This window comes from Silene latifolia, unplaced genomic scaffold (genome assembly GCF_048544455.1).
Source record: "Silene latifolia isolate original U9 population unplaced genomic scaffold, ASM4854445v1 scaffold_57, whole genome shotgun sequence".
Lineage (NCBI taxonomy): Eukaryota > Viridiplantae > Streptophyta > Magnoliopsida > Caryophyllales > Caryophyllaceae > Silene > Silene latifolia.
The window spans coordinates 4,216,246-4,288,334 of NW_027413480.1; the positions used below are offsets into that span (position 1 = coordinate 4,216,246).

The 72,089-nt window shown below is 38.2% G+C and overlaps 2 long non-coding RNA genes and 1 other non-coding gene across 6 annotated transcripts in view; all 3 read left to right on the plus strand.

Moving 5' to 3' along the window:
- Positions 1–30,449: 30,449 nt before the first annotated feature.
- On the plus strand, positions 30,450–30,556 carry LOC141639848 (small nucleolar RNA R71). The gene has a single exon (XR_012542711.1). It is a non-coding gene; the product is annotated as a small nucleolar RNA R71 (small nucleolar RNA).
- Positions 30,557–62,550: 31,994 nt separating this feature from the next.
- On the plus strand, positions 62,551–63,543 carry LOC141639760 (uncharacterized). Its single transcript, XR_012542647.1, has 3 exons — positions 62,551–62,658; positions 62,838–63,026; positions 63,291–63,543. It is a non-coding gene; the product is annotated as an uncharacterized LOC141639760 (long non-coding RNA).
- Positions 63,544–67,212: 3,669 nt separating this feature from the next.
- LOC141639817 (uncharacterized) overlaps positions 67,213–72,089 on the plus strand; it is a 9,710-nt gene continuing 4,833 nt past the window's right edge. The window contains exons 1-2 of one of the 4 annotated variants that reach the window (XR_012542680.1): positions 67,213–67,694; positions 72,084–72,089. The exon at positions 72,084–72,089 is cut by the window's right edge and continues 213 nt beyond it. This is a non-coding gene — a long non-coding RNA (uncharacterized LOC141639817). The remainder of the gene's footprint in view (positions 67,695–72,083) is intronic. The other 3 variants (XR_012542679.1, XR_012542681.1, XR_012542678.1) reach the window with 3 other exon arrangements.

The window sequence follows — 72,089 nt, forward strand, 5'->3', positions numbered from 1 at the left end:
GCGCATTTATGAGGATTGAGCCTCATGTTGTACTTCCGTAATCTTGAGAAGAATTTGCGAAGGTTCGCAATGTGCCCCTCTCTATCCTTGGACTTGACAATCATGTCATCTACGTATACCTCAACTTCTTGATGCATCATGTCATGTAAGAGCGTAGTTGCGATGCGTTGGTATGTAGCTCCGGCGTTAATTAACCCAAACGGCATAACTGTGTAGCAAAAGGTTCCCCATTGAGTGACGAAGGCGGTCTTATGAATATCTTCTATGGCCATCTTGATCTGGTTATGTCCTGCGTATCCATCCATGAAGGATAGTAACGCGTGATCTGCTGTATTATCCACTAATATGTCGATATGTGGTACAGGAAAGTCATCCTTGGGACTCGCTTTGTTTAAGTCTCTAAAATCAACACAAACATGGATTCTCCCATCCTTTTCGGGTACGGGTACTATGTTAGCTACCCAGTCTGAGTACTCGGAAACTTTGATGAACCCGACTTTAAACTGTTTATCGAATTCTTCTTTGATCTTGAGAGCCCATTCTGTCCTCATTCGACGAAGCTTCTGTTTCACGGGTTTCAAACCTGGTTTGATTGGGATTCTATGCTATGTGATGTCCATGTCGATCCGTGCCATGTCTTTGTAGGACCAAGCAAAAACGTCTTTGAACTCGTGTAGGAGGTCTATAAAACTGGCCCTTTCGGCAGGGCTCAAGGTCGTCCCTATCCTAAGTTCTTGGGGTTCTAGTTCGGTTCCTACGTTGATGGGTTCTGTGTTTTCTATTACTGGTCCCCCTTCCCCCTCTTGTAGTATTTCTTTGGCTTTGTAGGGAGGTATCTCGATCAAGTCTGGGTCTGGGTCATCCTCAGTATCATCGTAAACATAATTGCATTCAAGATAACACGAAGAGTAAGGAGAACCTGATTTATTCATATTAAAATTTGAGAAAAGTTGAAACAAAGAAGCCATCTGATCTGTAGTCAGTGGCGGTAAAGGGACAGCCGTTGGGAGATTTCCCGAACTACTGTTACTACTTGATACCAAGCTAGGAGAAACAAGGGGAGTGAGAATGACGACAGGAGGAGACTCTCTAGGAACTTCTTTAGATTCCGACTCTGACTCCGACTCTATCTCTGACTCGAATTCATCGTCTTCCGGTTCTTCTTTGAACATCTCTCCTTCTCCAGTGGTGAGCTTGAATAGTCTTCCTTGATTGTTTGTCCACTTGATCGACTTTCTCCATCCCTTCTGCTGATTGGTGTTGGTTTCTGTGATTAACGCGGTAGGGTTGAATTGATCGTCTTGAAGTATCATGGTAATGATCTCATCCTGCGTGGCTCTAACGAATCGATCTTCTACAAATAGTAGACTAACAGCTTGTTCGTCTAAGCAAGGCGCTTGATGAGTCTTGACGGTAGGAACCGTTTCTGGAGGAATGAAGTAGCAATCGTGAAAGATCTCGATTCCGGCTAGCTTCCTTTCGAGATAGTGCCAAGGTTCGGGAAATCTTAGAAAGATATCTTGACTTCCTTCAATAACGAAGTATCCATTTAGGGTAGGGAAGTAGGGTCGCATTTGGATTCCCACATTCTTACGGTTTTGAACTTGAGCGAGCATCTCTAGAACTTCCTCTTTAGTGGGTTTGTATCCTAGTCCAAGGGGTATTCTTTGTGAGTTGCCTTCTTTATAGGGTGCAAAAGTGTTCCTTCGGATAGGATTCAAAGGCATTCCTGGGAAGTATCCCTGGGATTTGAGCATGTGGTTGACCACTAAATTGGAGTAGGGATTCAATTATAAGGGTGCCAACTCACTTTCTATGACATTTATGATATGGAAGCCCCCAAGTTCATATACTGGATCCGCAAGGACTTGATTACTTGACTTCTTTTCGATTATTGCCTTGATGGGTGACGAAGTGATCGTCACCACTTTACCATTTAGTGGAATTTTGATTTTCTGGTGGAGGGTGGATGTTACCGCTTTGGAAGCGTGGATCCAAGGTCTTCCCAGAAGTATGTTAAAGGATGCTTCAATGTCCACTATTTGGAAGTTAACATTTCACTCAATTAACCCTGTGGCTATGGTTAGGTTAACAAGTCCTACTACCTTTCGTCGTGTACTATCATATGCGCGAACACCTTGGTTGGTAGGGGTCCAATCCGACTCTTTCATGCCCAATTTGTATGCCGTTTTCAAAGGTATGATATTGACTGCGGAGCCATCATCTACTAAAGTCATTGGCACATTCTTCTTTAGGCAAATGACAGTGATATAAAGAGCCAAGTTATGACTAGCACCAATGGGTGGCAAATCTTCATCCGAGAAAGTAATAGGATTACTTAGCTTTGGTGATTCTTGGAAGACCAAGTTGACTACGTCATCAGGTGTGGAGTTATGTGCCACATTTAGTTTGGCCAAGGCTTGCAGTAAAGCTTGGCGATGTGGGAATGAGCTTGCCACTAGTTGCCAGACTGAAAGATCAGCCTTTGTCTTCGGTAGTTGCTTTAGCAAATGGTCGCTGGAGCCATCTTCATTATCATTTGGTGTGACCACATTGGTTGGACCGTTCGCTATGGGACCATTTTGAGAAGTGTTTTGGTACGGGCATCCCGAATGAGTAAGGTGGTCTACATCTTGATCTTCACAATTTTGGACTATTTGCTCACTGATTTTGACTAGGTAGTGTTCAGTGAGATACTCATCTTCATCATCATCGGCCCATATTCCAATGACAGTAGCAAGTTCCCTCATTCTTATGATTTCGGCCTCTAATTGGATAACTTGGTCGACTAGTTCATCAACTATGGCTACTACTTCTTGCATTGTAGTATTTTCAGAGAAGACTAGTGGTGCACGTTCTTTAGGTGTTACGTTGGGATCACGTAGGGTTGCCACTGCACTCTCTAGTTCCATGACTTGCACATTCACACTTTTTGGCCATGCAATGAAATCGGTGATGGTTGGGGAAATGGTAGAGTAGTTCCCTTCATTCTCTATTGCATGAATTTCATCTTCAACTAGAGAAATGAGGTGTGAACAATCTATGGTAGATTCTTCACTTATAATCACTAGAATCCCAAGAGGATTCTGAGTGTTGTTAGGCTTACCTCCAGGCGGTATTGGTAGGCGACCGTCTTCAATCATGTCTTGAAGTACATTTTTCAGTTTGTAGCATTTCTCTGTATCATGTCCCTTGCCTCTATGGTATTCGCAGTACGAATTCTCATCCCAGAACTTGGATTTCTTTTCTGGTTCGGGTGTAGGGCCTATGGGTTGAAGTTTACCCAGTTTCATCAACCTTTTTAGAGCATTGGAATATGTGTCCCCAAGATTTTTGAATTTCCTTGGTGGGGGACTCTTCTTAGATGGCTCGAGAAGGTTAACGTCATCAGTTTTGCTAGTAGAGCCGTAAGAACGACTTGTTGAGCCTTGATATCCACGACCTACCGTTTTGGACAAGAGCCCTTTACGGATGTCATCTTCGATCCTTGTTCCTAGTACGGTTAAGTCTTTGAAGGTCTTAATGTTTTGGTACCTGAAATGACTTGCATAGATGGGCTTGATGTTGTCCACGAATTTCTCCACGAGGGTAGCTTCATCTGGACGTTCAACAAGTTGAGTACTAGTCTTCCTCCACCTAATTAGGAAGTCGGTGAAACCTTCTCTGTCATTTTGGGTAAGAACCTCTATAGTGCGCATGTTGACTTGGATTTCAGCATTATCCGCATATTGCTTGGCGAATTCAATTGCGGCATCGTCCCAGGTAGCGATCTTCTTGTGCTCTAGAGAATAGAACCATTGTTTTGGGATGGTGTCAAGAGATGAAGGAAAGATCCTTAAGAACATATCGGGTTTAATGCCTTCGATAGATATATAATCCTTGACAGCACGAATATGGTTCAAAGGGTTTTCATGCCCCTTGAATTTAGGGGTAACTGTCATGTTGAAGTTGGTTGGCAACTTGGAACTCACGGCTTCATATTTGCGATTATTTTCCCTATAAATGTCATCCCCTTTGAGATACATCAATTATTCCTCCAAGTATTGGAGTCGTTTCTCAGCTGTAGTCATACCTATGGGAGGGTTTTCGTCCCCGAAGTTATTCACAAATTCATCAGACACTTCACTTTCTCGAGGAGGCATCCTCGTTTCCACGGCATATATTCGGCCTTCGATTGTGTCAAGGCGATCATACACTTGGTATTGAGTGACTTGGAGAAGAGCTAGTGCGGCTAGGATTTGATCATTACCATTCTGGAGTTGGTTGAAGTTCACGTCGCTTGTTTCAGGCATCTTGGAAACTGGATAAGAGATCGACGACGAATCAAAACACGATCGACCATTCTAGCACACTTACTCGAAAAGAAATGTTTTGACTCGTGAAGTGGGAGTGTGCCACTTGTGTCAAGTGAGTTTTGAGGAAATGACAAAGTTTGAAAATGTTGGTCCTAGTCAACTTTAGTGTAGTTGTAGGAGTGGACTCGAAGTGAGGTTTTGAAATGGGTTTTGAGGCCCGAATTTTGACTCGACAATTGGACAGAGTTTCGACTGGTTTTGCGCTAATATTAGGCCTATGTTTCGAAACTTTTTACATTTTAAAAGGTATTTTGATTTTACAAAAATCGTCATGGTTTTGTTTAGAAATGGTGATCACATATGGTACAAACATTATACAAGCATTATAACGGGATGCTGAGTGCATTTAGAAGGGTTTTGGCTTTAAATGGTGGGTTGCCATACCGAACAATCAAACCCGAAGTCCATTTCCTCAAGTAGCGAAAGTTCTTGATACAAACAAGAGTAAGTACCATGGTATGGATGACGTCAATCGATATCCATCCTTAGGCCCAAATAAGAATTAGGACCGTTTAGACGGGACGATTGGTCGACTGGGTTGGGTTGGGCCTAGGAAGGCCAAATGAAACGATCTAGGAAGACCGAGTTATGAAAACCGACAATTTTCTTGTACAAACTATTCTCTAACCCTGTTCAAGTTTCACCCTTTTGGCTACACGTAAGTGTATTATCCCCCAGCAGAGTCGCCAAACTGTGGACGCGGGTCCACGGGGGGGGGGAGCGAAGCAAGCTTTTCACTCTTTGTTTGTTTGCATTTGTGGAGTCGCCACCAATTTATTGTGGAAAATTGGAAACCGTTCGAATACCTCGTGTCATGTCAGACACAAAGTAATGACATGAGCACTAAGCACTCGTTACCCTTAGCATTCTATGTCTAGAATGACTCTCGTTGATTCCAATGAACACGGATGTTCACAGAGATCTGGAGTAAGGGGTGAGGGTACGTATTAGGAAGCTCTGTTGATCGAACACCTAATCCCGCCCGCCTCGACACCGGCCTCTACTAATGATTAGGGAAATTGTCTATATTCGATATATTGTCGATTTATATGCATGCAATGCAACATCCAATAAATTAATCCTAGCATGTGAATTAAACTAAGTCGGTGAACACGTAATTTAGCATACAATTAATGTCGAGGTAGGAATTTAGGTTAATTACATGTGAGAGCAAAAAAGCAATACAATAAAAGAAATACAATAAAAATGTAATAAAGAAAAATTACAATAATTACATCGGATTTAATGATTTATGTCGAAAATACATTTAAAACGAATGGTTTTAGAAAAGAAAGAATAAATGAATAAAAGAACAGATTATGGATGATAATACGACTAATAGTTAGTTAAATACGTAATTAATAAACTAGGTCAAGGCAGAAACGGGAGTTCAGGGACAGAAATCAACCGGGAACAGGCGCAGCAGAGCTGCGTCTGTTCCTCAGTTGAGTTCTGGCTGTGAAGCCGGAACTGCATCTCGTTAATATTCATTGGTGATTTAAATGGTCGAATATTGATAATTGACTCGGATGGAAATGATTAACAGATTCTTTACATGTGAACGAGGTCATAAAAACGATAAAACATGAATAAAAACTAATTAGAATGAATTATTTACAAGATAAATGTATTAAATTACAAATTAACAAACTAATCAAGTTAAACAAGTTATTAATGATGAATTAAAGATGGTGACGGTAAATAACAGATACAAGTATATCAAAGATGAATTCTAAAGATTCAATATGGGTAAATCGAACCTCTAAAAACCGAATTGATTTTAATGACGAAAACCCGCAAATATGAATTATAAGGGATTTAAGTCGAGATTTTAAAAGATGAATTAAATAATAATGAATTATTTACATGTTAAAATTATCATACTTAAAAATTATCGTGTTAAAAGAAAAAGAACAATTGATAACGAAGCAAAACAATCGAATTATCAAAAGACGAAGGAAGAAGAAAGGAAGCAGGAACTGCGGCAGCCTCGCGAAGAGGCGCAGCAGGTACTGCGTCCCTTTGAATAGGCGCAGTAGTTGCTGCGTCCTTTCTCGACGGTTATCCTCTGATAATCCGTAAAAAGGGTTTTTAAACAAGGTTTTACAAATCGGTTTTAAGAATACTTTCGACATAAATCTTACAATATTAATTACAATAATAAAGAACAATAAACAAAAAAAAGGATTTACACCCTCAGACTTACATGTTTGACGAAACGAGATGAACTAAGTTAACGTTTAGTGATGCTCGACTCGAATGTAGACGAAAGTGCCCTCTAGGAGGAAAACGAATAAGATTGATTAAAGTTGATTGATGTGGAGTTGGTCAAATTGGTCGGTCATGCAAAACGAGGCTGGTACTCAGAAAGATATGAGCTTACGTGGTCGAAAGTTCAAGCACGTAGACGCCAAAAAGTAAGAACGTGGTCTAGAATGCAAAGGGAGAAGAGAAGGACGAACACTCGCGTGAGATATATGTGAGACCGAAGGTCTCTATTTATACTAATCACACGGAGGAAGTAGGGTTTTCGGAGAAACTTTGGAAGTGAATCTCGAAAAGATACGGAAGATACGCAGAAAATGACTAAGGAAGAGGCACAGCAGGCACTGCGTCTCTAGGAAGAGGCGCAGCACTTGGTACGTCCTTTCCTCAGTGGTTTCCTCCTGCTGAAGAAAGATTTCCGCGTTTCTATTATGGAATAGTGGATTAATCTCGTTTCCTTAATATTTTGTGTGAATATTACGGGAGATATTTTACCAAAGATCAAAAGATTGGAAAATATGGAATAGAAATATCCGGAACATTCCAGAACATTCTGACTCGGTTATTAGAAAATGAAGACGGTTTTTTGACCTGGACTCCAAATGTACTCTAATTACTGCCAAAACGACCGTATCGGTACGCAGATAACAATTAAGAGGTAGACACAAATGTTTGAGTGATCACTTGATGATAAACTTACGAACTGTCATAAATCGTTCCGTACCAACATACGGCCCAATCATCACCGGGTGGTTTGCGGGAGGTTCAGAAATGAGGTATCTACAATATGCCTTTACTCTCTTCTTTGCTTTGTCAGGCATGTCCTTCTCTTCTTCTTTCGCGCCTTTGACACCGTATTTAGCAACGAGCTCAAATTCCAAAGTACTCTTATCACCGGGATATCCAATGTCCAATCCGCCTAGACTTGTAACAACAGAAATGACAGGATGGTCCTCCACATTGCTCCCAATCTGGGGCGCAGGTGTTAATATCATAGCACATGATTCCTTATAAGCATTTGGAGATTCCGTATTAGGGTCTTTAGAGGGAATAGCATTGCAAGTCTTGACCAAGATAGGGGCCCTACGAACACTAGACTGGCAAAAGGTCAGTTCCTCATCACCTACCTGAAAAGTCAAAGTCTGCCCCCCGACATCTATTACTGCACGAGCGGTAAATAGAAATAGTCGTCCTAAAATAATCGGAGTATATGAGCCTTCAGGGATATCTAAGAATATGAAATCGATGGGAATAAACAATTTCCCTATCTTAACAGGTATGTCCTCCAAGACACCTAAAGGCCATGATACAATACGATCGGCCATCTGTACGGTCATATTGGTGCAATGAAATTTTGTTAAGCCAAGCCTCTTAGCAAGAGACAATGGTATAACACTCACGCTAGCTCCCAAGGCGCATAAAGCATTACCAATTAAATGGGTCCCAATGTGACATGGTATAGAGAAACTACCTGGGTCAGACAACTTAGGTGGGGTCTTATTTTAAATAAGGGCAGTGCCCGGTTCAGTCAAAGCCACCGTCTCATGGTCATTAATATGCCTCATACGCGCTAAAATGTCTTTCATAAATTTTATATAGGAAGGTACCTGGGGTAGTAACTTAGCAAATGGTACAGTTACATGAAGACTTTTTAAAATTTCGGCAAACTTACCGAATTATTGCTCAATCTTTTTGCTCTGCAATCTTCCTGGAAATGCGACCGTAATTGGAATAGCTAGGCCTTCATTTTTCTTGGACAACGAATTGTCACATTTAGCATTGGAATTACTCGATCGAGCAACAGTACCTCTCGATCGAGAAATTTTCTCAGCAATAATGCTCGATCGAGCACTTTGATCCACTCGATCGAGATCTCTCTTTTCCTCAGTGCTCGATCGAGCACTTTCATTCCCTCGATCGACCACCTTTTCAGCAATTTCACTCAATCGACCTCCAGAAACCGGTCGATCGAGGACATCTCGTGAATTTAGCACTTTTTTCATCAAAAGACGACTGTTCATGTACATCAACTTCAACTTCCGGGTCTGTATATCCAGCATTTTCAGTCGGCATTTTAGGTCCCTCATAATAAAGGCCACTCCTCAAATTGATCATATTCACCGTCTCGTGTGGTTTCTTGTCAGGTTGTGACGGTAAATGACCCGGTTGTCTTGAAGCTTGATTAGTAGCTAGTTGAGCCATCTGGGATTCAAGTGACTTAATGGAATCATCCTGTGCTTGGTCACTTTTCTGCAATTGAATAATCAATGATTGCACCATCGACTTCAACTCGGCTATTTCACTTATGCCACTAGAAGAGGCACCTTGTTGCGGCGGTGGGAAAGAAGAAGGCTATTGAAAACCTTTTTGTTGATTTTTATGTGGTGGTACATAAGCATGTTGCTGCGGTGGAGCTGTAGGATTCAAAACATTTTGACTAGTCCATCTCAAATTAAGATGAACTGCAACTTGATTGTTATAATAGGAGCCTCCTTGCCTGTATTGTTGAAAGGCATAGACTTGCTCCTTCTCAGCTAAGCATCCCACTGCAGTATGACCATCAGCACTACCACATCTATCACATCACACGGTCTCTTGTACAAAAACCACTAGTTAAACCCGTGATGTGGGACATCATACAACCTATTGTAGAACTGGTTGCACAAAAACTATTGGTTAAACCCGTGATGTAGGACAGACCGAACCAACTTTTTAAATCTACCCCATGCTTCATACAAATTCTCAGTCGGAGTTTACTTGAAACTTGTAATCTGTCCTCTCAATGCGTTAGTTCTCTGCGGAGGAAAGTATATTTTGTAGAAAGCAAGAGCCAAGGTCTCCCAATCAGTAATCCCAGTTGCAGTCCTATCCAAATCAGTTAACCACTCTCGGGCTCCATCAGTAAGAGAAAAAGGAAACAGGATTTCCTTTATCTTGTCTTGTGTCACTCCCTTAGTAGCGGGAATGGTAGAACAATAATCTGTGAAGACCTCCATATGCTTCCTCGGATCCTCAACAGCTACTCTTCTGTATAGGTTTCTTCCCACCAGATTAATATAGGAGGGGGGGGATATCAAAGGTATTCCCCTCTTCATCAGTCGAAAGCTTGAAACCCTTAGGAATAGAGTCAGCTGTCGTCTCAGAATGACTAGCAATATTAGGCATCTTCGAAGATTTGGTTGCAGAAATAGAAGTGTCTTCCTCTAAAGACTGATCTTCCGCAAAAGTGAAATTTTCAAGAACAGGTTCAAGAGTACTCAAGACTTCCTCTTGACGAATCTTTCTCAACAAGTTCTGTCTATGGCGAAAAGTTCGCTCCGGTTCAGGATCAGCTGGTACTAATTCTGACCTGTTAGACCTGGGCATACACAAAACTAAGAAAGAAAAAGAATAAGAACTGCCGCAAGGAATTAAAAATCCCTTGAGACTAAAACAAACTAAAATAAACAAGAAAATAGGCTAATTGCCTCCCCGACAATGGCGCCAAAATTTGACACGGCTGTCGCAACCTTATCAAAAATAAACCAACCGACTCTAACTAATATAACAAAGGTAAGTCGGGTATTATATCCACAGGGAGGCTATTATATCTACTTGTTATTCTAGTCCGTCACGATAACCAATTGGGGGGTTTTGATTTATTTTAACTAAACTACAGAACTGGATGTAAGGCAACAAGAGAAATAGCAATTAAAATGGCAAAATAAAATAAAGACGTGATCAAATAGAGAGAGAAATGCTAGGATGTTGGTTCACCATGATATCACACAATTCTGCTAAAGGTAGGTCAGTCGGTCTGATGTGAGAAGGGTAAAGGAAAGGTCCTTCCGGTCCGCTATCCGCCCTAAAATACTACTAACTTAGCTTTCGCCCTCATTAGAGTAATCTATCGTTCATAGCAGGTTTATTCATTCCAATCTTCCGATCTAGGTCTGAACTTAACCGGGTTAATTGATTTAGAAGTGTGCACTCAACTAAACAATTGGAATTAAATTGCTATGAAATAATTCTCACATGTAAACCTCCTAATCTAATTATAACATTATTGTTTTACTATCATGGCTCCCCTAATCCTAGCAACAAGGGGTTTAGCTGCTCATGGCGATAATAAAACTAACAAAGATTGATAGAGCAATAGTAAACATTATAAAGAAATGATTAAGAAGAAATAACATAAACTAATAACAAAACTAATTAAAACACAAATTAAAAGCAAGGATTAAAGGTATGCAAAAGGAATAATAAGGCTTGAATAAAAGAGAGAAAGAATGATTACAAAGATTCGGATCCGGAAAATGAAGAGCAAAGTAACATTTAACAAGAGAAGAAAAGTGTCTGTTTAATACACCAGGATTAGTGAATGATTAAGAGTAAAGTATGTGATTAAAGATAACCTAAACCTAATAACGTCTTTCCTTTTTATAGGAAAGATATTTAGTAAACACGCAACTTAATAAAATAAATAAGTTCTCGCGATAAAATCTCGCGTACTGATAGAAAAGTTCTCGCTCGAGTACATTCAAATTCCTCGATCAAGTACTTCTAGCCAAAAACCTCTCGATCGAAGACTTCTTCTTATCGATCGAGGGACGCCATTTTAGCACCTCTCGATCGAGCTCATCAGGGTCTCGATCGAGATCTTCTCACCATCCATACACTCTCGATCGAGCACATTAGCCAACTAAAGTACTCGATCGAATGGATTACTACTGAAATAGCTCCTTGCTTCGTTAATATAGCTTCCGATACCACTTCACACTTCTCGAGGCAGTAGTAATTCCGCTCCCATTCTTCCTTCTCCATAAATGCAAGCTAAAGGGGCAATGAAAGGCATGATTCCGCTACTTTCGGGTCCATTCCTGCAATGAAAGCCAAACAAACCAAAGTAGACTATTCGGGGCATTTTGTAATATAAAACTACGAGAATCGCATAGAAATACGTGCATAAAAGGTTTAAAAAGACTATATAAAATGCACGTATCAATTAACATGCTTACATGCGTGGAAATGAACTAACAGTTCAATGTCCCAAATTGAATAGGAAGCATTGGGTGCTACTGGCAATCCAAGTGGAAACAAAAACAGTGTACTGGATTGACTCTCGCGAAGGCAAACCCTCCGACAGTTGTGTAAGGATGATAACTGAGTAAGTTTACAACCTTCAATAATGTCATTTGTTATTGTATGACTTGAGCCATATATATGTAAATAATAATGGCATGTGTGTATATTTATGAATTAGTGTTTTTGAAGAAAAAAAAAAAAAGATTATGTCCACTTGGAAAATATGAAAGCAACACTGTTCCCTACTTTATCACGCCATTAGTAAGTGTATTCTTAATAATTACTCGTATCATTTAATTAATATTTATGCAAGAGGTTAATTATCTAATTCAGCTGATTTATGTGTGATTTATATAATAGTCTTCTAAAGCACCAGACGACAAACAATGCACCTTTTACGATTGTCAGTCCATGTGGGAGGTTATCAACGGAAAACTTTCTACCATTTCCATATGGGTTAGTGTGATTTAAAAACTTTTTCAGACGTAAATTGAGTTCAATTCTTTATACTTCCATGTATTATATCTATTTTGATTATGTATATTTTGAATTGTAGTTTCCACTAATACTCAACAAAGCCCCAGAATATTTTCCAGAGGACATCACCCAATTGAGAAATATGTGGGCCAGTTATGTGGTTTCACTAGCGGAGTCTCAATAGTTTGCTCATACTTTATGTACGTGTGTGTTTATATAGAGTCGTTGTGTATTGGCTTCTTTTGTTTTTCTGAGAAAGTTGTGTTTTGGCTTTTGATCATCCTGTTTGTATTGTTTTTAAGCTGGGTTTAATTGATCACGGGGTATAATATTTTGATGCAGGATTGAATTTTTGCAGTGCAAAGCTGCTGGAATGCTATTTTTTAGCAGCAGCTGCAAAAATAGCATTTCAGCAGCTGCTACAAACGCTGCTGAAAAAGTAACATTTCAGCAGCTGCTAGAACAAGCTAAAATCATTTTTTTTAAAAAACATAATTAAAAACGATAACGGTTAAAAACAACCCGTTGCAAGCAATTATTTGACAACGGTTTTACATAGATTAATAACCGTTGACATCTTTTCCCTCCCATTCAAACCGCCAAAAATATAAGATAACGAACGATAACTGTTGTCGAGTTCAAAACTTTTACAGCGGTTTATTTAAGCAGAACCATTGTCAAAGTTTCATCAATAAGAATAGATGACGGTTACATACCGTTGTCAACAGATATATAACAACGGTTTACATGCAATAAAGCCGTTGTTAAATTTTGACATTCAATTAAAAAAGATAACGAAATGAACCGTTATCATATATAATATTTAACAACGGTTTTGGAACAATAAGACGTTGTCAATAGTAAACTACGACAATGGATTTGAAACCATTATTAAGATTTAATAACTGTTTCTTAAAAGATTTTATAACGGTTCTTGATGTTATATAACGGTCGCGTGTTATTTTTACAACCGTGTTATATATTTAACAACCGTCGTTGCAATAACGGTCCCGTGTTTCTATTTAAAAATGGTAATTGCATTATTTGACCGTTATTGAAGGTCTTATTTGGCGTAGTGGAGGATCATCTAGTTCGGCACCGGGACTTATGGAGTATCATGGCCGCTATGTCAACACAATAGTAGAAGACGCAACGATGGACACCTCGGGCGATACAAGGAGTGAGGAGCTTAGCACGCGAAGGGAGGAGTCACCGGTAAACAACCAAGGAGCCTTGGTTTGGTGGGTGAACAGGCTTGGCAAGAGGAGGAATTCCTCTTCTTAGTCTTATTTACTTATATGGAAACGTGTTTGACCTTGTGTCGGTTGAGTCTCAAACAATTTATTTTCTTATGTTGTAAACTCGTCCATAAGGCCAAAAGCTAGTAGAAGTTGTGTGGTAGGATGGTGCTGTGATCACCATTGAGATCCCTTTGCAAGTACACTAGACCATAGGTAAGCTAAGACACCATAGATAGCCGGATTTTAGACTACCATATGACACTCGGCCGATTGCCGTATTCACTCGACCGAGTGACCCTGGCTCACTCGTTCGAGTGAGCCAAAAATAGACCCTAGGAACTTTCTGTAAAGACCCGCACTCGACCGAGTGACATCCCCACTTGATCGAGTAAATTTCCACTCGACCGAGAGGACTATTTTAATATTATTTTGATAATTTTGACCAGACATGGATTGAGTACCTTCGTTTTATGACCCTACCGGCCTCATAATAGTTGTGTAAGCGTATAAATCATTAACAAATAAATTGTAATAAGTTGTTTACGTTGAGATGTGTTGCTTTGTATGTCGTTATACGAAATATGTTCAGCTGATGGATGAGATCTAACATGCTTAGTAAGAATGATAATGATGTGGTAATTGACAGGCGTATGTAAGAGTTCTATGAGTCTTATATATGATCGAGTCTTGTGACGACAGGATGATATGATACGTGGATGGACAAGAACACATGCATGATCATGTGGTTTATGCATAACATGAATTAGTCGGGAATAAGGAATATGGAAGAAAGTGGATCACAGTAGATGAGGTACTCGACCGTGTTATGATTATTATGTACGGAGTCACGCATTATACATGTATACATAGAGTCACGAACTATGCACGATACAATTGAACCTTAGCCATGATAGTGGGAATGAATGATTGAACTTGATGTATACTCAGACCCATAAGCCTAGATCGAGTGAATATGAGAATCCTTCTCGCGAGAGATCGAGTGGTGAACTTCAGGACGAAGTTCTCTTTTAGGGGGACTGAATGTAACATTTAGGAATAAGAAAGGGCATGAGAATATAAAAGAGCACGTACAGTAAAGAACTATGCGTCAGCACTAGCGAGAGACACGAATGATGCTTGAGGAAGAGATTTAGGAGTTAGATATGACACAAATGAGACGTAAGAAAGTGTTAAGGAAAAGTGAGGGTGAGGCGAACTACGAGGACGAAATTTATTTTTAAGGAGGGAAGATTGTAATACCCAACCTTTGTGGGACCCGTACTTAGACCTCGGGATGCATGAGAGGACCATTAGACAGAGATCACTCGGGAGGGAATGATAGCCTTACACTAGACCTAGACTAGACCAAGTGGAACTGCAGTGGATCGAGTGGGTCCACTCGGTCGAGTGAAGAGTATACTCGACCGAGTGAGTCCACTCGACCGAGTAGAGTACTACTCGGTCGAGTGAGTCCACTCGACCGAGAGGACTCGGCACTCGGTTGAGTGACACTTTTTTAGAACACGGGAATAAACCCTTTCTTCCCTAATCCTAAAATTATTTCCATCTTTCTCCTTATCTCTTCAAACTCTCTCCCTTCTCTCTAAATCCTCACAAACACCTACTATTTGGGATTCAAGCTTAGATTAGAAGATTTTCCACCTTCCTCTTCATCTCCTTCACCTAGTATGTAAAGATCTACCGTTTTCTAGTCTTTATTCAAACCCTAATTTTTTGGGAATTTCATTATGGATAATTAATTATTAATTAGCATGTGTAATGGGGCTAATTAAGGGGCAATAATAAGGGGTTTAGTAGTGAATATTAGTATAGGATATATTGTGATAGTTATTATGTGATTTTTATAGGATGAGACGGTTCCTTGAGACGGTTTCGGTCCGGATTCGAGTAGCTTGAGGAGATTGCTAAAAGGTAGGTTAATCCTACTCGGTTTCAATAATATGGTGTTGTTATGTTGATGTTGTAGTTAGTCTCACATAATTAGGGCATTTGCATTATAACAAGTTTAGTGGTTAATCGCATCATTAAGAGGTTAATTATGATAAGTTGAGTCTAGTTCATGTATTGGTTATTATCATATATGTGGAGGATTATTGTTGTTGAGGAGACGTAAGATGGTTAGGAGACCGTCTTACGCTTGAGTCACCTTTTGGAGCTTCCTACTCCAAGAGGGATGTGAACATTAATGACTCGAGTCACGGAGGAACTCGTGTGGTTGAGACACGACATCTGGCAGAGATCCGGTTGAATTCCGGACCCGACACGTTTGGGCGTTTCCCGGTACCTGTTTGTGGTTGTCGATATGTCTGGGCATGTCCCGGTACCAGTGTGGTTGTCGGTATTTCTGGGCGTGTCCCGGTACCGTGATGGTGGTTGCTTGATAGTGGTCCATTCATATTATAGTCATGTTGTATGCTCACACACTCGAGTCGTGTCGCACTTTATTTATTCATTGAAACTGAAGTTTGTTGTGTCTGTGTAATTGTCAGCTATTTCTGGGGTGGCCTGTGTCGATCCATATGATATTTTCGATCATATGGTGAGCAGGTTAAGTAAAGGTTGTTTGGATAGCACGCGGGAGACGGGACGAGCTTGATGAGTCACGAGATGAGTATAGTTGGTTAAATGAGTATAGTAGTTATAAGTTGTATTTTATTCATTAGTTTATGGTAGTAATAACTAAACTTGTTATTTATTTAATAAAGTTTCTTAATTATAATTCCGATTTCACTGCCTCGGGAAACCGAGACGGTAACATTCCCTAATTACCTTGGCCGGGTAAGAAGGGGGTGTTACAGAGTTACTCAATCGAGTAACCTACACACTCGATCGAGTACCCGGATGAGCGTATCGTTGTCCGCTCTAAAACACATTTATACCCAACTACTAGCATAGCAAGCAAGTCGGGGTCAAACCCAAAGGACGGGGGTACTCAAATTATTCAATCTAATTGTAGTTGCACTAGGTTTGTCACAATTGGTTTGAGTTGATAATTCTAAACTAATGAAAGCAATGAAATGTAAACAAGCAATAAAACAAGGGTGTGAATAAATGATAAACAATACTAGGGAATCATAGGGGAATCATTGTGACACCCCGCGATAACGCAAAAAAAAAAAATAACTAATAGAATGCGGAATTTTAGGGAATTTTTGAAACTTTTAAAATTTAAGGCGCGGGTTCAGCAAAATCCAAAACATAAATAAAGAGTGCGGAAATAAAGATTTTAAATTATACAAACGTGATAGTCGAGGTGAAGGTAATATATCCCTCGAATGACAATACAATAAAAGGTAGGTCTAAACAATCCTAATAAACCAACTACTAGGCCGAAGTGCTCGCTAGCTCACACATGTCTTCACCCCATGAATGCATCACTAATACCTGTCATTCATGTAAACATGAACGCCACAGTCAGTGGGGAGTAACTCAAGGTTCTCCCAGCCACAAAATGTCGAAACGAACATAAACAAGAACTAAAATAGGTAAGTCATGTAAGACTCTTACAGAAATATGGATATCAAGTTTATGTTTAAACATGGTGATCAAATGAGATGGAACAAGATAGATCAACATTAGCATGATAACGATTAAACTATTCATGTGAGACAATTAAATAATAAGAAAGACAAGATAACGGACACGACCACTTAGCCACGAGCACGTATTTCAAGGAGATATGACCAAAGTAACCATCCAAATAATGCAAGACATTTATCACTCTTAGACTATAATTTCCCCGGGTAGGACTACGATAATAATACGGTCCTAGTCTAAATCTGCAGATTCTCTATTTGTACATCCCGATTCGACGTGCGCCAAAGACAAAGACGCACCCAAGACTCGACTACTAAGGAGACCGAGTACCCCAATCGCGTAACAAAGCACGAAAGTGGCGGAAAGACTAAGATAAGGCTCACTTGCCGTAACAAAGACAAGTGGCCAAAAGCCGTACTTGCTGCTGTAACAAAGACAAGTAGACCAAAACCGTACTTGCGAACAGCAAAGACAAGTAGGTCAAACCCGAGCTTGCCAGAACAGCACAAGCAGGGCAAAAAGTATGTCAAGGACATATGATGGTAATATGGCATTTCTACAAGAATACGACTCATTTCAATTAATCATGTGGAATAAATTACTCGTATTTGAAATACGATAAATAAATGAATTAAAGCTCATATTATAGCTAAATGAAGACATTCCATATAATTATGACATGAATAAACAATAGGTTCCACATTTATGATTCATGTGAGAAATATATAAATAAACGGCAAATAATGAATTTAAGATACATAAATCATATGACGGAAATTCAAATTAATTAAACCCGAATAAAATATTTCACGGATAAAAATTAACCCAACCAGGGCTACGGCCTAGCCATGACCGGCACCTACCCAGCTACGGCCTGGCCGCACACCCGCCATGGCTCAGCCGTGGCCTGCAAGACCTGGCCACAGCCCCTGTACAGAACAGCCAGCAACAAACAACACCACAGTACAGAGCACAAAAAGACGCAACCAATCCCTACTGTCCAGCCATCTTAGGACAGTTTCCTAGGCCAAACCAAGACGGATTTCACCCGAACAAAAGACCCAATCCAAACATGTACATGTACTTGAGACAATAGCAAGAGAGTTGGTTCAATTTATCATAAAGAAACCCGTCCAAACAACCCGTCAAAATAGCCCAACCAAACCCATTTTATGGTTCAAAAAGCTCATTTGAGACCGTCTTAAGACAAAATTTTAAGCATGAAAAGAATGGAATTTCTTACATACAACCAACCCATTACATACATGGATATACACATGAGACGGGAATTAACTAATTGGCTCAAATCATCCGCGAAAAATCGACTCAAAAAAAACAGTCCAAGAAAATCACCCATACACAACTTATATACATGGTTTCTAGACAATTTGTGAAGCCATCTTAAGACAAAATTTTAAGCATGAAATGGACGGAATTTCTTACATACAATCGACCCAATTCACACCTGCATATGTACCTTGACATGAGCTATCAAATTGACTCGAACCAACAACAAAATCAACCTCAAAGTTGAGTCCAAAACTGTCTCAGTGCACTCCACTTCCACGGTTCTAGCCCAACAAAATAAGTTAAGACTATTTTGGTCTGGTCTAGGAAATGAGAAAGTAAATAAAAGGGAAGATGGGTAAGCCACTACGCAAAACACACAAGCAAAGCACGAGCAATTGAACATTTAAAAGAAAGCAATCATCAGTGATGAAGGTTTATTTGGTCTCGAATAAAAATGGGATAAAATTTATTGGCTCATTTTAACACCAGAAGGCACGCCTAAAGCAGTCCATTTCACGCCCCAAAATAGTCTTCATACACGCCCAAACAACCTAGGTAAGACCGTCTTAAGACAGCTTTTTAAGCATGAGAAAGATAGTATTCATCCAAATAAATTACCCAACATAATTACCCATTTCACCATGAATCCAAAGGTACCAACTTTTCTCAAAATGGATAAATAAAACTTGTATAAAACCGTCTCACAGGACACCACATGAACTCAGTCAAAACAAAAACTTTATGTTATGGAAGAGTAAAAAAACACATTCAAGCACATAAATTTCGACATAATGTCGAGTAATCCCATCACCGTTACCTTTTTGCCCTTCAAAACTCCGAGAAAAACGCCTATAGAGTACGAGCCTCCCACCGGGTCTTCAATTTCTTCAACTAGAGGAAAGAAAACGAGATAAAGGAGCTAAAAATCAGAACTTTCATGAGACGGGTCAATTTGAAATCACCACAAAAACAAGACTTTCTTACCTTGAAAGGAGGAGGTAGGAAAGGGGAAGAAAATGGTACAAAAATTAGGAGAAACGGTTGAGGAATTGAGTCGAAATCTGGGTTTGAAATCGGCCAAAAATGGAGTTTACTCGTTGGTGTTGTTTCGTTGTTACTGTGCTGTGCTGCTGTGTTTATCAGGTGTTTATTTTTTTTGAAAAAGGAAAGGGATAAGTGGGTTGGGGATGGTGAGGTGTGGGAGAATGAGTGGTCAACAATAAAGAAGAATTATATTATAAGTGTAAGACGGTTGTGTCACTGTGTGTTGTCAAAATCGAATTGGTCCGAATTAATTTAGGTCTGAAAGTCAAACGTGACGGTCCATAGCTAGACGTGAATTATTATTATTACAGTCATCATTATTGTCACTATTATTATCCGACCAAAAATATGTATACATAAATTCTTATATAAAGTATGCCTCACAAATATAATTTAATAATACGTATTTTTATAAAAATGAGCTTTTATATAATACGTTTATAAAAATCGTGTTTGACATAAAATTAATTTAATTGAATAATTCAAAAATATATAATAAAGTGATTAAACGGTTTAATAAATTTTAAATGTCAAAATGGGAAATTCGCGGGTGTTACAATCATGGTGAAATTAAACAAACAAGTTTCATAGATGCAAGCAATTATTATTGTTGGAATCGATTTAATGTATATCTTACGATTTCTAGGGGAAATATAGGCCCCGGAGCCGAGTCGGTCAAGACTGTACAACACCTACAAGTCGACTTGGTTTTCCCTATTAATGTGATATAACATAAATGAGTCCTATGAAGGTTTGGGTCCCGGAGCCGAGTCGGTCAAGATTGTACAACACCTACAAGTCGACTTAATTCTTCCTAATCAACTATATGCATGGTCTAACAAGCCTTGAGTTGGTTTATTTTTTACAAGTCTTGTTGAAAGGATAAGGGAAACATGCTAGGTTGTCAATCAAGCATTTCATCAAACATGATATGTGCATAAGTTGAAAAACAATAAGCAAGCATTCATATGATCTCATTAAACATAAATCTTTCCCATGAATAATAACTCCCCTAATCCCCCACTAATCCCTAGTTAGGAAACTACTCACTCATTATCATGGAAAACATGTTAACAATGGTGTCAATCATCTTAACAAGTATAAACATGATGAAAGAGTGAAACAATAAACAAGTAAAGAGTAAAGGAATTGTACCAATATTAAGATGAACAAATGGAAAGCAAAGAATAATAAAAGAGAATATGATTGATTGATGAAGAGTTGTCAATTCTCCAATAATAGCCCAATAATCTTCAATTACCCAATAATAAATCTTGAACAGTAATTAAGGAAGGATTAATGTGTAATTTGTGGAAATATTGAATGCTAATCTATTCTAATCTACTCCTAATGAAAGCTTTATCTAAACTAAGGAAGCTTAATCTCCTCTAAATACAAGTGGGGTATATATAGTAGTACAAGAATTAGGTTAACTAAGGGCTTAAATGACGATTAAACCCCTTGAAATAGGATTAGAGCCTTGCAAGTCCTAGGAGGAACCTCACGGATCCATGATTGAGAAAATCTCTCAGCATGAGAATCCGGGCGACCTGGAGTGGGGTCGGGCGTCCCGACGGGCTGCTTCTCTATTTGAGCTCGGATTGTAAAACAGGCGTCATTTCCTCATCCGGACTCCTATTGGAGTGATTCAAAAGCCTAGACCACTTGATTTTTCGACGCCGTTTCATCTAGAATATTTTCAGAGCCAAACAAGCAATTCTTGGTTTGGTTCCAACCAATTTCCTCTTGTAATGGCTCTCTTCTAATCCGTGGGGATCCTTCATGGGTTGTGGGGATCCTTAGTCATTGCCCAATTACTTGTTTTATTAACTTGGACCTTTAGTATTTGTCTCCTCTTTAGTTCTTGGTCATTATATGCTATTAATTTAGCTCCGCTTCACTCCATCTAGTCAAGTTAGTGCTCTTCTCTTACAAAGGACACCAAACCTCATAGAATATGTATAGAAGGAGGCTAAAGACAAGAAACGTCCCTAATACATACTAAAAAGCATAGGAACTAGTCTAGTTAGGGGACTAAATGTGTGTAAATAGGAGTCACATCATACCCCACACTACTACAAATACAGGCAATCACAACGGCCCTTTAACAACGCTTATTCACGAAAATCATCAAAACACGTTGTAGAATTGATTCCGCGAATTTTACCAAACTTAATTACAACGGTTCTGTGTTGTTAACCGTTGTTATTGGTTTTAACAACGGGTCATACTTGAAAAACCGTTGTTAATATAAAAACTAATAACAACGGTTAAATTTTAACCGTTGTTAATAATTTGGCGCCAAATTAGTGAAAAGTAATCACAACGGTTATATTAGAACCCGTTTTTAATACTTTTTAACAACGGTTGTAGACTCAATAACCGTTGTTATTAATGTTATGAAAATCTTAAGAACAACAGATTGCTTTATTCTGCTATACGCTACAAAACACAAACACAAGCTAATACTGCTACTACATCATCCTCCATTCCTCCCTGATCGTCTCTCTGTCTTCATCTCCGTCACTGTTGTCATTGTCTTCTCTCCCTCATCGTGTTTATCAATCAGTGATGCGAGTCCGTTTCGTGTTCACAAATTAAGATGTGGTCGTTGGGTCACGGTCGAATCAAAACACAATTTATAACTTCACAAACAACTCTACAATTAGTAAAGAGGCAAGTAAAGGTCGGATCCCAAGGGACGGGAGTTGAAATGAGATTTCTATTGAAACTAGTGGTGTCTAAGGGGTGTCACAAATTGGGTTGATGTAGAAGGTCACTAAACTAAAATAGCAATGAAAATAAACAAGCAAGATGAATTAAAGGGGTGTAAACAATTGATTAAAGGCACTAGGGTGTCATGGGATCATAGGGGAATCATGGGACATGATCATACAAACATGTTCTCAAATTATAAGCAAGCACTTATTGTTGTGATGGATTGAGTTGGGTTATATCTTACAATCCTAGGAAAGTTTGGGTCCCGGAGCCGAATCGATTAGATTGTACAACACCTACAAGTCGACTTGATCTTCCCTACTCAACAACATGCATGGTCTAATGAGACTCGAGTTAGGTTATGTCTTACAAGTCTCATTGAAAAGATAGAAGATGATAGTAAATGCAAGGATTCATAGGCTTAGCATTTCATCAAATATAACATGTGCATGACTTGAGATCAAAACAAGCAAGCAAATAAATCATGAAAGCATATTAATTTAAGCATGAATCATTCCCCATGTTGATTTCCCCTAATCACCCATTAACCCTAGCTAAGAGACTACTCACTCATTATCATGTTGATCATGCTAGCAAGGTTGTCAATCATACCAACAATATGAAACATGATGAATAAATGAAAGTAATTAACAATAATTAAAAAGGGATTAAGAGAATTATACCTACTAATGATTCCAATAATAAAGCAAAGATAAAAGAAGTACTTGAATGCTTGATGGAGAGGTTGTCAATCTCCCAACAATAACCCAAATAATCTTCAATTACCCAAAATAAAGGATGAACAAAAGAGAGATTAAGGAAATAAAACTTGTATTAGAACTTGATTAATCGTTGATTACAATACTAAAGAGAGATTTGATTGATATTAACTACTCTAATTATTGATAAGAAGAACATGCTCTTCTAATTAGACTAATGGGGTATTTATAGTGGAAATTAGGGAGGATGCATTAGGGTTAACTAAGGGTTAAACTAGTAATTACACTTTTTAGATTGAGCAAGGAGGAGCCGGTATTTTTCGAGAGAAGGGCTTCTTTCTTTGTAGCTTGGAGAAGAGGAAATCGTGTTGTGCTGGAATCCGGGCGGAATAAGGTCGGGACGGGCGGAATCTGGCGTTGGAATCCGAGCGGATTCAAGGGAATCCGGTCAGATTGTGGAGGTGGAATCCGAGCGGATTAGAGCAAAGCCGCACGGATTGTGCGGCTGCTTGGACGGACGGATTGGTGACAATCCGCTCGGATTGTCACTCAAAGAACATATCTTCTTCTTTTCTTCCCTTTTCTTCATAAATTCCTTGGGAATTTCCTTGGGGACTCAAGGATCCTTTCTCAACATTGCTCTTCTACTATAATATGTACAAAGGCCTTCTAATCTTGTCTCTCCTTGATGCTTGGTCATTGAATTCGATCAATTTAGTCTCGTTTTGCCATGAAAATGCAAGATTCTTACTCCTTTCCTACCAAGGGATCAAAATCTCAAAGAATATGCAAAACAAAGAACTAAAGATAAGAAATGACCCAAATATGCACTAAAAAGCATGGGAACAAGGCTAATTCGGGGGCTAAATATGCGCTAATTATGGTCACATCAAATATCCCCAAACCGAACCTTTGCTCGTCCCGAGTAAAGAGGTGACAAAGACTAGGACCAATACTAACCTATCCTAATAATATAGCCGATATGAGACAATTAGCGGGTCTCACTCCGCCCCTTCAACTCACAACAAGACAACCACGAGGTAGGATGCCTTCTTGCAAGGCAAGGTGGGTCTTGCCAAAATGGCGACACATCCAAATATTAAGCACACAAAATCACATAATGGATGCATCTACAAAAAGAATAGCCACTTCCTCATCAAGTGGCCGAAGCACTAAGGAGGAACAAATTTAAGAGCATGTAATCCTTCACAAATACTAGTTCAACAAATTACTAAGGCTAAGAGGATGGCACTAAATCACCTCCAAATGGTGTTAAACTAGACTACTTTCGTCCTCAATTTCCAAATGCTTTCGTCAAGAGCGATCGGATGGTGGTGGAATGATGATCCCTATGATGCTAGTAGCATATGACATGACAAGTCTCGAATTCTCTACAAATGTAAAGGTCATGGATCGTCCCAAGCTCGACCAAGTGGCTTGACAAAAGGCTTTTTGGGAATGAAATGCTCAAATCTTTATTCACAACGGGTGGATATGACTAGTATTCAAAATTGTCCTCATTTCACTTTCACATTTCAAAAATTTAAGATGGGGTTTGTCCCTTCCGGGCTAGTGTCCTTTGCTTTCGCCAATCGCTTATTAGGCAACCGGTTAACCTCTAGACAATAGCTTTTCGGGGTGATAGTCACTCTGTCTCTGGGCGGCCGAATTCACAACCGTATAGGAGCCCAATTCAATGGATCCCGCACCAAAGCACATCGAAGTGGTACGCCTCCATCAAAACAACTTAAATTTCTCAACTTTCAACAATTCATAACATTTGAGGTTTCCTTGGCATTACATTACTTCCACATGACAAAACTTCTTTGAAATGAGCACTTCAAGCTTATTGATAGAAAATATTTTTGGGTTGCCTTACCACAAGGTCAAACAAGGTCACCTAGACAAGTTAACCAAGTCCACATCGCATCACGGGGTTGGATAGGTGACTCACATGCAAACCCTTGACTAGGCCTTGGGTCATGGGTCAAAAGACACTAGTATGACACTATCTAGGGTGTTTTACAACCATTCTAGTAGGCAAAGTCTTAAGTTGAACAAGTATTTGTAATGGCTTAGTTGCTCTTGTCAAAGTTCCTAAATAGGCATTTTTCAAAACATTTCTAACATGCAACTACATGCCATGATGCAATTAATATAAACATCCTAATGCAAGTGATTCTATCAACTAATATGACATATAAACTAAATGCAAGTCCTAAGTTCACATTGTTATACCGCATCAATCAAAATAAAGCCACATAGTCATTAACATAAAGAGGAAAAAGGAGATTGGAAAGATCATACCATGCGGTCTTCATGATCCTCATGTCTCGGATGTGGCGTATTCAATCAATGTGAACAAGGATAGAACAAACACAATATATACAAGACAATATATACAAGACTATAAAAGGAAATAAACATTTTTTTGGGTTTTCAATTTCAAATTTTTATGATTTTTGAGATTTTTCAATTTTTTTGGATTTTTGAATAAGAGTTAAATGTTAGAATTCCCATCCCCACACTAATATGGGTATTGTACTCAATGGCCAAAATGATGGAAATTATGCAAAGATGATGCATGATTTCTATACAAAATGCAATCTACACTAAGCTACACTACATGATGCATGGTTTTTGTTATGACGGAGAGGATAATTTAGATTACCTCCCGTTGTGTATGCATTAACTTCCCCAAACCAAGTGAGACACTATTTCTAATGTCCAAGGATGGGTGTAGTTCATGCACACACTATGCAATGCATGAAACTAATTTGTCATTTTGGATTTTGAAAATGGAAACAATAAAATGAGAACACCTCAATGGTACCGAGGTGTGAGTCCTCTATGGTGCTAGGACTACTTCAACAATGATCAAAATTATAATTAAAACAAAGAGAGAAATATACAAACCATGAGAGGGTAGGAGTCTCCAAGGCTTGCTAATCTTCCATCATGCTATCACCATCACTTTCCTCATTAGAAGTGGCCACATTGCCACTTCCCTTGTCATTTGCTTCTTCACTTTCTTCCTCATCTTGCTCATCATCATCTTCACCATCCTTTTCTCCTTCTTCACTTGCTTCTTCATCAATGTTATCATCAACTTCTTCATCATTACCAACAACCTCATTGTCACCCAAAACGACCCTAGATGCACCCGGAAATAGGACTTCTCTATCCGCCCAACTAGGCAAAGGACAAGATGGATCAAGTAGTCCTTGCCTAGCTAAGTGTAGGAGGGGTGGATATTGAGCCAAGTAAGCATTTTTCCGGTCTTCAAAGGCTTGCTTGTGCATTGCTTGCATGAGAAGAGTCATATAATCTTTTCTAGCTTCAACTCCTTCCGGCTTGAACTCTTCATACTTAAAGGGGTAAGGTGGTATGACAATGGAAGAGGAGGGCATTTCAAGATCACCCTTTTGTTGTTGAATAATATACTCGGCCTCTTTAGAAAGGGGAAGTAGATAATTGGTCCGGTGGACGCTTAGACGAAAAATCTTTGAAGGCAAGGTGAACGATCTAGCTTCACTAGTGAGCCATCCATACTTAGTGTCAAGGGGGTTATGGGCAACCCACTTGTACTTGTGTATCATAGTATGCAAATCAACAAGATGACCACCTTCCTTTGCTTTGTACTTGTTATCCTTATTGAAGTTAGGATCAAAGTGCTTAGCTAGGATAGTGACTAGGCCGCCATTGACAATAACGGTAGTGCCCTTCTTCCCACAATCAATGTTGAGCCATCTATCTACCAAGAGCCTCAAAGAATTGTAAGGCTTGGTGTGTACTCGTCCAATGTTCAAAGCCGATTCAGGGAGAATAAAATCAAGTTTGGTGAAATGGTTGGTATCTTTCCTTGCAATTATGGTGTTTCCCATGACCTTGTGCCATACTCTTATGCCCGGATGGTGGACCAAAAGAGCACGACTCGCATGAAAGTCCTCAAATTTCCTCCCGGAAATTGCCTCCCAAAGAGGTTCGGGGTCATACTTTCCATAATTCTTAAAATAACGCGGTTCATCACTAAGACCCAAAATTTCACTCAATTCCCTAAAGGTAATGCGTCTACTAACATTAGCTAGACGAAACTCGAGATTCTCCCTATTCTCAACTTTGGTGACTTTCAAAGAACTCAAAAATTCCAAGGTAAGGGAGGGGTATGTCAATTCCTTTGTTTCAAACAATTTCTTCAACCCCATGGCATTGAAAAAGACTCTAGTTTGCTCAAGAACACCCAATTTTTCTAAGGTATCTTCACATATAAATTTGGTGGATTGTAATGACTTCATAGCAAACTTGACAAAGGTATTTCTATGGGTTTCGGAAATAAAAGTTACCTCCGGATAATGCAAAAGTTGATCAATTTCCGGAGTAGAAGGTGTTGTTGCTCCCATAGAAGGTTGTTGTTGTTGTTACATTTCCAAGTTTGGTGTTGCTACCACCATAGCCAATGCTTTCTTTGTTTGAAGAGCCTTTTGCCTTTGTGAGAGTGCCTTAGCCTTTGGTGCCTTTGGTGCCTTTGTTGCTCCCTTAGTCCTTGCCATTGATGAACTAACCAAAAAAAGAATGAAAAATCTTCAATTTGTAGTGTACCCAAATCTATTTAAAGGTGAAAGGCTTTGCCTTTATGAAATCAAAAATCGACTCAAAGGTTGAAGATTTTGTGCTTGGTTTTGATTTTTATTGAAGAAGGAGTGATTGATTTGTTGTTGGAAGGATGATTTGATTTGTTTTTGGTGAATGTTGTTGAGGGATTTTGTTTTGGTGATGGAGAGAATGAGGGTTTTGATGTTGTGGGTAATTTTTATGATTGAATGAATGAATGAATGAAGGTGGGAGGGGTTTTAAAGAGACCGAAATTTTCGAATCTGCAGGGGCAATCCGTGCGGATTCTGCCCAATCCGTGCGGATTCTGCTCTTTCTGGGCTTTACAAAACTCGCCTAAAGACGGGTGGATTCGGTGGAATACGCTCGGATTTTCTTGACACGGGACGGGCGGATTTGCTTGAAGACGGACGGATTTCAGTCCAGGAAATTTTGCTTGTTTTCCTCAGCTGCAAAGACGGACGCCTTTCTTTCAAGACGGGCGGATTCTTCAAGACGGGCGGATTCTTTGCTCGGACGCCGGATTCGATCCACGATCAAGAAATTTTCAAAATTCAGCTCGATTCAGGACGGGCGTCTTTTTTCGCAAAGACGCTCGGACATCAAGTCGGGCGGATTCTCGTGGAATCCGCTCGGATTCTTCCCCGTGTACTCGGATTCGATTCCATCCGTGCACAATGCATTTCCCTTACCATTCTTCTATTCTTTCTTCAAGTCTTGTGTTCTTCATTGTGGGGGCACTACTAAGGCATGGATAGCCTAGGCAATTGTCATCCCCACACTAAGGTAAAGCACTACACATCAATTGAAATTGTTAGTCCCTCCCTCACTTCTCTCAAACAAGACAATTATCTTGATCAAAGTAAATAAAAAACCAAAGATGACGAAAAAATGCAATACAAAAATTGAAATATAAGTTAGGGAGTTAGAAATATTTACAAGTGGTGGTTTAGGGAGGACTCCACCAAACTCTCATTCTTGATGAGATGTCAAGGGGGTATGTCCAAGGTGTTGTTGATGTTGCTCAACACCTTGAAGAAGTAATCAAAAGCTTGTTCATTATCATGGTAGAGGTCTTCAATAGACCTTGGCCCTTGTTGTCGGTCTTGATCGATGGCATTACCAATGTAGGGATTAAAAATCCCTTCAAATTCGTTGTCCCAAAGACCACAAACTTCATTAAGTTGATCATTGAAAATCTCTTGCTTAGATGGAGACAACTCTCCCAATTTCTTCTCTTGGCCAATGAGGTCATCCTCTTCTTCCTTGATTGATTTTGATGAGCTTTGCAAGCTCTCCTTGTCACAATTCACTTGCTCTTTGAATGGAGCATCTTCAATTTTCTTCTTCCATTGGAGTTCCGATTTCTTCCTCTCATCCTTTCGGCTATAATGATCAATCATGAAACATGGTTCATGCAAACGAGGAGTTCTCATAGTCTTGTCAAGATTAAAAGTTATGCTTTCATCTCCCACTTCTAGAGTGAGCTCACCATGTTTCACATCAATCACCGCACCCGTGGTGTGTAGGAAAGGTCTTCCTAGAATGATTGGAATGTTGGAATCTTCCTCCATATCAACAATGATAAAGTCCACCGGGATGAAAAACTTCCCAATTCGCACGGGGACATCTTCCCATATCCCTAATGGTGTCTTCGTCGATCTATCGGCCATTTGGAGTGTGATGTTGGTGCATTTAAGCTCTCCCATCCCCAACCTTTTACTCACCGAGTACGGCATGACACTCACACTAGCCCCTAGATCACATAAGGCTTTGTTGATCATCGTGTCGCCAATGGTACACGGTATTGAGAAGCTTCCCGGATCCTTTAACTTTGGAGGTGAACTCCCTTGAAGTATTGCACTACTCACCTTAGTGAAGGCGATAGTCTCAAGCTTCCGGATCGACTTCTTCTTTGTGAGGATATCTTTCATGTATTTCGCATAGGCCGGCACGTGATTGATTAATTCCGTGAAAGGAATTGAGACTTCCAAATTCTTCACAATTTGCATGAACTTTCCAAGTTGATCATCAAATTTGGGCTTGGCTTGACGACTTGGAAAAGGAAGTCTAATCACAATGGGCTCCTTCTCCTTGATCTTGTCTTCATTTTTCTTTGAACTTTCTTCTTTTGATGATTCTCCATCTTTGGAGCTTTGCACAATTTCTTCCTTTTCACTAGCTTCCACAACTTCATCCTCAACTTGCTTCTTTGGTGCTTCATACCTTGTACCACTTCTCAAGTGAATGGCACTAACCGTTTCATGTCTAGGGGGATTACTTTGAGGTGGTAATTGCCCCTTTTGTCTTTGTGAGCTTGAAGATGCTAGTTGAGTCAATTGTGTTTCCAACATCTTGGTGTGAGCTAGAATGTTGTTGATGGTGGTTTCCTTTGCTTGGCTATCTTTTTGCATTTGAGTGAAAAATTCTTGTTGATTCTTTTGCATTTGGAGGACCGCTTTTTGGACATCGAAACCTTGGTCATTTTGGTGATTGTATGGATTCTGATTTTGGTAACCTTGGTTTTGATTGTAAAAGGGTCTTTGATTTTGGTTTCTCATGGGTGGTGGAGTGTATGTTGTTTGAGGGTTTTGAACATTTTGCTTTTGTATGAGAGATTTGGATGGAATTTGGTATTTTCATTGTAAAAGATGGAATAAGGGGTACCACTCTTGTATGCTTGGAAAGCATTCACTTGTTCATTTGTTCCCCTACATTCACCTTGGTCATGCCCCAAAGTTCCACAATTCTCACATATCCCACTTGGGATTGATGAGGATGCCGTCATGGCATTAACATGATGCTTTGATGATTTTGAGTTTTCCTCAAGTCTAGCCATAGCTTGTTCAAACTTCAAGTTGATTGTGTCAATGTGAGCACTAAGTTGAGCACCCAATTGAGTAACGGAGTCCACTTCATGCTTTCCTCCTCTAGTAGCCTTGCGAGGTCTACTATATTGCGAGTTATGGACCGCCATTTCCTCAATCTTGTTCCATGTTTGATTGTCATCAACTTCGGTGAACATTCCATTTGATCCCATATTGAGAATGTTCCTAGAATCTTCATATAAACCATTCCAAAATTGTTGTACCAAAAACCATTCGCTAAGTCCATGGTGAGGACATGAGCGACAAATTCCCTTAAACCGCTCCCAAGCTTCATACAAAGATTCTTCATCCCTTTGCTTAAAACCCGTAATTTGAGCTCTTAGCATGTTAGTCTTTTCCGGTGGGTAGAATTTTTTGTAGAAAGCTAGAGCCAACTTCTTCCAAGAATCTATTCCGAGGGTGGCCTTATCAAGGCCCTTCAACAATTGCTTCGCGGTGCCGATTAAGGAAAAAGGAAATAAGACCCATCTAATTTGGTCTTGAGTCACGCCCATTTGAGAGATTGCATCACAATAGTCGCAAAAAGTTTCCATATGAGAATGAGGGTCTTCACTAGGCATCCCCCCAAATTGGCTCCTCTCAACTAATTGGATGAAGGCGGACTTGGCAATAAAATTTCCGGTTAGATGTTGCGGTGTAGGAGTACCATTTGGTAGATTCTCCTCGGTGGGTACGGAGTGTGACGAGAATTTAGGCATTGTAGGTGGATTTTGTGGGGTATTGTGTAATGGGTTCTCCTCTCCTTCTATTGCGAAAGGATTGACGAACTCACTAGTGGGTTGAACGACTTCACTAATACCTCTTAAATTCCTTCTAACAAGTCTCCTATTGTTCGTCAAGGTTTTTTCGATTTCACGGTCAAAAGGTAACAAATCACCTTGTAACCTTCTAGACATGCAAAATATCAAACAACTCGAAAACAATTAGAACAAACCTTGAGGAGTTTTACTTCCCCAAGGCGAAGAAAGACAAGACTAATAACAATAAAAAGAAATCTAAATCAAACAAACACCGTCCCCGGCAACGACGCCATTTTTGATGCGAGTCCGTTTCGTGTTCACAAATTAAGATGTGGTCGTTGGGTCACGGTCGAATCAAAACACAATTTATAACTTCACAAACAACTCTACAATTAGTAAAGAGGCAAGTAAAGGTCGGATCCCAAGGAACGGGAGTTGAAATGAGATTTCTATTGAAACTAGTGGTGTCTAAGGGGTGTCACAAATTGGGTTGATGTAGAAGGTCACTAAACTAAAATAGCAATGAAAATAAACAAGCAAGATGAATTAAAGGGGTGTAAACAATTGATTAAAGGCACTAGGGTGTCATGGGATCATAGGGGAATCATGGGACATGATCATACAAACATGTTCTCAAATTATAAGCAAGCAATTATTGTTGTGATGGATTGAGTTGGGTTATATCTTACAATCCTAGGAAAGTTTGGGTCCCGGAGCCGAATCGATTAGATTGTACAACACCTACAAGTCGACATGATCTTCCCTACTCAACAACATGCATGGTCTAATGAGACTCGAGTTGGGTTATGCCTTACAAGTCTCATTGAAAAGATAGAAGATGATAATAAATGCAAGGATTCATAGGCTTAGCATTTCATCAAATATAACATGTGCATGAGTTGAGATCAAAACAAGCAAGCAAATAAATCATGAAAGCATATTAATTTAAGCATGAATAATTCCCCATGTTGGTTTCTCCTAATCACCCATTAACCCTAGCTAAGAGACTACTCACTCATTATCATGTTGATCATGCTAGCAAGGTTGTCAATCATACCAACAATATGAAACATGATGAATAAATGAAAGTAATTAACAATAATTAAAAAGGGATTAAGAGAATTATACCTACTAATGATTCCAATAATAAAGCAAAGATAAAAGAAGTACTTGAATGCTTGATTGAGAGGTTGTCAATCTCCCAACAATAACCCAAATAATCTTCAATTACCCAAAATAAAGGATGAACAAAAGAGAGATTAAGGAAATAAAACTTGTATTAGAACTTGATTAATCGTTGATTACAATACTAAAGAGAGATTTGATTGATATTAACTACTCTAATTATTGATAAGAAGAACATGCTCCTCTAATTAGACTAATGGGGTATTTATAGTGGAAATTAGGGAGGATGCATTAGGGTTAACTAAGGGCTAAACTAGTAATTACACTTTTTAGATTGAGCAAGGAGGAGCCGGTATTTTTCGAGAGAAGGGCTTCTTTCTTTGTAGCTTGGAGAAGAGGAAATCGTCTTTGTCTTTGGAATCCAGGCGAAATAAGGTCGGGACGGGCGGAATCTGGCGTTGGAATCCGAGCGGATTCAAGGGAATCCGGTCGGATTGTGGAGGTGGAATCCGAGCAGATTAGAGCAAAGCCGCACGGATTGTGCGGTGCGGGACGGACGGATTGGTGACAATCCGCTCGGATTGTCACTCAAAGAACATATCTTCTTCTTTTCTTCCCTTTTCTTCATAAATTCCTTGGGGATTTCCTTGGGGACTCAAGGATCCTTTCTCAACATTGCCCTTCTACTATAATATGTACAAAGGTCTTCTAATCTTGTCTCTCCTTGATGCTTGGTCATTGAATTCGATCAATTTAGTCTCGTTTTGCCATGAAAATGCAAGATTCTTACTCCTTTCCTACCAAGGGATCAAAATCTCAAAGAATATGCAAAACAAAGAACTAAAGATAAGAAATGACCCAAATATGCACTAAAAAGCATGGGAACAAGGCTAATTCTGGGGCTAAATATGCGCTAATTATGGTCACATCAATCAGGTATATATATGTTTCTTAGCAACGCTTATAGATATAGGATTTTTTGGGTTATTATCTAATTTGTTGATAATGTAGCTTAATTGTTTTCCCGAATTTCGTTTATTTGTTTGCCTATTATTGTATTTTCTAAATTAGTTGCCTATTATTACGAATGTAGAATAATGACTCGAACTTGGATGATTGATGCAAATATGAGTGACCACACCTACAAGGATGGTTTAGCTGAATTTTATGAATTCGTTTCAAACAATTTGAAAGGTTCTTCTAGTATTGCATGTCCGTGTGAAAGATGTGGTAATATTAGCTATATGGCTTTTCCGGACATTAAAATACACCTAGAAAATTGGAGATTTAGTCGATCCTATACACGTTGGATTTTTCATGGGGAATCATTAGAGGAAGAGAATAACTCTGAAGAAGATGATGTTGAGGTACACGAAAGGCTAACTGATGATCCTGAGTTTGCCGAGTTTTTTGAGTTGGAAGAGTTGGAAGTAGAGAAGTTGAATGTTGGGTCTATAGATAATGAAGAGAATGATGATGAGTCGATTGCTTTTGAAGATGTAGGTGATGACACTAGTAATTGGGATGACCTTAACAACATGTATGAGAAGTTGTGTGAGTCTGAAGCACCTCTGTATCCTGGTTGTAAGTTCACAAAAATGTCGGTTGTGGTGAAGTTGTATAATATCAAGGGGGCAAATGGGGTGAGTGACACATGTTTCACTAGTTTTTTAGCCTTGATAAAGGAGTTGCTTCCTGATGCTTACTAAGTTGGCCAACACTTCCTCATCATATTTGTCACGCGACCGGGATCCTTTAGGCGTGTGCCCTTCTTTATAAGTTACATGCCGATCCAAGTTGGTCACTCCCTTTGCCACCTACACATTAAGATGGTAACATTTATACATGTAAATGTGTAATCCAAGTCCAAGTGTGATTAAAAAAATAAAGTCTCACAGGGGAATAATGCATGCTACTTACGAGGTTCTCTTCTATCTTTCTGTAACCGCCTCGAGAACCATACCATTTCCCCTTCTTGCATGAAATGTTAGCACGATTTCTTCTGCTAACGGCCTCGAGAACCATACCATGACTTAACAGGTAGAACATTACCATCAGGAAGCAACTCCTTTATAAAGGCTAAAAAACTAGTGAAACACATGTCACTCACCCCATTTGCCCCCTTGATATTATACAACTTCACCACACCCGACATTTTTGTGAACTTACAACCAGGATACAGAGGTGCTTCAGACTCACACAACTTCTCATACATGTTGTTAAGGTCATCCCAATTACTAGTGTCATCACCTACATCTTCAAAAGCAATCGACTCATCATCATTCTCTTCATTATCTATAGACCCAAAATTAAACTTCTCTACTTCCAACTCTTCCAACTCAAAAAACTCGGCAAACTCAGGACCATCAGTTAGCCTTTCGTGTACCTCAACATCATCTTCTTCAGAGTTATTCTCTTCCTCTAATTATTCCCCATGAAAAATCCAACGTGTATAGGATCGACTAAATCTCCACTTTTCTAGGTGTATTTTAACGTCCGGAAAAGCCATATAGCTAATATTACCACATCTTTCACAAGGACATGCAATACTAGAAGAACCTTTCAAATTGTTTGAAACGAATTCATAAAATTCAGCTAAACCATCCTTGTAGGTGCGGTCACTCATATTTGCATCAATCATCCAAGTTCGAGTCATTATTCTACATTCGTAATAATAGGCAACTAATTCAGAAAATACAATAATAGGCAAACAAATAAACGAAATTCAGGAAAGCAATTAAGCTAAATTATCAACAAATTAGATAATAACCCAAAAAATCCTATTTCTATAAGCGTTGCTAAGAAACATATATATACCTGATTGATAAACACGATGAGGGAGAGAAGACGGTGACAACAGTGACGGAGATGAAGACAGAGAGACGATCAGGGAGGAATGGAGGATGATATAGTAGCAGTATTAGCTTGTGTTTGTGTTTTGTAGCGTATAGCAGAATAAAGCAATCTGTTGTTCTTAAGATTTTCATAACATTAATAACAACGGTTATTGAGTCTACAACCGTTGATAAAAAGTATTAAAAACGGGTTCTAATATAACCGTTGTGATTACTTTTCACTAATTTGGCGCCAAATTATTAACAACGGTTAAAATTTAACCGTTGTTATTAGTTTTTATATTAACAACGGTTTTTCAAGTATGACCCGTTGTTAAAACCAATAACAACGGTTAACAACACAGAACCGTTGTAATTAAGTTTGGTAAAATTCGCGGAATCAATTCTACAACGTGTTTTGATGATTTTCGTGAATAAGCGTTCTTACAGGGCCGTTGTGGTTGCCTGTATTTGTAGTAGTGATAACAACTAATTAACAACTCCCGTCTCCTTGGGTTTGACCCCTATTACTACATTTATTTGTGTCTAGGGAAATTTATCTTTGATTAGGTGTGCGACAAAGCCTATCAATAAATATACACCACAACCCCTTTTCATATGTTACTAATATAACCACATTATAAATCCATTTCATCACATAAACATGCTCTTAATCATAAAATCATATTCTTACGCAACCATTATTTCATCTTTTTCCACCACATCATCTATTCAACCACACACTTCATCCGACATATGCATATGAAACAACAGTAAACAAGTAGCGATCCCATGACATCCCCATAGTGACAAGTTAAAAGTTGCAAGGGCAATTTTCGCGACTTTAGGACGTCTCACAAGCCTTTGCATTAGCTCCTAATAAATCCTACCCGGGTTCATTTTAATTTGACTCTCTAAATTCATTGGGTTCATTAGTTATAGATTCCAAAATCGTGTCTCTGATATCACTTTGTAACACCCCCATACACCAATGTGCCTTACCAAAACCACCTAGCACATGAGATGCTACCATCTCGGTTACCCGAGGCACAATAATCAATGTAGACCATCAAGAAACGTACTTTAAGTAATTTAAGTTAAAATGTGCGTACATCAAAACCAACTGAAATGTAAAATACAATGTCTTAAAACAAAAATCCAACTAAATAAAAAGTGTTATTAGAAAACAGCGGAAGACTACAACTCTGACACGTAGTGACTCCATCCCCAGCTATATCCCGCACGTACCAAGGTATACCTGCTAATCAACTGTTCACCATCCCCGAATGGATCACCACAGTTTTCAAAACATATAAACGAGGTCACTTACTACATAAACAAAATAAGCCAAATACAAGACACAGTACACAATCACAATCCTCCAACTCCGTCACATCACTAAACATCTGATTACACACTAAAGTGTGTAGCCCTGCCAGAATATCCATCGCAACAGGTATTCCACACCGCCAGTGGGGACCGCAGCCGTACCACCTAAGCCCCGCTCAAAACCATAGAGCGAATAACCCAAGTCCATTAATGTGTAAATCCCCCTTGTGACGAGAACCACAAGGGGCGAATCAAGGGCGTGAAGCCAATCCCGCAAGTGACTCCACTCAGCCAAGAGCGCACCTCGCGAACCATAGAAAAACAACAACTAAACCACAATACCAATGTATACAATTCAAATTCCAACCAACGATACAACAAACATGGCAATCAACCAATCAAATCATCTTATAATATTTACACAGTCAACTGAGTAGGGAAACCCTACCTGAGGCGAAATTATCAATAATCAACCAAACGCAGCGGATCAAAAACCTTCCTTTACGAAATCACCTCTTATAATCAATTAATCACATAATCACAATCTATCGCATAAATAATCCCAATAACTCCCAAATAACCCAATTAGGGTTTTAAACAACATTAAATATTTGACATAAAAGCAGTACAAAGATCTTACCCACAATACGACGATTACAAAGGTATGATGAACTCCGAAATCTGACAACCCTAGCCCTTGATTTGATAGCAATGAGTGAAGAGAAGGACATCGTTGTTTTTTCATTTTTGTAAAAGATAAGGGAAATGAGTAAAAAGTAAAAGTAAACTGTCAAAAACTCTTTATATACTCTTCACGCGTTACCATCAAACCCGGCCGAAAAACCGTAAAACCCTATACACGTTGGATTTTTCATGGGGAATCATTAGAGGAAGAGAATAACTCTGAAGAAGATGATGTTGAGGTACACGAAAGGCTAACTGATGATCCTGAGTTTGCCGAGTTTTTTGAGTTGGAAGAGTTGGAAGTAGAGAAGTTGAATGTTGGGTCTATAGATAATGAAGAGAATGATGATGAGTCGATTGCTTTTGAAGATGTAGGTGATGACACTAGTAATTGGGATGACCTTAACAACATGTATGAGAAGTTGTGTGAGTCCAGAAGCACCTCTCGTATCCTGGTTGTAAGTTCACAAAAATGTCGGTTGTGGTGAAGTTGTATAATATCAAGGGGGCAAATGGGGTGAGTGACACATGTTTCACTAGTTTTTTAGCCTTGATAAAGGAGTTGCTTCCTGATGCTTACTAAGTTGGCCAACACTTCCTCATCATATTTGTCACGCGACCGGGATCCTTTAGGCGTGTGCCCTTCTTTATAAGTTACATGCCGATCCAAGTTGGTCACTCCCTTTGCCACCTACACATTAAGATGGTAACATTTATACATGTAAATGTGTAATCCAAGTCCAAGTGTGATTAAAAAAATAAAGTCTCACAGGGGAATAATGCATGCTACTTACGAGGTTCTCTTCTATCTTTCTGTAACCGCCTCGAGAACCATACCATTTCCCCTTCTTGCATGAAATGTTAGCACGATTTCTTTCGCTAACGGCCTCGAGAACCATACCATGACTTAACGGGTAGAACATTACCATCAGGAAGCAACTCCTTTATAAAGGCTAAAAAACTAGTGAAACACATGTCACTCACCCCATTTGCCCCCTTGATATTATACAACTTCACCACACCCGACATTTTTGTGAACTTACAACCAGGATACAAGAGGTGCTTCGACTCACACAACTTCTCATACATGTTGTTAAGGTCATCCCAATTACTAGTGTCATCACCTACATCTTCAAAAGCAATCGACTCATCATCATTCTCTTCATTATCTATAGACCCAAAATTAAACTTCTCTACTTCCAACTCTTCCAACTCAAAAAACTCGGCAAACTCAGGACCATCAGTTAGCCTTTCGTGTACCTCAACATCATCTTCTTCAGAGTTATTCTCTTCCTCTAATTATTCCCCATGAAAAATCCAACGTGTATAGGATCGACTAAATCTCCACTTTTCTAGGTGTATTTTAACGTCCGGAAAAGCCATATAGCTAATATTACCACATCTTTCACAAGGACATGCAATACTAGAAGAACCTTTCAAATTGTTCGAAACGAATTCATAAAATTCAGCTAAACCATCCTTGTAGGTGCGGTCACTCATATTTGCATCAATCATCCAAGTTCGAGTCATTATTCTACATTCGTAATAATAGGCAACTAATTCAGAAAATACAATAATAGGCAAACAAATAAACGAAATTCAGGAAAGCAATTAAGCTAAATTATCAACAAATTAGATAATAACCCAAAAAATCCTATTTCTATAAGCGTTGCTAAGAAACATATATATACCTGATTGATAAACACGATGAGGGAGAGAAGACGGTGACAACAGTGACGGAGATGAAGACAGAGAGACGATCAGGGAGGAATGGAGGATGATATAGTAGCAGTATTAGCTTGTGTTTGTGTTTTGTAGCGTATATAGCGAATAAAGCAACTGTTGTTCTTAAGATTTTCATAACATTAATAACAACGGTTATTGAGTCTACAACCGTTGATAAAAAGTATTAAAAACGGGTTCTAATATAACCGTTGTGATTACTTTTCACTAATTTGGCGCCAAATTATTAACAACGGTTAAAATTTAACCGTTGTTATTAGTTTTTATATTAACAACGGTTTTTCAAGTATGACCCGTTGTTAAAACCAATAACAACGGTTAACAACACAGAACCGTTGTAATTAAGTTTGGTAAAATTCGCGGAATCAATTCTACAACGTGTTTTGATGATTTTCGTGAATAAGCGTTCTTACAGGGCCGTTGTGGTTACTGTATTTGTAGTAGTGATAACAACTAATTAACAACTCCCGTCTCCTTGGGTTTGACCCCTATTACTACATTTATTTGTGTCTAGGGAAATTTATCTTTGATTAGGTGTGCGACAAAGCCTATCAATAAATATACACCACAACCCCTATTCATATGTTACTAATATAACCACATTATAAATCCATTTCATCACATAAACATGCTCTTAATCATAAAATCATATTCTTACGCAACCATTATTTCATCTTTTTCCACCACATCATCTATTCAACCACACACTTCATCCGACATATGCATATGAAACAACAGTAAACAAGTAGCGATCCCATGACATCCCCATAGTGACAAGTTAAAAGTTGCAAGGGCAATTTTCGCGACTTTAGGACGTCTCACAAGCCTTTGCATTAGCTCCTAATAAATCCTACCCGGGTTCATTTTAATTTGACTCTCTAAATTCATTGGGTTCATTAGTTATAGATTCCAAAATCGTGTCTCTGATATCACTTTGTAACACCCCCATACACCAATGTGCCTTACCAAAACCACCTAGCACATGAGATGCTACCATCTCGGTTACCCGAGGCACAATAATCAATGTAGACCATCAAGAAACGTACTTTAAGTAATTTAAGTTAAAATGTGCGTACATCAAAACCAACTGAAATGTAAAATACAATGTCTTAAAACAAAAATCCAACTAAATAAAAAGTGTTATTAGAAAACAGCGGAAGACTACAACTCTGACACGTAGTGACTCCATCCCCAGCTATATCCCGCACGTACCAAGGTATACCTGCTAATCAACTGTTCACCATCCCCGAATGGATCACCACAGTTTTCAAAACATATAAACGAGGTCACTTACTACATAAACAAAATAAGCCAAATACAAGACACAGTACACAATCACAATCCTCCAACTCCGTCACATCACTAAACATCTGATTACACACTAAAGTGTGTAGCCCTGCCAGAATATCCATCGCAACAGGTATTCCACACCGCCAGTGGGGACCGCAGCCGTACCACCTAAGCCCCGCTCAAAACCATAGAGCGAATAACCCAAGTCCATTAATGTGTAAATCCCCCTTGTGACGAGAACCACAAGGGGCGAATCAAGGGCGTGAAGCCAATCCCGCAAATGACTCCACTCAGCCAAGAGCGCACCTCGCGAACCATAGAGAAACAACAACTAAACCACAATACCAATGTATACAATTCAAATTCCAACCAACGATACAACAAACATGGCAATCAACCAATCAAATCATCTTATAATATTTACACAGTCAACTGAGTAGGGAAACCCTACCTGAGGCGAAATTATCAATAATCAACCAAACGCAGCGGATCAAAAACCTTCCTTTACGAAATCACCTCTTATAATCAATTAATCACATAATCACAATCTATCGCATAAATAATCCCAATAACTCCCAAATAACCCAATTAGGGTTTTAAACAACATTAAATATTTGACATAAAAGCAGTACAAAGATCTTACCCACAATACGACGATTACAAAGGTATGATGAACTCCGAAATCTGACAACCCTAGCCCTTGATTCGATAGCAATGAGTGAAGAGAAGGACATCGTTGTTTTTTCATTTTTGTAAAAGATAAGGGAAATGAGTAAAAAGTAAAAGTAAACTGTCAAAAACTCTTTATATACTCTTCACGCGTTACCATCAAACCCGGCCGAAAAACCGTAAAACCCGATATACTCGATCGAGTAACTACCGTACTCGATCGAGTACCCGCTACCCGATCGAGTTGCCCTTATTTGATCGAGTACCCATCAGGCATAACGTACTTCAGAATGCGAAACTGACTTACTCGACAGAGTAAGTCCTACTTGATAGAGTACCCAACAGCTCAAATATCTGAGGTATTACACTGCCAGACGTCGTACCTCAACCATACGTACGCGTCCCTCTATACTCAAGTAATAAATGTGCACATCCCTCTTGGAGTGGGAAGCTTCAAGAGGCGACCCAAGTGTAAGACGGTTTTCCAACCATCTTACGTCTCCCCAACAACCAAGTATCATCACAAACCTCCGACAAACACACCAATCACAATATGCAATAAGCAACATTTCATGTCAAGTACATGAATCATTATGATACACGTTCCCAAATATGCTATGAAAATCTAAACATCCATTATCCCGACTCATAGAGTCGCCATAACTCAATATCATGTTATAATGCATTTCCGACACTACATGAGATTCACAATCATCCTCAAATACTCTTATATGATGCAATGCGACTCATGCTAAGTAAAACAAAGACAAAAGACACATTAGCAAGTATACACATTATCAAAACCGAGTAGGATAAACCTACCTTTTATAAATCTTCATGAGCTACCCGAATCCGACTCGATTCCGTCTCATGAGACCGTCACATCCTATAAAAATCATATAATACTATCACAGTACATCATACACTATTATACAATAAAAAATCCCTTATTATTACCCATTAATTACCCATATTACACATATTAAATACTAATTAATTACCTATAACAAAACCCCCAAAAGTTAGGGTTCATACTAATTGAAAAAGGATAGATCTCAACTTACTAGGTGAAAGGAAGGAAGGATAAGGTGAGCAATGCTCTAAGCCAAGCTTGAATCCCATTAGAAGGTGTTTGTGAGGGTTTTAGAGAGACGGGAGAGAATTTGGAGTGATAAGGAAGAAGGATAAAATGATTTAGGATAAGATCCGGAAATAGGCTTTATCTTGTACTGTTCAGCTGCACTCGTATATCAACCCCACATACCAAGGTGCCTTACCAGGAACACCATAGCCTGAGAAACTGTTACCATCTCGGTTTCCCGAGGCTAGTACATCAAAAGTAACCATCCCAAAACATATATTAAAGTATATATAAGTTAAAGTAACATAGTTCCAAAACCAAATCAAAACAAGTGTTTACTAATCTCAACAACTGAGAACTAAACAGCTAAACTCGTAACAGCGGAAGCTAGACTCGAAGTGATGACTCCCCATCTCGTTTCCATAGCTAAAGACCACCGTCACCTATTACAATGTGCTCACCATCCCCGAATGAATCACCAGAGATTTTACAAAACAACAACGGGGTCAGTTCACTGCATAATTAAAATAAGACAAAGTACGATGAAGATAAGCAGCTGTTCCACAATCCATCTCCGACTCCCAATCACATCTCGTAACTGACTACACACTAAGGTGTGTAGCCCTGCCAGTGGGGGACTGCAACCTTACCCACCAAATCCCCGCTCATCAACAAGTGATAACCCTGTTCATTAATGTGCACATCCCCTCCTGTGGCGGGTTCCAGAGAGGGCAAAACTTATAGGGCGTGAAGCCACACCCGCAAGTGACTCCACTCAGTCGAGGACGCGCCTCGCGAACATCACCAACAACCATCATTACACCAACACGAAACTCCAATCCAACAACAGCAGATAATCCCAATATCAATCGTACAAACAATTACCACATAATCTTAAATCAAATAAACAGTAAACCGAGTAGGGAAACCCTACCTTTTCGCAATCCAAGCACACACAAGCAATCAATAGAAATTCTCCATGACACTTAGTATCACCAAAGAAATCGACGCAAGAGAGAAATAAATAAGGACTCACGAACCATCAACGATCTTGGGAGAGATTAGAGAGGATTAGAGTTACGTAGAATGTTTTAGGTTTTGTCAAATGTAAAAAGTGAAACAATAAATCTTAATTTATAACTCTAATTGTCTCTAATCAAACCGCGGAAATAATCTCCGTCAGACCGGATACTTGGTCGAGTATACAGTATACTCGGCCGAGTATCCCCTACGCGGTCGAGTATTCCCATACTCGCCCGAGTATTCCTGGACAATAGCCTAACCAGAAATACACGACGCACTTACTCGGCCAAGTAAGTCATATTCGGCCGAGTAAAAGACTTAGAAAAACCGTAGTATTACAGTCTTCCCTCCATAAAAAGAACTTCGTCCCCGAAGTTCCAACCCAACTATAAAGCATGAACACCTAACACTAACTCCACCAGCCATGCTTACTTCCACAACACGGCTCACGATATCGTCCCAACTACAACATAGCCTCTCGATACTAATTCCATAATACTATCGAATACCCACAACATAAGTGTTGCCAACTCTACTACTATAAAAATGAATATAGAGAACTGTTGAAATGAGCTTTAGAGAACGCCTCAGAGGCGTTCTTCAACTCAGCGCTCTCTAAAGCTTAGAGAATAGTTGTAAGAGGCATTTTGTATTCACAATCATAGAGAACGCTTGAAATGAGCCTTAGAGAACACCTGATAGGCGTTCTCTTTTCCTAGGAAAAAAGAACGGTTGGGTAAGCTAACAGTTCTCTATCCCTCTTGGATTTTTAAAAAAAAAATATTGATGATATTTGGATAAAATTAAAATATATTTATTCACATTAAAATCAAATACCAATACCAATACACTTGTTTCACAACCAGAGCCAAAACAGCCAGCAAATTTACTAAGTCCTATTACATAACTTCTGATCAATAACATAGCACTACATGCACACATAATCTCATCTTTAATTCATGCTGCAACTTCACCCGCACATCTTGCAACAACTCAATTGATCCACTCGGAAGAAAGGAGAAATAAAAGGGTAAAATGTTTCCAGTGATAACCTGTTATTAATAACAAGAACAACCATACTTGAGATATGAGTAGTAGAAAGAAAAAAAAAATGGGCAGTGAGTACGATAAAGATGTAAGTACACAGTTCTAAAAGGTATTGCCATTTGTCAAGTGTCAATATGAGCGAAGACGATAAATAATTCCACAATGAGATTTAAAAGAACTAAACATAAACAAAAGGATAAATAATAGTCAATTATTACCTGAACCGTTGCATTTATAGGCGATGAAGTTTTGCTTTGCTATGACACTAAGGCCTTCACATAAGGTAATACCTTGCAAATAAACCAAACATGAAGGATTAGCTCGAATAAACAGAAAGGGGGGGGGGAAGCAGTGTTTTGATAAGAGATATAATTGTCTCCTATGTAGTCACAGATTGTTCTTTGAAAGGTAAGCTTGATATATCGTATAAATCTAGTGGACGTGTTACAGAAGTAGTAATTATTTGGCAGCCTATAACCAAGTGATTAAACCACGCTAATAATAAAACCATCATCTATTCAACTTTAAAAACACCATAAAAGCACAATTACACTACAAGAATTACCAAAAACGTCTATTTTTACACAAATATAGTTCAGAAATGCATTCTCTAAAGAGACTAAATAAGAATGCACAAATGCAAAAACCTTGATATGGATGCTTAATTGCTTATAGTTATATAAGCCAAACTTGCTCTACACTGTTAAGGATCACAGTGTTGAGCAAAAATGTGATTTCTTCGCTCAATTAAACTTCTTGCTCTGGAGGTTCTGCCTATGACAATAATAGAGTATTGATCAGCTGGGTCGATTAATCGAGTTAGTTGATTTTGTGAGGCTAACAAACCTGATACAACATTAAATTCATAAAAGTAAACGCCTTGTTAGCCAGTTTAATACACTAAAATGAACCACGTGTACACTGATATAATACTTTAGAAATAATAAAAGAGAACCTGACGAAGTTGTTTGGGATGACTGAGGAGTGACCTGAGCGTGATTACGATGGAAAATAAACTAAAATGAACCACATGTACACTGATATATACCATAAAAACTCATGAGAAACTATAAAACAGGGGGATTAAATTGAGGGAGTATAAGCAAATTACCATAACAAGCATAAGCATCTTGTCTTGTAGCAATCACAGAATCAATTAGAACTCATTTGTTATAGCCATCTGCAACAGGAGTAATCAAGTGACTATAAGTTTAATGATCATAGCAAGCATTACAAGTAAAGCTCTTGGTTGCATCGAAGTAACAAATGTGTACTCGAAAGAGCATTCTGACATCAAGTCAGAGTAAGAGAGCCGGTTATTGGCATCATATCTTGAGCTACACTCAAAAATATTTGATGATATTTATATGGTTGGAAAGCTTGGAATGTTAGTTAAAACTAAGAGGTGGAATTATGCTCATAGCCTATATGAAACTCGACTTATGGCTGCTGCAAGCAGACCCTGCAGAAGAATGCTATGACGCACATTTATGACCTGAATTTACCAACAGTTTAATAACTCAATATCCAGGCCATTTTCTTGCATTATTCCAATTGGAGATGTTAGCCAACTCATCTAGCTTTTATTTGGTAGATGGGTCACCTTGTGGTTCAACTTGAGTCAAGAGTTATGCCATCTGAAAGTTGCCACTGTGTGCTGAAATGTACAATTCAAGTTCAGCCTGACCTGTCATTACAAAAATGGTCATATCTCTCAATATAAGCAACATCTTGGGGTAATTATTTTTGGAGATGGTAGATACTCTTGTATCTACAAAATGGTATATGTTGGGCTTATTAACTCTAAGGCATCAGAGAGTTATGGACTCTGCAAGTAGGGTGGTATTCTGGATATAGCTGCTGAATACCTTTTGAAGTGTGTGTTGTCAGGGGCTATCTCCGAGCTTTCAATTAGCATATATCACATGTCCATTGTTTCTAAATGACCCTAAGCTAATCCAATTGTTTGGGAATGCAAGGGGAATTATGTGAATTTAAAAATGCCCAAAGGAAAGGTGAACTTGCAATTTAACAACTCACACATGTGATGCATTTTGGCGTTTTTCTACCTCAAAATTGACAGCAACAAAACCCTTAATTTGGGGACCATTTGAGCACAAAAATAGCAACATTTCTTCAAAGTGAAGACAAAAAGGGAGTCTCAAAACAAGTCCAAACCATGTTCACAAGGTTTCTTCAAATTCAGTAACTAATCAATAGAACAAGAATTTATACGTATACATATCAATTAAAACCCATAATTGGGAAATCAAGAGCCCTAAAATCGGATTTACATAAATTGAGATCAATAAATTGTCTAAAAAACCTTAAAATTATAATCGAAGTTACCATATAATGGTGGGGGAGGGTAGTGCGCAAGGGTGGTACCTGAGCGCGGCGTTGTGAAAGCATCTTTGACGGGAGACTTCGTTTGGTATTAAAAAAACTTACTTAAATACAATAAAATAATATTGAGGTTTTCGGGCTATTAGGTATGCCGAGTAAGGGGAACTGCCGCGGTGTTCGTCGTGTCGCTGTCATGGTGATTGGTGATAGTTGTGGGGAAGGGGAAAGGGGAAGGAGGAAGGACAAGGTAGAGATAACTAGAAAAATATTATACGATTGACAATTCCCTAAACATATATTTAGATATGGTTAGAGAACTGTCAAATTGAATAGGCATTCTCTATGCTTTTATAAAGCGCCTTAATGATATAACCGTTCTCTATTTTAGAAGTATAGAAAACACCTAAGTCGGATAGGCGTTTTTTTCCTTCTAGAGAACGCTCATTTAACTTGACCGTTCTCTATTAAGCGTTACCTAATGTCATATTTGTAGTAGTGCGTCTTACTTCCATAACGCTCACTAGCAAACTCAATACCAAGACAATCCACCAAACACGATCAATACCAAGATGGAATGTTACATTCTACCACCCTTAAAACGAACTTCGTCCTCGAAGTTTACCCATACACATAAACATCATCACCCAATCCATCAACACTATCGAAGTTTACTCACACTCATACACACCATACTCACTGCCATCACCTGTAATAAAATCAACCACAATAAAAATCCATCCTTTAATCTACACTAACTCTTAAACTTCCAATTACTACAATATGTACAACCATCAAACTCTTTTTGTCGCATCCTACTCCTCTTAAGATAAATGTTACGTCCTTGTAACTCACTAATAATAGATCCTTATCTATATCTTCTCATTATCCTCATCACCAGCGCATGTCAACGATATCCGCCTATAGCCTTAACACCTACCTACATCCATTCCTATATCCAGTATTCTCTTACTCTAGCTGTTCTCATACCTCAATTCATTCGGCACACCACCTAACCTATACCACAAAGCCTTAGCATAACCATTACCTCAAACGACACACTTCTTTATACCTGCACTTATCCCCACAATCATAACTCGCGATCCACAATTGTTACACACACTCACACTAGATCTTCAAGTTCTCATATTTATTACCGTAAGACTCATCCATAACTTAACATAACACTTGTTCCCCATAAAGATTACGAAGCACTTGCCGCTTCTTGCTCAGCGTACACACTCTCCAGAAAACTCTTGCCACAACTATGTCAACCAATACCTCATCTACAACAAGATTGAGAGTACCCTACAACTTCACACCACTGTGTCCCATAAACAGAATATCACTATACCATGACAACAACGGAAACATACGTAACTTCCTTCCATATCATACTCTACCCTCACTCCCAAGCCAAAACTGATAAGAAATATTAATAAATAAAACAACACCCTATATGCCCAGACCGACACTGACAGAAAACAGCAGTAAACAAACAACAATCTGTATAACTGATATATACTTTCGAAAGTTCATCTCATCTGTATCCCGCCTACTCCACTACGACTGATGATGGCATTGCAACACCGCCACCAACGGCCGCACCGCAGCGCGAAAATACTCGTACCAACACACGAAGTACCGTGCTTGGATCGCCACCCGAGGCACAACAACCACATCGATAATCATCGCAACTTATACAATTCCATAAACACTGAATTAGTACCACTTCCTTGACAAGAAAACTCCCTTAAGACCACTTTTCTAGATCACAACACAACATATAACACGGAATAAACAGATACTAACCTTATGAATCTTATCCATACTATTACTCCTAAGGCCGGAACCTCGCACTATCATTTACAGATATCATACATGCAAATACAAGTATAACTAGCCATTCCAGATCACCCAAATTACCACCCTTTGAATACCATCCTATAAGTTTATCGTACACGACATATGACGCGGAACACTCATATAACGACTTATAACCATTACACCATACCATTACTAGTGAGGTCAGAACCTCACACAAAGATTTACACACATCATAGACCCATAATCGAATCTAACTAGCTAATCCTGATCACGTAAGTTACCACTTGATAATGAATATCTTTCATCCGAACTTAACTCAGATGCCCTTCATAACATATCCTCCCATCCAAACAATTATCACCACCCGGCGAACGTAACCATATCATAAGTACCCAACTACTAGCAAACACCTCTTATATCCACATCTTATACTCCCTCACGACCATACATACCAATCAGGCTTCCACAAAATCAACCTCTTTAGAACGGCTAACTTCCTTATTTAAGATCGTCCTTAACCACTAGTGACAACATTACGATACCACCATATTTCATGCAACTACTCTCTTACTATCACTTCTAAATATAACAGTTCATTTCCTCTCTTTAGTTATCATCCCAAATAACGAACATCAAATCCATCAACAAAATTAAGCTCAACATTATTTCCAATTCTATCCTTTATTGTATCATCACCTAACTCTGCACCAAAATCACATATCGTGCAAACACTCTACCAGCTTCTTACTCCCTTAATACCTCGAAACTGATGGCTAACATGTCGTCCTGAACTGCTATATAACCATTAACTCACACTCTCTCATGATGCTATCGTACATTTCCATGATTCCTTACTTTCATGTCCCATAACTTTGGTCAACGTTCTCCCAACTTACTTACATCCAATAATACCAATTAATAATTCATATCCTTCCTTCTTCTACCTAACTATTTTGTAATTCGATTACCTTCTTGTTACTCCACAACTCAAATTCCATTAATTCATATCAATATCTTCTCATTTTTTCTTATCACTGATCTTCTCCCCTCATACTACTCACTCACAATTGTCACCATCATGTCCACACAATTAACGGTTGCTCTTCAACTGGTTGTATCTCCCTTTCGTATCCCTAGAAACCAAAAAGAATCCCCTCATTCCGTTAATTGCCCAGGAATTACACAATAGGCTCACCTCCTGATAATCCAAATTTTCAAACTCGGCCACTATCTCCATATCGCTGCATAACTCGATCTCACTATACAACATTCGTTTTCATCCCTCTATAATGACCGTCCATCACCTATATCCTTAACCAATACAATCCTAACCGTCTCCCTCCATAAATCCTTACACATCCCAATTTGCCACTATTTGCATCCCTTATCTCAATCTTTGCATTTTCACGTTCCTTTACACTTATATCACCCTTGCCCATATACACATACTTTTATGTTACTCAACACGCGACTATATCACTCACCACATCTCACAAAACATGCTCCCTGCCTCGACAAGCTCATCAATCTTTCTTTCCTTTTCCGCTAACCCTCACAACCACATATAACTCATGTCCTCCCTACTCAACACATATCCCTCATAAGCCGGCATTCCTCACATCATCGCATCTGGTAACTTAGGTATCAAGACCGTCAAATACGAAAAAGAATACTTTAAGACCCAAAAGATATATGTGCACATAACCTACGGCTCAAAACATATGTAAGAACGTAGTCGCCGGCTCAAAACAACCGCCCAAAGAGATACTCTGTCAAGTGCCTGACGTACTCGGCCAAGTACAGAACACTCGGTCGAGTAATGAGACTACTCAGCCAAGTTAACGACTCCAGAAGCTTAACTGGATTATCACGGAAAGATTACTCGACCGAATATGGGTGATGCGTGTCCTAAATATGATGTTTTACACCCTATTTTACACGCATTTCAGAGCTCAATTATGTAGTTTATGCTACTATTTTCCCTATTTCCGTCTACTTTCGTGTTTTTGTGTAATATTGCAGAAATGGGAAGAATGTAGCGAAAATGAGCCGAATCCGTCCCCGAGTACTAGGCATAGGACCTGACGTGAAGTAAAGACTCGGGAAGCGAACTTGGTGCACGTATCGAGGCCTGAAAGACAAATTTACGAGGCTTTTGGAGCAAAGTACCTGTTGAAGCAGTCGATCGACTGATGCCCTTAGTCGATCGACCAGAGCACGATTCCTAAATCAAATCAGAAGCTATTGTACAGCACCTTTGGTCGATCGACTGGTCCCAGTAGTCGATCGACCACACCACGACTCTGACGTGCAATTAAAAGATTGGAATTCCGAAGCCCACTTGTAATTAGGTTTAGGAATAAGTTACGTGACTTCTCTATAAAACGTAACATCATTCATCAGTTTTAGGGGAGGTCTCTCGCATCAGAGAGAGGACATTAGGATAGTTTTAGATCTAGTTTTACATTAGTTCAAATTAATTCAAATTCATTCAATTTAGTTTAATTCGCAATAATAGTTATTGCAATAGGATTCTTCCTGCCCTTTTTATTTCGTTAACTTCTATTCTTATTTACAGTTTACTTCAATTCTTGCAGTAGTTTAGAATTAGTAGTTAGATTCCAAGGCCCTAGTTTTCATTATTTCAATTTTATTGTTCAATCGTTTCAATCATGCTTTCTTTTATCGTTATTAGTAATTTCGTAGTCGTTATTAGTTTTACTATGCGTAGCTAATCCACCCCTGCTAAGATTTGAGGGGATCTGCAGCGCAGACGACGTAGAATAGGTAGACCTGATTCGGGTCTTGGTTGATCGACTGATGTCAATAGTCGATCGACTGAGCCCGTTGGTCGATCGACTGGCTTAGATGGTCGATTGACTGTATCACGTAAGAATCAGCATTGTTCAATTGTTTTAATTGCAATATTTAATGAAAGACCAAGAGGATATTTGTTAAATGCTTAGGAATTGACCGATCCAATAGATCGAGAGATAGGGGAGGGTAATAGACTACCAATTGAACGACTAAATTATACTAAGATCGAAAGATAGGTAAAATTTAGGCATTAGGAATCATTTTTCAGGGTGAGAGCTAGTATTAGTGATACTTAGGGACCCGTAGCTAGATCGAAAGATGCTACTTGTTAAGTTGGACCGAGAGGACTACTTATTTGCCCATCTTACATGATTATATCAGACTTACTTAGGATACCGCCATCGTAGCTGTAGTGAACCAATCGTCTTAGCTTCCCTTTTATTATTGTCTACACCTTTTTATTTAATTGCTTTAGTTATAGCTTTTATTTTATTTGTATTTAGTTAGTTATTATTAAAATCAAAACCCCCCTTTCCCGTTAGACTAAATATAAACAGATGAATCTCATAATGTCTCCCTGTGGATCGACCCTGCTTACCGCTAACTTCTGTTAGTAGTAAATAGGTTTATAAATTTTATTTTTTATATTAAACGACGGTATCAAATTTTGGCGTCGTTGCTGGGGAGGCAGCGTAGTTTTATCTGTTTTTATTTAGTTTATTTCTTGTCTCAAGGAACTTCGGTTCCTTGAGACCGTTCTTATGTTTTTCGTTCTTCTCTTTCCGCAGGAAGAGAACGAAATTTTTGGTGATTAATTAACCAGACTTTCGGAGTGGCTCGAGCCCAGACGAGATGCATTTTCTGAACTCCAAATGTGCTGGACTATCTTCCTGGGTATGAATGACCCTACGCGAGCATACCTAGAATCTATTGGTAAGTGGGATTTCGAAGGAATCCCCGTAAATGAGGTATTAGAATTCTATGATTGGTTTGCTGCTGAATCTCTTAAACCCAACTTTTCTCTTCATGTTGACTCAGATGAGGGGGTGGGTGAGACTTTAGAAACCGTTTTAGAAAATGCTGACGGAGACATAAAGGAGGCCATTAGCATGGTTGACAATCCTTTTTATGAGGATAGTTTAGAACCCCTTTATGATTCTTGCACTGATAGTGAGGACGATTGGGAGGATCTCTTTCAGAACCTCCAAATTGACGAGTCTAGCGATAAGGAGAGTGAGGAGGAAAATTTTGATAGTCTTGAGGTCATATGGGATAATTATGACAATGTAGATGAGCCTATTATAGAGGACCCAATTGACTTTATAGCCCCTTGCATCTGGGATGATTATCCACCTTCTCTTTTAGCCGACCAGATTCCTCCACCTCACAGTTCTTACCCGTCTGAGCATCTGGATTCTACTCGCGTAATTTTTGAGTCAAATGCTACAGAGCTCCTTTATTTACCACCTGCGGTTAATTTGAGCTTCTATATTCTGCCCTTAACTGGAGGGAGGAATAATTTTGTGAATGATTTTAGGAGCTGTGATAGCAAATTTGTTAGGCTTAAATGTTATTATATTTTACTTTCATATGCTATTGCTGTCTTATGGTGCTACTTACAGTTTTGTGTAGCACATGCGCAGAAGTTTCATAGGTTGTTGCGAGCTTTGAGCTGTTTTGATTGGGCTCAATTAGAATAGTTGGCTGAAGAAAAAGAGGTCGAGCGGGACCTGATTGAAACCAGCGCTAGCCGGGAGGCAACCCGGAGTGTGATTTTTGTTATCTTGCGAATAAGCTTTGTTTTACAACACTATAGACTTTGCATTTGGGTTTAGCGCAATTTTGGGCGCTGTATTTATGTGCAATTTGTATGTTTTAGACTAAGTTAACTCAATTTATTGAGTTAATTCGAAGAAAGTATTGTTTCGTCAAGTAAGTCAGTCGATCGACCAGTACCAACGGTCGATCGACCACTATTCTTCTTTGCACTGTTTCGCGATCATTCCCCCCTTGTGTTTGGTTGTTTTGCGGAGCACGAAACGGTGTACCTTATGGTAGCATCAGCTCTTTGAAACCTCCTAGCTCACGCTGGTTTGGGGAGGTTTCCTTTTGCGCTTAAAATCTTGTGAGTTTCCGAGTTCCTTTTCATGTCTTATTTAGTTATTTATCGCAAAAATCTCATTTCCCTTTTATTTTTTCATATGATTTTGCACAATGGGGACATTGTGTGACTTGGTTTGGGGAAGGGTTTTGCGTCGCATTTGCATTGTTTTTATTGCATTTCAGTTACACATTTATTGCATTTCTGCTTGCATTGTATTTATTTCCTATATATACAAAAATCAAAATTCAATAAAAATTTTAAAAATTCAAAAAATTGCACGTTTATTTTAGCATGTAGGTCGAGTTGGAACGGTAGTAGTTCAATGATGACATTGCATTTTCATTTGTTTACGCCTAAGCCGCGCTCATTAACATGTTATTAGTAGAGTCTTATTGCATATCTACGAGTTTTCGTTAATTTATTCGCTGAATCTTGAGACTTGACTTAGATTTTTGGCAAACTACATTATATTCTAAGTTTTAGAGCCTTTTAACTGGTGTCATTCATGACCGGTTTATTTAGGATTGTGAGTAGTACTCCTTATAAGACATGTTACATAAATATGCATAAATATGAACTTAATCTGCTTAATACCTGTATGCATTCGGTTTGTGGTTTGTTGACACATGTGGAAGAGGTTCCCCTTTATTCATTTTACCCATAAGCCCCACAAAAGCCAAATTTGCCTTTTTTGTCCCATAAGCTACATTCCGTATTTAGCTTACCCTTGCTGAGCTAGTATTGGTAGTCGTTCGGGAATATTTTATTGCATTTTGGTTTTTATGTCTCGTGTTGAGGAATATGTTGGTGAAATGTTGAAGGGAAAGAAAAGAAAAAAAAAGAATTCGAAAAAAAAGAAAAGGATCAGTCGGTCGACCGTCTCACTTGGTCGATCGACGGCTTGCTGCAGTAGCGAAAGAAAATTCGAAAAAACACATGATTGGATTTATTATTGTTTGGTGATTTTTATTACCATGCTGCTATTAATATTATTTGGGGAATTAATATATTGTGGAATTGTGAGATTAGTGCTTGATATTTAGCACCGTTTCGATTGAAATCTTGAGTATGAAGTTGGAATATTTTATAGTTTGGTTTTCAGTAGTTACTAGCTTGGCTTTAACTCCTTTATCCAAATTCATTTTAGCCCCTTCTTACCCATAGCCTCACATATCCAAATTTACCTCGGCATGTGTCATGGTCTTTTATGGTTGGAATGCATATGTACGGTTGTAGAGATCATTTTCATATTAAATTGCAGGCATGTTCTTATAGGTCGTAGTTAGGTGAGAGTCATTACAAAATTAATTCTTTCTATCTTTTACATATATTCACCTGTACTTATTTGTGTGATTTGAGCGACCCGTGAGAGTCCAATTTGATAAGTCTCTACGGTCAACGGTTCGGCAGCTTTTAACGACTCCATGACTCGTTTGCATGATTCGCATTGCTAATTGATTGTTGATTTATAGCATTAAGTTGGTTTAGGCTTTGCAATTTGCATTTAGCTCTGAGAATGAACGCGTTCCATTAGGCTTTGAAAATCGAGTCTCGTTCTTGCTTGGGGACAAACAAGGGTTTGGTTTGGGGAGGTTTGATGCGTGTCCTAAATATGATGTTTTACACACTATTTTACACGCATTTCAGAGCTCAATTATGTAGTTTATGCTACTATTTTCCCTATTTCCGTCTACTTTCGTGTTTTTGTGTAATATTGCAGAAATGGGAAGAATGTAGCGAAAATGAGCCGAATCCGTCCCCGAGTACTAGGCATAGGACCTGACGTGAAGTAAAGACTCGGGAAGCGAACTTGGTGCACGTATCGAGGCCTGAAAGACAAATTTACGAGGCTTTTGGAGCAAAATACCTGTTGAAGCAGTCGATCGACTGATGCCCTTAGTCGATCGACCAGAGCACGCTTCCTAAATCAAATCAGAAGCTACTGTACAACACCTTTGGTCGATCGACTGGTCCCAGTAGTCGATCGACCACACCACGACTCTGACGTGCAATTAAAAGATTGGAATTCCGAAGCCCACTTGTAATTAGGTTTAGGAATAAGTTACGTGACTTCTCTATCAAACGTAACATCATTCATCATTTTTAGGGGAGGTCTCTCGCATCAGAGAGAGGACATTAGGATAGTTTTAGATCTAGTTTTACATTAGTTCAAATTAGTTCAAATTCATTCAATTTAGTTTAATTTGCAATAAAAGTTCTTGCAATCGGATTCTTCCTGCCCTTTTTATTTCGATAATTTCTATTCTTATTTATAGTTTACTTCAATTCTTGCAGTAGTTTAGAATTAGTAGTTAGATTCCAAAGCCCTAGTTTTCATTATTATAATTTTATTGTTCAATTGTTTCAATCATGCTTTCTTTTATCGTTATTAGTAATTTCGTAGTCGTTATTAGTTTTACTATGCGTAGCTAATCCACCCCTGCTAAGATGTGAGGGGATCTGCAGCGTAGATAACGTAGAATAGGTAGACCTGATTCGGGTCTTGATCGATCGACTGATGTCAATAGTCGATCGACTGAGCCCGTTGATCGATCGACTGGCTTAGATGGTCGATTGACTGTATCACGTAAGAATCAGCACTGTTCAATTGTTTTAATTGCAATATTTAATGAAAGACCGAGAGGATATTTGTTAAATGCTTAGGAATTTACCGATCCAATAGATCGAGAGATAGGGGAGGGCAATAGACTACCAATTGAACGACTAAATTATACTAAGATCGAAAGATAGGTAAAATTTAGGCATTAGGAATCATTTTTCAGGGCGAGAGCTAGTATTAGTGATTCTTAGGGACCCGTAGCTAGATCGAAAGATGCTACTTGTTAAGTTGGACCAAGAGGACTACTTATTTGCCCATCTTACATGATTATATCAGACTTACTTAGGATATCGCCGTCGTAGCTGCAGTGAACCAATTGTCTTAGCTTCCCTTTTATTATTGTCTGCACCTTTTTATTTAATTGCTTTAGTTATAGCTTTTATTTTATTCTCATTTAGTTAGTTATTATTAAAATCAAAACCCCCCTTTCCCTTTAGACTAAATATAAACAGATGAATCTCATAATGTCTCCCTGCGGATCGACCCTGCTTACCGCTAACTTCTGTTAGTAGTAAAAAGGTTTATAAATTTTATTTTTGATACTAAACGACAGTATCAATGGGTTAATCGGTCGAGTATGAAAGACACTCGGCCGAGTAGGGCCTACTCGGTCGAGTACCTGTACAGTTCTTAACAACATCCAAGTTTCGTAAAACAACCATATCTCACTCGTTACTTGGTCATTTTGGGCGTGTGACCAATCGTTAGAATCGTAAGAGGACAAGCAATCACCTCCAATTAGAATTACAGCAATGTCATTTCTAGAACTCAACTTATGACTGTTTTAAGACAGCCCTTCCATAATTGGTCTTCATACAAATCAAATTTTCTAAACAAAACAACTTGAACATGAATAAGGCAAACAATAACAACTCAATACTTCTAAAATCTAGTACATAGGTGAAATTTTATCATACTCATATGTAAATTAAACACAACATTCATATATATAGATGCATGACCTTAATCACATGCTACTACCAACAAACCAAACATTAACATCATCATGATCATATAGAAATTCCCCACATCACATTACATATACTCCAATCACTTCCATTCAACCCAAAAATATACTTCACCAACATACACTTAACAGCATACAATAGATAACGATCCCTTGACACCCCATCATGACCGGCTCAAGTTGTAAGGGCCTCAATGCGACTCCGGAATGTCTCCCAAGTCTTTGCGGTAGCTCCAAACAACTCTCCCCAGGTTCATTTTATTTATACTCCCTATGTTCATTAGGTTCATTGGTTTTAGGTTCCAGAATCGTCGCTCTGATACCACTTTGTAACACCCCCACATACCAAGGTGCCTTACCAGGACCACCCTAGCATGAGAGACTATTACCATCTCGATTTCCCGAGGCTAGTATATCAAAAGTAATCATCCCAAAACATATATTAAAGTATATATAAGTTAAAGTAACATAGTTCCAAAACCAAATCAAAACAAGTGTTTACTAATCTCAACAACTTAGAACTAAACAGCTAAACTCGTAACAGCGGAAGCTAGACTCGAAGTGATGACTCCCCATCTCGTTCCCATAGCTAAAGACCACCGTCACCTATTACAATGTGCTCACCATCCCCGAATGAATCACCAGAGATTTTACAAAACAACAACGGGGTCAGTTCACTGCATAATTAAAATAAGACAAAGTACGATGAAGATAAGCAGCTGTTCCACAATCCATCTCTGACTCCCAATAACATCTCGTAACTGACTACACACTAAGGTGTGTAGCCCTGCCAGTGGGGGACTGCAACCTTACCCACCAAATCCCCGCTCATCAACAAGTGATAACCCTGTTCATTAATGTGCACATCCCCTCCTGTGGCGGGTTCCACATAGGGCGAAACTAAGGCGTGAAGCCACTCCCGCAAGTGACTCCACTCAGCCGAGCATGTGCCTCGCGAACATCACCAACAACCATCATCACACCAACACCAAACTCCAATCCAACAACAGCAGATAATCACAATATCAATCGTACAAACAATTACCACATAATCTTAAATCAATTAAACAGTAAACCGAGTAGGGAAACCTTACCTTTTTGCAATCCAAGCACCCACAAGCAATCAATAGAAATTCTCCATGACACTATCACCAAAGAAATAGACGCAAGAGAGAAATAAACAAGGACTCATGAACCATCAACGATCTTAGGAGAGATTAGAGAGGATTAGAGTTACGTAGAATGTTTTAGGTTTTGTCAAACGTAAAAAGTGAAATAGTAAATCTTATTTTATAACTCTAATCGTTTCTAATAAAACCGCGGAAATAATCTCCATCAGACCGGATACTCGGTCGAGTATACAGTATACTCGGGCGAGTATCCCCTACTCGGTCGAGTATTCCCGTACTCGGCCGAGTATTCCTGGACAGTAGCCTGACCAGAAATACACGACGCACTTACTCGGCCGAATAAGTCATATTCAACCGAGTAACAGACTTAGAAAAACCGTAGTATTACAACTCGGTCGAGTGCCACTCACTCTGTCGAGTACTGCGGTACTCGGCCGAGTGCCAGCCAGTCGACCAGCTGAACACTCTATTCGTTCCACTGGAGTCTCACTAGGACTATTCTAGTCCTACTTCTTCCCAACATAACTAATCAAATGAAAAGAAAGTTTAATCGAACAACCAATCCCGCTCACTTGAAACGGACTCTACTACTAATCTATCGTAGTCGTTGGTTGATAAAATGAGTTAAATGCATGAATACGCATTCATTAGTTAACCTAACATGTGAATTTGATCCATGCCGGTTGATTTAGGCGTGTAAAAAGAATTGACGTCGAAATTGGATTTAGATTGATTGAACATGAGTGAAGCGGAAATATCCATTTACAAAATGGAACTTATATGATCCTCAATGTTTTAAAAGGTTTGAAAGAAGGTTGGAAAAAAGTATTGAAAATATGGAATGTTGAATTGAAGAGCCGAATTATGTGCAAAGTGGCTAACCCCGAGTAGAGGCATGATTAAGATAGAGAAGCGATTAGCAAATTTAAAGGCGCGCTGTTGCTAACACTCAAAAGAGACACGAGCTTGTTTGCGGGTTAGTCAGGCCAGGGTTATCAAAGAAAAGGAAGGAATATGAGAACATGCCAAAAGAGGCAGGTGATGCCTTGCCAGCTATGGAAGAGGCACGAGGCGGCCCTAGCCAACCATATGGGTTGTTTATAGCGTTTCTAGAAACTAAAAGGTTGAATGCTTGAAAGGAATCGATAATGTTTATGAATGCAAAGTAATGTCTTCTAAGTTATTAGCGACATCATCTAAGTTAATAATGATATTATTATCGATTTTAGGTTGGTTAATGGAGGTTTAGCTCATGAATTAAGTGGTAATAAGATAATACTATATAGTAATAGGGATGATAGTTGTATTAATGAATGATGGATGATATTGAATGCATAAATCGGTCGTTTTTAGCCGGACCCAACGGTTTAAAAGGTATTAATGAAACAATAAAACGAAGATGAGAACATAAAAAAAGGAAAATAGAAGACGGAAAATGATAATAAAAGAAATGTGAATGAGAGCCAATACGAATCATCAGATGGGGGGAAGCTGATTGAGGTGCAAAGCACATGACGAGCCTCGACTGAGGTGCGAGGCCAATTGCGAGACAACCGAGCTTTTGTCACTGAAGGAAATCATGAAACGATGTTTGCCTTGTTCTCTGTTTTTTTTTTTTTTTTTTTGGGATCATATTATACTTCATTTATATTGATTATACAACAAAAATAGTAAACATAATAAAGAGAGAGGTGATTACACTCTTAGACTTACATATTTGATGAAAATTAACGAGAAATCTACAAAGAACGTTCTTGTAAGGCGAAAACTCAGTTTTATAATCAAACGTCTAAGGAAGAGTGTTGCTTTGCTTTGTTTTTCATGTCAAGTGTAGTGGTCAATGGACGAACAAGTTGTTTAATGCACGTTGATGATAACAAACTACGAGTAACGCTTGTGATTTTGGATCATTAGGTCCAAATCACGTGTCGAGATTTTGACTTAAGAAGTCCGTTTAGAATGCAAAGGGAGAAAATAAGGGCAACACTCGCGTACCCTAGAATGTGGTCTAAAGTTATCTATTTATAGGGGATGGAATGAGTGGGTTACAAGTATATGCACTTAGGGTTTGTAGAAATCCCTGAAAGAAGCGCGATGCCTGTAGCGAGTGTTGGTTGACTCCCGAGACCCATAGTCACAGCTGAAAGGGGTGCGAGGTTGTTGGCATGAATTGAAAATGGGCTTTTCCTTGGTTGTTTTGATTTGCCTATATTGCATTTTCTTTGTTTGGAAACGAGATTTTATGATGATGTCGACATTGTGGTGTCTTTTTGAGGTATATTTTGCATTATTGACTCGGGTTTTGAATGCCTAATCAGCTTTGGACCGGAGTCGGTTTTAACTATAATTAGTGTTATTTTGACGCTTGCAATCTATAGAAAACTACATAGGTGTTTAAATCTTTTAAGAGATTCGTGCAGAACTGTCTCGTAATTTATCAATTGTACGCAATAGTATGAAAGACATGTTGTAATCCAATTATCATTGGGTGTCTTTCGTGAATCAGCAGATTCCAGGTATCTACAACTACAAACAAAGAGGAAGGTACAACAATATATCTTATAAAATGTCCCTAAGAGAAGGCTAGGGATAGGAGAATATTAATTGTAAACAATTATGAAAAATTCGCTATTAAATTATGTCAAAAAGTAGATGGGGTATTTGGATGTAAATGTGGAATTATTTTATTTTTGGATATTTTCACTTGTACTCAAATTTTTCATTTTCTCAGTTGTATTCTTCTTTTTTCGAGGGAAGAAAACTTTGACAGACAATAATTCTTTACTACAACTTTGGGACATGGTATTTTTTCTTCATATATGTATGTCTTTACGAGATCCTCGGTTTGAAAAAAAAAATCATTGTTTTCAGAACTTGTACCCAAGAGTTCTAGTCAGTCAATGTTTATTCCGTCAAAAGACTTTGATCGATCATAATTCCCAACTATTAATTCAAAAAACAATGAGTTTTTCTCAGACCAAAGATATCGTAAAGACGTACAATATGAAAAAAAAAATCCGTTTACCGAACTTGTAGCTAGGAGTTATGGCTAGTTAAAATTGTTTTCAAAAAAAGAGGGGTATGAATGAGAAAATGAAAAAATTGAGGGGTAAAACTGAGAATATTCTTTTATTTTTATACAATTGACGCCAAAAAAAGAAAATTTCACTCATTTTTAAACTCAGGCGGAAGAGTCTAGTCTTCCTTTAGAAGATTTTAACATAAGACGAGAAAATGTCAACAATTTATTATAAAAAGTGATCATTTATTGATAAAATGTTATAACAAAAGTTTTATCTTTTTTAAAAAAAAACTAATGATAGCATTTTTATTTGAAGATATTTATTACTTTATTTTAAATGGTCATAAATTTATCCATCTTATTTCATGCCCAAAAAATCTATCCGAAACAAGAATTTGTCCTGAAGAAACAAAAGCGTCTTGCTTGTGACGGGCTAATCCCGTCACAAGCTGAAGACCTCTCACAAAAAGGAGAGGGGACAAGGTGGGGCATCCCCCATATGCTCCCCCACTCACCTTTTATGGGTATTTTGTAAGAGGAAATGGTATCCGTTACAAGCTTGTGACGGATATCGCGGCCTTCAATGAGATTTTGTGTGAAATAATAGTGGAAAAAGGTGTACGTTTTCATTTAAGTTTGTGTTTGTTTTATTCTATTCGTCAACATGCCAACCATTTCGTTATTAGGTTCTACCCAATTTTGTTGGTAAGAAAAGACATTACCAACTAGAGAAGAAAAAATGGTTGAATTGTAGGGATTTTGGTACATACTGTAGCATGTTAGCATGTGCAAGCTCATGATCTATGCTCGTACAGTTGAATAGTAGACTGTTGAAAATATTCATAGGGAGACCAATGGTTACCATGACTCGTTAACTCAATAACCAACACAACTCTGATTTCTCACCAAAGTCTCTATATGACCCCATAATAAATTACGGAGTATTTCACTGATCTTTGGTTTGTCTTTTTTATTTCTAATGATGAGTATTTTAATCAAAGGTAAACAAATAATTAGAACGGAGGGAGTATCTTAATAATGAAAAGAACAAGGTTAATCTAACATTTAACTTAATGTCCGAGGACCCTATAAACAGTGCAATTAACAAAATTAGAATATAAATGAACCTGGTGAGCATTGAGCAATGTTTACGTGGACAAAATCCAAACCTGAGATGCATTGATTCAGTTTGAGCCGATCAAAATGACCCGCCCAAATAGCCGGCTAGTGATAATTCTTACTCCGTATTAGATTTGACGAGTATTGAAAAGTTGTGACGAATGAGTACATAACTTAGTGCAATTAAAAATGAACAATAATGCAGGAAAAAAAAACAAAAAAAAATAAATAATGCATGAGAAAGTAAGATGATGATGTCTTGATTTTGTCACATACGTAGTGTATATTGATATGTATATAGATTACACAAATTTTCATTATAGACGGACACTATCCGTCTATACGTATAGACGGATACCATTTCCCCTCACAAAATACTCATTTGCCATAAAGTGGGAAGCACATGGGGAATACCCCACCTTGTCCCCCTACCCATTTTATTAGAGGTCTTTACCCGTCTATTCGCCCCACCCGTCTATACCAAGACCTATTGTATAGATTATTAGATTTCATGATTATTGATTCAATAGATGCTGTCTTTTTTTTTTTTGGGTGAACGTAAGTGAGAATAGAAAATATATTAGTCATCCATATATGTATGCAATAATGTTTCCTAACAACCCCTTTTAGTTCACATCATAATACTCTGTAGTTGTCAAATTGTATAACATAAGATATTGTATGCGTCACTTTCACTTAATTTCTTAATGTAGGTCTACTAGATAATTATCTAATGCTATTTGACTATATGATTTAGTACATTATAAAAAGTCATATAAACTGACATATTTAACAAAACTAGGCTCATCATCAACTCTCCAAATAATCTCAAGCTTTCACATTCATCTTCTCCAATGTTTAAAAACACAAGCTTGTGCTGTTTCATCAAAAAGCTCTTCTATAAACAACTAAAGGTAATCATTTGATTTCAACACAATTTAGTATTTCGTTACACTTTCTCGCATTGGTTTCAGCCTCATCTTGGAATTAATTGTGTTTATAACTATTATTTGACCCTTATTTAAGATCATGCTTGCTTGATACTCGTAAATATGTTCTTATACTGATTAAATGCAAGAGAACGTAACTGTAGGGAAGGCTAAAAACGAGCCATTTGGAAGTTCGAGATCAGTCGATTACCAAATGTGGAAGTGAGGCGCCAAGATGTACAAATATACTAACTCATGAATCCAACATCATCTGTACAATTAATCCGCTGCTTCAAAGCCATGCAGATCATCAAGCTGCCACTAAGATTCAAACCTCGTATAGAGCTCACCTTGTAAGTCCCCTAATTTTTTATTTATTTACGGAGTACGTTTTAATAATGTCGGGTATATCAAGACTATTTTTTTCCATTAAGGATCCGACAACATGTCTCCAATTCTTTAAGGGACAGGGCAAGGGATGAGATTGTTACAGCCTTATCTTTGTGTTAATGACACAAATTAAAGGCTGTACGTTTTTAGATGATCCGAAACGAAAATTGCATTGATAATTAATTACATGCGTTGAATGATCGGTTTGGAGTTAAATGATGGTTCAGGCTCGGAAAGCATTGAGGGCATTGAAGGGATTGGTGACACTTCAAGCTATAATCCGAGGGCGAGCAGTGAGACGACAGGCTGCAGACATGTTGAAATGCTTGCAATCCATTGTAAACATTCAGTCTGAGATTTGTGCAAGAAGAAGACTGATGAGTCAGGGGATATCAATGTGCAGATCAAACTTGTTGTCTCAGGATATCATTACTCAAAATCCTACGGTAAATTATTCATCTACTCAACTTACTTGTCTTTAACCCAATTAGTTACCGAGTAATTCTGTTAGGATTACCCTTATATGTCTCAGCTCCGTCTATTGCCATTTGCCAGGGTATGAAGAGGAATTTATGCACTTGAATGTTTGAGAGGGTGACCTGTGTATAAGCAAAGTGAAACTTCCAACACAAACATACAAACTTTTCAAATTAGAATTATGTAAATACTAACCTGAATCGTCAAAAATTACGTTCTACATACACATTTTCAATTTTTTTTTTTTTTTTTTTTTTTTTTTTTTTTTTTTTGTGGCCGTGTGTCAAATTTAGTAATTCCTCTATTTTACTTTTATTATTTTCTTTTCTCCATCCAAATGAATTGTTCTTTTACTAAATTTAATATAGTAAATGGATGAAATACCACTCATATCCCAATTTGTTTAACTACTATTTCCTATAATTATAATTTTACCCTTATTTCTTAATTCCTCCTTAAAACAAAAAATACCACAATGAATATATGAGTATCTTTTAAGAAGACATTGATATCATATGGTAAGGTAATATTGTGATATACTTACTCCATTCAACTTCATACTACTACTTTCTATTTTATACACTACTCACAATTAAGCATTCAGTTTCAATATTTCTCTCATACACAAGTGAAAGTATATTTATGTGGGATATTGTTTGATTCGTCCTTACGAGTACATTAAAAATATTTCACTTTTATAATTTTTGCAAAAACGTAGCTAACTATATTTGGCGCGTAAAACATATGTTGACAAACGTGAAAAAACAAAGTGATAGTGTAGAGTTGAATGAAGGGAGTATTTCTCAATAAGAATCAAAGTATTAATACACAACAACATAAGAAGCATAAGATACGAGCTAAGCTCACAAAATGAAATTACATATTATAGCCTAATACCTAGGGCTGAGCAAAACCGGATATAGAATCTGGATTTATATTAACCCGACCTGCCACCGTCATAACAAAACTCCAGTAAGATGGGGTGTTTACATTATTTATCCTCATTTAAGCTCAAAAGTACAAGACCTTATTACTAAGTGGTGGTTGGAATTCTTTATAAACATATCACAAGCTCCTCAATTTCTATATGCGGGACAACTTTACTCTCAATCTCTTGAGGTGCTATAAACTCCCCCACTTAAAGAGCACAACGTCCTCGTTGTGTCTCGATGATGAGCCAAGCCTAGAATCCTCTCCCGCTAAGTGGGTGACCTAGGTCTTCCTAACCATAGGATCGTCACACAGTTGCAGGGTTACTCTAATACCATTTATAATAACCCGACCCGCCACTGTCGTAACAGAACCGCAATAATTACAATGGGGTGTTTACTTTTGGGCCATTATTTGACCTCACTTAAGTCCGAAAGCACAAGATCTTGTTACTAAGTGGTGGGTAAAATCATTTATAAACATATCAGAAGCTCCTCAATTGATGTGGGACAACTTTATTCTCATTCTCTTGGGTTCTTACAGGATTGGATATCTAGTTTTAGAATTATGGTATTCTTTTATCCAGATTCGAATCCGAATAAACTGGATATCCAATATTCCGATATTCGAATATCTGGATATCCGGTTTTCCAAATCCGGTTTTTAAAAAAAAAGTCACGATTTCAAATTTCCAATGATGGCTTTTAGTGTTTCTATTTTGGTTTAGGTTTGTTACTGTGGGGGAAGAAATTGTCTACTACCTTTTATAAAGAAATTAGTATACAAATAAGACGGATAGTGTTGTCTTAAGGAAGACTAGCTGAGTAGTACGAAATATGTCATTGTATATACTGTAAATTATTAATAACTTTCTTTTAAAATACACTTTTTGAAACTTACTCCCTTTTACTTTTTTAATTTTGGTATATTCTCTCGTGTACCCCTCAACTTTTTTATTTTCTAAGATATACATCTCTTTTCTTTCCAAAAAAACTTTGACCGTCAATAAGTTTTGGCTACAAATTCAGAATACGATAAACTTTTTTTTTTTCAAATTGACCGTTATTAAGAAGTTTTCAGGTTTGAAAAAGAATTCAACGACGTCTCAACTCGTAGTCGGAAAATATGGACGGTCAAAGTTTACCAACCATAACTACCGGTTACGAGTTCAAAAAGCGGTGAATTTGTTTTTCAAATTCAAGGTCTTGACGAGATAATTGGCTTGAAAAAGAAATTACTGTTCTCTGAATTCGTAACAGAGAATTATTATCAGTCTAAGTTGTTTTTGTGAAAAACGAGGGGTACACCTTAGAAAACGAAAAAGTTCAGAGGTACACGAGAGAATGTCATTTTTTTGTAAAAAAAAAAATTACACCCTAAATCTTGCAAAAAATTTAGAAATTGCTCCTAGACCCCTATATTTGCATTTTTATTACAAAAATACCTCTTATTTTTTATTTTTCATATTACTCCAAACTCCATTACAACTCTGCCCACCCTTCAACCACCAAAAAACTCCACGGCTAACCACCAAAATCCTCCGCCTAACTCCACCACCGTACTTGTCATATAAGAATTAAAAAAAATGGGACATTTCTGTCATAAAAATGTAAAAGTAAGGTTTTGGGAGCAATTTCTAATTTTTTACCACCTTTTGGATGTATTTTTTTTAAGGGGAGTATGTTTTAAAAAAGTGTATTTTAAAAGGATTTATTGATAATTTACACTTACATATAATACTATTATGTGTGAGCCTGTGTGGTGTACTGGCGTGCCATGGTTTTTATTTTTGTTTCCTAGTTTATCCTTTTTTTCCTAAAGTTTTTTTAAAATTCGCATCATATTCGGGTATCCGGTTTTAAAATTCCACAATCCACATCCGATCAAGTTTAATCGGAAAAAATCGGATCAAATATCCAATTTAAATGGAATCCAGATATACGGAATTTTTAATTTGAAAAGCAGATCGAATTCGAATAAAAAATTTCGTATCGAATTTTTTTTACTCAACCCTACTAATACGCCCCTCCCCTTCAAGAGCGAGCACGAGGATTCACAGTGCTCATCTTTCCAAGAAGTTTATGAAACTTGGGAGCACCCAACGCTTTTTAAGTATATCCGCTAACCAAGGATCAGTAGAGACATGACAAGGTGAAATACGACCTTCCTGAATAACATCAAAAGGGAAATGACAGTCAACCTCAACAAGCATCGTTCGCTCATGAAAAAATGGATTTAAAGCGAGATTGTGTAGTAGACTGACTGTCACAAAACAAAAAAACCTCCTTCAGATGATTAATACCAATACTAAGTAGGAAACACTTTAACCACTTGAGCTCACACGTAAAAGCCGCCATAGCAAGCTACTCAGCCTCAGTCGATGAGCGTGAGACGGTTTGTTATTTCTTAGTTTTCCACGAAATAGAGGATTGATTAAGGAATACAAACCATCCCGTAAGGGAGCGGCCTGTAGTTGTCTAATCTGTCCAATTCGAGTCAGACTACTATGACAATAATAAATCACAATCAGCATGAAGGAAATTACCTTGGCCCGCCGATCTTTTCAAGTATCTTATCAGCCGCAATCCAGCCTCCAAACGATCTTGTCTTGGTTATTTTAGAAATTGATGAGATAGAACATGTACAACATAGTTTAGTTTTTTTTAGGGGATTAAATTTAAGTATAATATAAATGCCGCGAAATATCAAATTACAAAAACGGATCGGGTTACCCGGAGAAGAGATCCCAGATACCCTTAAATTCGATATTTCAAACAAAAAGCAAATAAGGTCTCTTTCTGGATTTTTCAATCGAAACCCACCACCAAACCCATCTAAACCCTTCTTCATCTTCTTCAAAGATCACTCCCATATAAACTCCATATAAACTCCTCTATAAAACCTTCGAATCTACAGTCATAAACCTTCAAATCTCCAATCATAAACTTCCAAATTTATTACATCCACTTAATTTTAATCGAGCATCAAACCATTTTTTATCTTTCCTTGTTAGAGGTAGCTTGATTCTCTCACTAACTCTGATCTTGACATCAAACATGATCTTCTTCGCTATTCTCTCAAGTCTCTCTACTATTCCCTCTATGCGAGCTCTATTTCATTGGTACCATATGTGATAAAGCCTGCCATAATCACCATAAATTGAATTCTTCTTTGGAGCTTAGTTCCTCTTCTACTTAGACCACATTTCAAACTTTGATCACAAGGTATATTTAATCTAGCCTTCTTGTAAATTCTAGTAATGGTTTTCCTACTGAAACCACACCTCGTAAAGATGATCATAGGTTTCCTCATCTTGAGCACAGAGGTAGCACAACGCCTCATCACAAATCCCTATTTGTTTCAATTTAGCTTTAGTGTTGAGGGATTCATTTAGAATTAACCAAGTAAAAATGATATGTTTGAGAATTGGCCAGTTGTTTCACACCTTTTTTGCCCATCTGACTTTAGGTTATTGTCCTTTCATCCACGAGTAGCACCCTCTAGTAGTGTATCCACCACTATAAAAACACCAATTACCGTTGATGTATGGAGCTGCCAGAACATCTTTAGTTTTGCAATTTTTCCTCCACGCCCAGCTGGATTCATTACTAAGACTGTAATACAACTAATTGTTGTTCTTTATATAGATTTGATGAACCCATTTGACCCATAAACTATCTTTTTTCTCTGCTATCCAGTTAACAAGCTTGCCAACCATTGCTTTGTTCTACACCACTTCGTCCCTTAAACTCACTCCCCTTCTTCCTTAGGTTTGTACACTTTAGACCAAGCCACTAGAAAAGCCCTCCTATAATCCATACTACCTTCCCATAGATAATTCATGTATAAAGCTTCTATCTTTTGGATGAGAACTTTTGGAAGGATAAAAATATAAGCCCAATATGAGTGCAAAATAGTCAAAACAGCTTTGATAATCACCAGTCTCCCTACATAAGAAAGCTTTTTTGTATCAATATCTTTGATTCTCTTACAAACTTTGTCTATTAGAATATCACAATCCTTCCTCTTAAACCTTGTAGTTTGAATAGGCATTCCAAGATATTTAATAGGAATAACACCCTCTCTGAATCCAGACACACTCAGAATGTCGTTTTTTAGAATTTTTGACACCCCATTGAAGTAGGCATTAGACTTAGAAGGACTGACCTTGAGACATGAAATTTTTGAGAGGTATTGAAAGCCTTCAATAGATGCATCGTGGAATGTGTATTCCCTTTGCTTAACATTAAAACATCATCTGCAAACATTAAACTAGTGAGTTGCAACTCCGTGTAGAGGGGGTCGAACTTGAAATCCCTCTTTCCAGTAGCACACTTCGGAGATCTAGTTAGATAATCCATACACGGGGTGAAAAATAAAGGGGATAAAGGGCCCCCTTGTCTTAGCCTCATCTCCCTTTTGAATAAACCAAGTTTTCCCCATTAAGAGCTAGAGTAAAAGTGGCAGTGGTAACACACTGCATAATCATCTCTCTGAATTGACTAGGAAAGGTGAGAGCACAGAGTAATTGGTTGACAAAATTTCATTCAACTGTATCATAGGTTTTCTGTAGATCTATTTTGATATGACCTTATAAATAACATTACAACATACACTTGGCCTAAATTGCAAAACACTTTGTAGTCTCTTACATTTAGGGATTAAAGTCAGAGTAGTAGAATTTATTTGTTTAAGAACCTTCCCGTGTTCGAAAACTTCTTGCACTGCCATAACCACATCATTTCCTACCACATTACAAGCATCCTTGTAGAACTTCTAGTATAAACATCAGGCATAGGGGACTTGGTATCAAGTATTCTAAAGATAGACTTCTTGACCTCCTATGCTATCACATGCTGGAGTAAGATATTAAAGTTATTATTTGTGCAGGTTTAGCCACATTGTATGATATGTGTCCTCCCTCTCTTAATAGGTGTACTATTGCCTAGGAGCCATTTGTAGTAGTCCAGGAAAGCATTTTGAATATCATTAGTAGTGCTGCATACATTCCCCTCTTTGTCCTGAACCATAACGACTCTGTTGGGACAGTAACCCCAACATTGATATATCTTAAGTTATTCTATTGAGCATTAAGAGTCATAAGTTGTTTTATGTTACTAGTATTTACACCTTTAATGTTAGATGTTATAAGATGTAAATTTTAGGACTTAGCTTTTATATGGTGTAATGACTCTTAATGTTACTAGATGAGTTAGGACTTAGGACCTTATAAATAGAGGTCATTAGTCATGTTGGATATGAGTAAGTGTATGCTTAATACCTCGAGTTAAGCATAGTTGGAAATATTAGCTAGTAGCTAAGTGTTGGAGGATTGAAATTGTATTATTGTTAGTGTTTGAATAATAATACAAGGTTGGGTTGTGGTTAAGTCCATAACAAAAATACTGTCTTTGCATCTTATATTATTTGTACCAAAAACCCCAACAAGTGGTATCAGAGCTACGACTCGATGGAGAAAAGTTTTGGTACAAAGTTTGAGATGGAGTTGTTCAATGGCAAGAACAATTTCTCGTTATGGCAAAGCATGATAAAGGATATTCTCATACAATAGGGGTTGTGTGTGACTCGTCAAGACAAAAGGCCCGATGATGTTCAAGTTCTCAAATGGGAGGACATGAAGTTGTGCGCAGTTAGTACAATCCGATTAGCCCTTGCACCAGAAATCAAGTATAGTGTGTTAGAGGAGACAAATCCTTAGGAGTTGTGGACCAAGTTATGTAGCATTTACAATGCGAAATCCTTGGCTAACAAACTATTCTTGAAGAGAGATCTTTTCGAGCTCGAGATGGTAGACGGTGGCGATTTGAGGGACCATCTAAACAAGTTCAATGGCTTGATCACCCAATTGGCGAGTTTGGATGAAACATTCAAAGAAGAAGATAAGGCAATAATGTTGTTGGCTTCCCTTCTCAAAAAGTATAACACGGTTATTACTAGTTTACTTGTGGGGAAGAGAACATTGTCCTTATATGAGACCGTTGTAGTTTTACTAGAGTCCGAAAAGTTGACGAAGCAAGGAGGTGATAGCGCTTCAAGTGAGGGAGGAGCTTTTGTGGATGAATATCGTGGCAAGAAGAAGGGCAGTTGGAAAAAGCACAATCCCAATATCAATTCCTTCTACTGCGGCATAGTTAGGTCTTATACAAACTAAGTGTCCTAAGGCAAAATAAGATTTGAAAGAGTTGAAAAAAATTCGTGCTAGTGGGGTTGCAGCTATGGCAGAAGTTGATGATGGTGAGCTCTTAATGCTTCATGGTGAAAAGGAACCTAGTGAGAGCTGGATGTTAGATTCGGGAACTTCCTATCACATATGTGGAAGAAGGGAGTGGTTCTCTTCTTATGAAGAATGTAAAGGAAAGATGGTTAATTTGCCAAATGGTGATAAGGCAAAGATTGAAGGGATTGGCGAGGTGAAGGTAAGACTTCATGATGGCCAAGTTAGAAGGTTTGATGATGTTAGATACATACCAAACATTAGTAGAAATTTAATTTCATTGGGTAGATTAGATGGATTGGGTTGTACCATTCATGTTAAGAATGGTGTTTTGGAGGTCACTAAAAAGGGTAAGGTGATTCTCAAGGGTAGAAAAAGTAAAACTAACTTATTCACATTTGATGGAAGATGTGTTGAAGATTGGTTAGTTCAAAGGAAGGTTCTCCCGGATTAAGGGTGGGTCGCTCCGCCTGATGATTGACAAGCTCAAAGTAATGTTGGGCTTAAGGGGAGGTTTGTTAGGAAAGTAACCCCAACATTGATATATCTTAAGTTATTCTATTGAGCACTAAGAGTCATAAGTTGTTTTATGTTACTAGTATTTACACCTTTATTGTTAGATGTTATAAAATGTAAATTTTAGGAGTTAACTTTTATATGGTGTAATGACTCTTAATGTTACTAGATGAGTTAGGACTTATGACCTTATAAATAAAGGTCATTAGTCATGTTGGATATGAGTGAGTGTATGCTTAATACCCCGAGTTAAGCATAGTTGGAAATCTTAGCTAGTAGCTAAGTGTTGGAGGATTGAAATTGTATTATTGTTAAGGTTGAAGAATGATAATACAAGGTTGGGTTGTGGTTAAGTCCATAACAAAAATACTGTCTTTGCATCTTATAATATTTGTACCAAAAACCTTAACAGACTAGATTCCTCATTCTTATGCTTTTGATTGAACCATGAAAGAAGGCAGTGTTGGCATCTCCTTCACTGATCTAATGATTTATAGCCGTTTAAGCAAGGAGATAATATCTAGCATCAGTCATCTCTTTAAGCTCACTTGCTGCCTTCAACTCTTCAGCCACCTTAGCTAGATCAGTAGGGTTCACCCCCAATTCCTCCTGAAGCTTAGAGACATGTAAGTGAAGTAAATTGGTAGTATTTTAAATATAAAAAAAACTATCTTTATTCAAAAGCTTAAGTTTAGGCTATAAGGCTTTCTGTTTTTTAATAAGGTGACACATAATGGCCCCTTTATTTCTTAGCCTCCAAACAACTTGAACAATATGAATGAACATATCAGATTTTCCCCACATATTGAAGTACTTAAAATTTAAAGGATTCTTATTCTGCTTATTACTTCCAACAATGCAGGGAGTA